Source organism: Electrona antarctica (assembly GCF_951216825.1).
Source record: "Electrona antarctica genome assembly, chromosome: 16".
NCBI lineage: Eukaryota > Metazoa > Chordata > Actinopteri > Myctophiformes > Myctophidae > Electrona > Electrona antarctica.
In genome coordinates this window covers 2,918,315-2,990,403 of record NC_136797.1, presented here as the reverse complement: position 1 = coordinate 2,990,403, position 72,089 = coordinate 2,918,315, and the positions used below count along the sequence as shown (strand labels likewise).

The 72,089-nt window shown below is 44.7% G+C and overlaps 1 protein-coding gene and 1 pseudogene across 4 annotated transcripts; one reads left to right on the top strand and one right to left on the bottom strand.

Moving 5' to 3' along the window:
• Window positions 1-7,807: 7,807 nt before the first annotated feature.
• Window positions 7,808-9,507, bottom strand: LOC306940148 (E3 ubiquitin-protein ligase TRIM21-like; annotated as a pseudogene). Its single transcript has one exon. The product of its transcript is annotated as an E3 ubiquitin-protein ligase TRIM21-like (transcript).
• A 12,779-nt stretch (window positions 9,508-22,286) lies between these two features.
• srek1 (splicing regulatory glutamine/lysine-rich protein 1) lies at window positions 22,287-54,844 on the top strand. Of its 3 annotated transcripts, XM_079524688.1 has the most exons (12): window positions 22,287-22,575; window positions 26,922-27,055; window positions 36,216-36,334; window positions 37,060-37,245; window positions 38,125-38,303; window positions 39,568-39,698; window positions 41,121-41,232; window positions 42,497-42,610; window positions 45,414-45,488; window positions 48,040-48,151; window positions 51,858-51,946; window positions 52,363-54,844. In XM_079524688.1, exons 1-12 carry the CDS (start codon window positions 22,445-22,447, stop codon window positions 52,418-52,420), a joined length of 1,440 nt encoding a protein of 479 aa, XP_079380814.1. In that variant the 5' UTR covers window positions 22,287-22,444; the 3' UTR covers window positions 52,421-54,844. The 3 variants fall into 3 exon arrangements, with proteins under 3 accessions (XP_079380814.1, XP_079380815.1, XP_079380816.1); XM_079524689.1 differs by lacking the exon at window positions 48,040-48,151; XM_079524690.1 differs by lacking the exons at window positions 22,287-22,575; window positions 26,922-27,055 and adding an exon at window positions 35,215-35,648.
• Window positions 54,845-72,089: the final 17,245 nt, after the last annotated feature.

Sequence of the window (72,089 nt, the reverse complement as noted above, 5' to 3'; positions counted from 1 at the left end):
TTTTAAATCTAAAAATATCTGATCTACAAGCTCACATGTCGCCATCATGCAATGCTTTGTGAGCTTGTCGAACTATTTTCGCTATATAATTTTATATTATCGTCACAATATTAATATCGCAAGACACTCAAAATCATATCACCATAATTATACAATTTTGTCCATAATCGCCCAGCCCTATAATCTAGAGAGCACTCTTCTCCTTTTCTTCAAAACAACCGTTGGGACACTATTTTTTTAAATGTTGAAGTGGGTGATGATGACCACAGCTCTGCCTTTCTGTAAATAAATCAATCGTGGACATTGTTTTTTTTTTGTTTTTTTTGCACACGTTTTAACTTCTTTGATCGCGACGGCGCTGCGTCTAGCGTTTGACTCTTATACTTAATTTGCTTAACGGGTGGAAGGACGGAGCGCGCGGAGTGGAGACAAAACCAGTTAGTTGTCCAAGTGTGCCATATAGACCTTGAACTGTTTAGCCTGGTTTAAGACTGGGTTGGTTGCGCGCGCCAGTGTCGCGCGGCAAAAAGTCACCGATCTACTGCGACTGCGTGGCGAGCTTTGTACTGTAGTTCGGTCGGTTGTTTTTTCCCGCGCAACGACACCCGCGCACAAGTAGCCTATACGTCTAAATCAGGCTTTCGATTATAGGGGAGGACCGTTTTAACTCCCGAAGACCCAAAGCAATATTCACTGAAGTGCCAACACGTTCTCCTCATCCAGGGACGCGCACACATAGACATCAAATGGGGCTTCAGCCCCTGCCCTTTTACCCGTCTGTAAAATAACTACCCTTTCCAGACCACAAATGCAGCGTTTCCTATGGTGAAAGAAATGCACATGGCACTCCTTTCCATGCCACATACCGGAAGGCAGCATTCAGGAGAATTGCTTTTTTCCCCAAAGTCTCCTGAACTTGAACGCAGCATTTTGCGTTGGAACAAATTTGTTTCGGAATCATGTCGCTACACACCGCATCTCCAGTAGATAAGGAGTGCTGGGTTGCGCCCCGAAAATAGCTGATCTACAAGCTCTCAACGGGTCCCGCTGCGATGCGTTGAGAGCTTGTAGATCTGCAATATTCGCTATTTTTGTCCAAAAGTGCCCTCTTACGGGATTTCAGCCCCTCGCCTCTCTAACTCTGTGCACGTCCCTGTCCTCTGTGTTGGCCTTTATTCACACCAGTACATGTTGCAACATAAATGGCTTCAGAGCAATAGTAAAAAAAAAAAGTCTTTATTTTCATTCATAAATAAAACATCAAAATAGCATTTTTTTAAAAACAACAATCTTTTAGTAATACCTGATGGGTTTTACACGTTTTTTTATACTATTAAACAAAAACAATCTTTTTTCTAAGGAAACGGCATATGAAATAATAATTATATCCAACAGCATACATGAGGTTTGCATTGTGTAACAGTCAATGTCGTCGCGTCCGAACATGTAATGTTCTCTCTGTGCAAAAGGATCAACGTAAACACTGTCGGTAAAATAAAACTTAAAATCTTAAATGTAACAATAATCCCGTCAAAAAAACGCATTAAGCAGATTTTTTTTTTTCATTCGTTTGTTGCGTTTGTTTATGAATTGTGTGTGTTTGAGATTTTAAAGACAAAAAAAACCTAAAATGCATTTTGAAGGTGAAATGCTGTGGTCTGTACGTCCAACTTGCTGTGATGTGAATTCATTGATATGTAGCTGTTGTTTGCATGAGATCACCCTATTAACGAGTCTGTCCATTCACTGATAATTAATGATAGAATAACGACGTGTTTCCTAAACCTAATGGAAATGATTGATCGATCGAGTAACGACACCCCCCCCCCCCCCCCCCCCCCCAAATAGTCTACTTGCCAGCCCATAGAGCCCGAATTATGAACCCTGACGAGTACCCTAAAGTTTTCTGCTATAAATGTTGAGTATGGGTCCCCAGCATTTAGAAACTGCCGGATGCTATTTTCATAATTGGCATAATATATGTGACCATACCATTAACAACATATAAATGTGATGACGGCTATGGCCGTTTTTAGCCCAAGGATTGTTTTTTTTTGTTTTTTTGTGCAAAACTAATACTTGGAATGGATTCATAATCATGAAAACCCCCTAGTTTGACACGTCACATGCTACATAAAGCATGATGACATTTTGATTTATTTTTTTGCCTTATATAGGTTGTTAATGGTATCGTCACATATTGTGCATAATTAGCATCCAGCAGTTTCTACATGCTGGGGACCCCTACTCTAGCATACAACTTTCGGGTAGGCCTACTCAAATGCCGTGCGTCACATTCTGGCAAGTGGACTTAAACCCAATTCCAGTAAGATAAGATAAGTTAATAACCACTGATTTGTACGTCAACTACAATGCAGTAAAAGATCTTCACAATTTTCGGAGTGACAACTTGAGAAATCTGTACTGTGTGTAATTTGATGCATCGTGGTGGCGCTATCCGGCCAAAACGATGGTGTGTCTCTGTGTTGGCGTAGAAAACTTTTGTTTGTCGAAAACTGTTACTTTTTCAGGATGGGGGTTATTATAGGCGAAAAATGTTCTAAAGGTTTAATTTCTTTTGGAGCGTTTTTGAAAGTGTGCGTGCGTGTGTGTGTGTGTGTGTGTGTGTGTGTGTGTGTGGTATAAATGCAGAACCAATGAGCTTGTGACTTAATAACGACATCCAAATGGATCCATTTGGAACACAGACCTGTATTAATTTTTATTTTCTGAAAAGCGACAGTTTTTGACAAAACAAAAGCGTTTCCGTCTGACTGACAGTGACGTCATCTGGGTTTTATCACATTATTACTTCCATTACTGGAGGAAATCATCTGGGTTTTATCACATTATTACTTCCATTACTGGAGGTTTTATCACATTATTACTTCCATTACTGGAGGAAATCATCTGGGTTTTATCACATTATTACTTCCATTACTGGAGGAAAAAATAATAGTTCATTTAACTCGATGTGTAAAAAAAAAAATCACACCCGTGTGAACTGAGTGGTGTAAGGTCTTATATAGACTGATCAACTGTGGTCTGACGTAATGTCTGACGTAATGAAATCACACCCGTGTGAACTGGGTGACCATAGCAACCATGCTCATTTTTTGAGCACAGACAGACAGACTAACAAAGCCAGTTGTAGGAGTGGTTTACACCACTCAAAAATAGCACTGATGGTTTTGACTGTGAAGCTATAAATAATATTATTGACATATTATTGGCTATAATTAGAGAAAAGATGACTTCCGCATTGTCCCCCAAACCAAACCCTTCGTCCACACATTGTCTACAGAGATTTGTTTTTATTATCGTTTGTGCTAATTTTGTATACTTTCATTTTTTTTGTAAATGTTGTTAGAATGAGCTGAATTGTGTTTCTTGTGGGGTTATTTTATGGTCATTTTCTTTATACTTTCATCGCAAAAACAAAACAAATCAAATCCGGTGTGGTTTTTAGATCAATCTTTATAGGGTCACTTTTTCTTCATGCAAGTTTTGGGTCTCGTTTATTTTTTGTTTTTAGTTTTTCGCTCCCATATTGTTCTTATTTATTTAGCAGTCTCCTGTGAATTTTAGACATTACTAATCAAATTGTAAATACTTAAAAAAAAAAAAAAAAGAAAAAAAAAATTGATTGAAGAAGAATTAATTAATGATGGCATTAGAGACCTGAGTTTGTAAAACCAGCAATAACTGCGAGCCAGACAGAGACACCTTCTAATGTATAGCTAGTGTTTCACAGATGGGCTACGGTATAAAGGTCACGGTGATTGATATGCATTTATCCCACATTCCATATTTTGTACATAAATATTATGTTTCTGAAGTAACCTGTGGAAAATAAATAAAACTAATTCTCTTTCGGAATCGACCTTCATTTATGTGGATTTGGGGGGGGGGGTAGCCTGGTTTCCAGCGAATCAGGTTGGAAGCCAGCCTAGGGATGTGGGGATTTTTAATATATGTTAAAAAAAAAAGCACAAGCGAAATGTGTAGATCTTTTGTCTTCACCAGGCCCGCTAGGCAAAGACTTGTGTTTTCACCACTATGAGTGTCTGTCTGTCTGTCTGTGTCTGTCTGTCTGTCTGTCTGTCTGTCTAGTGTGAGACACTGTCTGTCTGTGAGACACTGTCTGTCTGTGAGACTGACAATTCCGTCAACAAATAAAAACGACTAAAATGTTAGGAAGGGACTAGTGGACAAGGGATCCAGTATAAGTCTTTTTACACTTTCTTGCATGCTGAAAATAGCAGATCTACAAGCTCATAACGCGTCGCACTGCAATGCGTTGTGAGCTTGTATATAGGCTATTTTCAGCAAGCGTAAAATCAGCCATTACGACGGCATCAAGGCCAGACAAAATACATTTTAGTCGACTAAAATCTCATGACATTTAGTCGACTAAAACTAGACTAACACTAAAACATTCCACGGTGACTAAAATGTGACTAAAACTAAATGAAAACTATTGAAGAGACTAACTAAAATCAAATTTTGCTGCCAAAAACACTGGCACGTAGTGCGGCACTATTCATGCTCAAATGTGAATCACGGTTCTAATTTTTTCCCATGAAAATATACATGTATTGTACATTCACAATGTGTCACCTGGAGCCATAACTACTGTGGCTTTAAACAGACAACATCAAAGTGCTTAAAGACTTAATCCTCTCCTAAAGTCTCTTGTAGCAAAAACATAAGAGTAACTCAAATGAACTGGACAGCCAACTAGAGCTGCACCATTCTGGATCAAATGTATAAATGAGATCTCACAGGTGTCTGAATCTATGCTGAATAAACCAATGGATTGAACTTCATATTATTAGAACATGCTAGACTAGTTCATACTGCCAGTGGTCGCTAGAGGTCAGTGCAGTCCATGTGTGAGCAGTAGCAGACTGACACATGCAGTCTAGGTTGAAAGTATCTCTTCAGTCCAGTTATTACATTAAAACCTGAGAGTGACAACTAACTGATTACTCATTCATTCTGACTGTCTGGACCTGGTTATTGATGTGTGCAATATGTATTTGATGATATTACTGTGATTTGGTAGATAATTAAATGTATTACTGTGATTTAAAGGTGATGTGTTAACTGCACAGAGCTGAGATGCCAACAAGACAGAAAGTCTGCCTCTGCAAAGTGAACTGTTCTCAAACTTGACACAGTGACACTAAAGTTTATAATAGGCCCTGATGGTAAAAGTGGTTAAAACAAAAGCTAAGGCAACACAGGTGAGTTCCATGTCTTATGGGCTAATTGGTGTCTGGATGTGTCATTTATAGATAGATGTGTCAAGTGACATGATTTACAGTTAATTCAAGTCTATTAAAGCAGGATCACTATTGTTGAAATGAGCCAGTTAAGGACGTGGTTCAGGCATCTAGTTATATCTAGCATGTTATATCTAACATGAATAGAGTCTGCACACTGGATAATGCTCCATGAATATGTATTGTAAAACCACCAGATAATAGTTATTGTTTCAAACACAGAACTCTTCTGTAGCAAATCAAAGACATGCAAAAACAATGTGGCACAATTCCTCTTTATAGATGAACTCCATAATATACATTGATCAATGTGACATAACCCATTAAATCCTGTATTGATCAATGTGACATAACCCATTAAACCCATTGATCAATGTGACATAACCCATTAAACCCATTGATCAATGTGACATAACCCATTGATCAATGTAACATAACCCATTAAACCCATTGATCAATGTGACATAACCCATTAAACCCTTTGATCAATGAGACAACCCATTAAATCCTGTATTGATCAATGTGACATAACCCATTAAACCCAAACACCAACAATCACCTAAACTTCATCAGTAACTCTGCACTGAGAAAAGAATGTGCACATAATTAATTAATAACAGTCGATTTATTTTGAAGTACAATAATTTCCATCAAATCAAATCAAATCAAACTTTATTTATAGAGCACATTTACAAAGACCAGAAGGTCACCCAAAGTGCTGTACATGAACATATAACAAGCAAAGTGCTGTACATGAACATATAACAAGCAAAGTGCTGTACATGAACATATAACAAGCAAAGTGCTGTACATGAACATATAACAAGCATACAATCAACACAAACAATATAGTAAAACAACATTGTTCCAAAGTGCTGTACATGAACATATAACAAGCATACAATCAACACAAACAATATAGTAAAACAACATTGTTCCAAAGTGCTGTACATGAACATATAACAACCAAAGTGCTGTACATGAACATATAACAACCAAAGTGCTGTACATGAACATATAACAAGCATACAATCAACACAAACAATATAGTAAAACAACATTGTTCCAAAGTGCTGTACATGAACATATAACAACCAAAGTGCTGTACATGAACATATAACAACCAAAGTGCTGTACATGAACATATAACAAGCATACAATCAACACAAACAATATGGTAAAACAACAACCAAAGTGCTGTACATGAACATATAACAAGCATACAATCAACACAAACAATATAGTAAAACAACATTGAAGCAACACAAGTATTAAGACAGGTTAATTAGGTCAAACAACATTGAATGCCAGGGAGAAAAGATGTGTTTTAAGCAAAGATTTAAAAGCCTCTAAGGAGCGGGCAGACTTAATGTGTAGGGGCAAACAGTTCCAGAGTTTGGGGCCGGCCACTGAAAAAGCACTCTCTGGACCTGTAATAAGCCTATCTCACAGAATGTCCCCGCCCCCCTAAATACGCCCCCTTTCGGGGTTAGTGGTGATAGCGTGACGTCACTCCATAGACGCTACATGTTAACAGAGGTAATTTAAGAAGTCTACAACTTTTGTTTTCTCAAGGTAAGGTTTGTTCTATCTGTTCGACCTGATTTACCATCTTGTTTGCTTCATAATAATATTGGTCACATTTTTACATTAGAAAATTTACTTAGATTCTCCAGAGAAAAAAACGTGTAAATGCTCATGTTAAAGACACCACTATTTACCGGAAGTGGGCGTGGAAAGCGGGCTGTGAGATAGGCCTATTAGAATTTGGCACGGTCAGGAGCCGCTGGTCAGCTGACCTCAGGACCCTGGCTGGGGAGTATGGGTCCATGAGGACCGATAGATACAGGGGGGCCAAACCATTTATGGCTTTAAAAACAAATAATAAAATCGACTATCGTCTATAATAACACTAGACCTGTGTCCGTGGGACATCCGGCCTACTTGGGAATGATGCTACCTTGAAGAATATTAGCTTTACTATTTAATTAAATGTTCTATAGTAATATTATTACATCCTATTTAATTAAATGTTCTATAGTAATATTATTACAAGACTGACGATATTAATCCTGCACATTAATGAACAAAAATGTAAAGTTGAACTGAAACCTGAATGCTGAAGTCTCACAGACAGGGATCTCACAGACAGGGATTTCAGATAAATACTCAAATGAAGCAATTTAACATAATGATCTTTGGCTATAATTTGTGTTTCGATAGAATACAGGTGTAGAGTTCAATAGGTTGACTGATAATAGAGTTCACATCAATCTCCTCATTAGGGCAATAAACCTGTTAATGAACCCTTCTATATAAACATTTGTTTCTTAATCTTAACCCATTTTGACCTGAGGCTGATTCTAAATGCTTTCTAAATCCTGACCTACGTTTACGTTTTCTGAAAAACAAAATTTGATATTTATTTTAAGAAAATATATGCAAAAATGTTGTTACACTACTATAACTACAACCTCAAGGGGTTCCTGGATTTAAAGGTATATATAGTTGTGTATAAGGTTCCTGGTATAAATGGGTTAAATGAAAACTAACCTTTCCATGTCAAGCTGAGGATTAGTCTAATCTGTATGATTGACAGGAGAGATGATCAGAGGAGCAGCGTTTTTACCATCATCATTTTCACCTGGACTGAAGTATGGATATAGTTTCTCAGTGAAGGAGCAGCCAGTGAAAGAGTAGAGGTGAACTCTGGTCTCCACATCATAAAAGGAGACCAGACCCTCCTCATAATCCACAAACACTCCCACTTTCTGGAGCTCCTCTCTTACAGGGAGGAGGACATCAGGGTCAGCATAAGCCTCGTACTTATTTCCATTCCTCAACACTATAGTCCAGTAACCATAGTTGGGGGTCGTTGTGATCTCTCCCTTCCTGTTGATGGACTCTCTGGCCACTCCTACATCCCACTCAGTCTTCCCTCCAACCTGAACCTCATAGTAAAACCTTCCTGAGGAGAAGCTTTGTTTTCCTAAGACACAGACACATAGAGAGAATCTCTCTTTGTTGTTTGGGACATTCTTCTTTACTTTTCCAAGACTCACTTGTTTTCCATCCTCAGACAGGATGAGTTTGCAGTGTGCTGTATCAGGGTCCAGAGTTACCTCCACTGCATATTGCTGGATCCTCCTCAGCTCAGCATCACGCAGCTTCTTCTCCATCTCTTGACTGAGTGTCTTCTCCAGCTGAGCCACAGCTGTCCTCACAGTCCCCACATATGAAGACTGAGGGACATTGACCTTTGTCCAGTCCTTGGTGGGTGGAGGGGTGTTGATGGATGAGAGGTTCTGGAGGAGGTGGAGGTGGTCTTCAGTGTGTGAGAGCTGCTCCAGCTCAGAGCTTCTCTTCTCTAACTCTGTGATTTCCTGTTGCAGATCTTTGATGAAGCCTTCAGCCTGTTTCTCTGTTGTTTTCTGCTTCTCTTCGATCACACCATTGAGCTCAGCCTGGCTTCTCTCAATACAGCTGATCAGAGCAGTGAAGACCTGCACACTGTCTGCTTTCTCTCTGTCTGCATCTTTCTTACTGAGCTCTACTGAGTGTTGGACCTCCTGAATCTTCACTCGTCTCTCCTGGATCATCTGCTGAACTTCAGCCTCTGTCTTTCCCAGCTCAGCCTTCTTTCCTTCAGATGCCTCTTCCAGAGATACAATCTGATGTAACTTGTGGTCTGACTCAGTGCAGAACTGACAAACACACATGAGGTCAGTCTTACAGAACAGCTCCAGAGGTCTGTCATGTTTCTTACACAGAATGTCTTCCAGGTTCTTCACAGGGTCGATTAGTTTGTGTCGTTTTAACCTTAAGACTCTGTGATGAGGCTCCAGGTGAGTGTCACAGTAGGAGGTCAGACACACCAAGCAGGACTTCAGGGCTTTGAGTTTGGTCTCAGTACAGACGTCACAGGAGACTTCATCTGGTTCAGCAGGTTCTGGGTTTGTGCTGGAAGTTTGTCTCTGCTGCTTTGACTTCCTGAACTGATCAGCCATCTCTGAGAAGGCTTTGTTAACAGAGAATTTTGGTCTCTTATTGAAGGTTTCTTGACACAGTGGACACTGACACACATCCTTAGTGTCCCAGTAATGTGTGATGCAGGTGTTGCAGTAGTTGTGTCCACATGGAGTGGTGATTGGATCAGTGAACACATCCAGATAGAACACAGGAACTGCTCTTCAGACAGCAGACAGCTGGCAGACGCCATTTCTTCACACTGAGAATGAAAGTGGGGGAAAAATAAATTGATGCAACTATAATAATAATGTTTAGCCCTGTTTGTCTGTGTGAAGCTAACCTCTGGCACCACTGGATCAATGGAACTGTGTACGCATACTGGACCTCACTCACACACACACACACACACACTCACACACAGGACTGGACTTTAACTACCAGGGCAGTCAAAGTATGTGCAGACTTTATGGTCACAGTAGAAAACAATATAACATCATAAGATGATTAAAGTAGTCTTAAAAACAAAACGACTGGGCTTTATGGGTCAGGATATAAAATGTAGTGTCCTGACTGACTGTCTCTCTCTTCACTTATAGTCGCAATTTGCAACAATAGATTATTTTAATAATGGTATGATTTTTCTTTTTATATAATGGGATGAATCTAGAGTTGCAATACCCTCCATTGACAGCCCATATTTGATCAAATTGAAATTTCCGCAGCTGTAGGGCAGGCTTGATTCTGCAAAGCGTTTCATAAAAATTCACCATAGAAATGTTATTATGAACTTTTTGTCAAGAAATTCTGTGCAGGTGATTCTTTTTGTTGGTGTTGGTGCAGGTGATTATTGTATTAAGTGTTACGTAAATATATGCAAATCCAACAATAACCACATTAAATCATACTGTATATATCTTCTTCCCAAAAGGACTTTCAAACTAGGAAGGGTATGGCCTGGTCAGCCTGCAATGACATGCATAAGAACTGGTCATCCCAGCTTAGTAAAATGTTAAAAGTAAAAATATTTAGGATGATCATTGAGCCGATTCTACTCTATGGCTCCGAGACATGGACACTTTCAAAGAAACTAGAGAAACGGAAGGATGGCACTTACACCCGCCTTCTAATGAGAGCGCAAAATCTGTCTTGGAAGAGCCACCCATCGACTAATCTAATATACGGCAACCTTCCCCGTGTTTCTTCACTAGTCCGATCCAGAAGAACACAGTTTTCCGGCCACTGCTACAGAGCTGACAATGAGGTTATATCTTCTCTTCTTCTCTGGAGTCCTGCATCAAAGCAGACCAGAGGTAGAAAACTGTCGTTCCCTGATGTCATCGCTAGGGACACATGCATCAGTAAGCAGGAACTGGGGTTGGCAATGAAGGACCGGGAAGTCTGGCGTGACATTGTGACATGTCACATATGGCAGCGGTGGCCGAACGGATAGCGGCGCGGTCTTGATACCGGAAGGTTCCTAGTTCGAATCAGCCGTCCGACACGTTAAAATTACCACCGCTGAAGTGCCCTTGAACAAGGCATTGAACCACTACGATGAAATGTGTTCTATGAGCAGGGCCTGGCTGGAAACAAGTTCTTGAGCTTAGCCCAGATACCCTGGGTAAATATAGATTTCATTTCATTTCATTTCACATCCATGATCTCGACCGCGATCAAAAAATGATGATGATGAAGTGTTAGAGTTTTGTTTTGTTTTCATTGACGCGTCACCTTCTGCCTCCTTCATTATGTGCAAACTAAACAGGTGGTACAACAGGGCCGTTCAGTGACTTCCACAAGCACTTCCAAACTCCAACACTCCACACAATAAATCTCATAAGTAACATTATATGTCTACGATGGATTTTTATGAAACAAACACTTTTCAGATTGAAAGAAGATAATTCAAGCTGCAATGTTGGTGAGTTTAACGTAGTTTAATACAAGCATATCAGACATTTTTATTTGGATTAAACAGACCGACTGACTAAAGGTTTCCTTGTTAGGATAAATCATGAACTAAATGCAGAACTCACCAATGTTGGTGAGTTTAACGTAGTTTAATACAAGCATATGGGACATTTTTATTTGGATTAAACAGACTGACTGACTAAAGGTTTCCTTGTTAGGATAAATCATGAACTAAATGCAGAAACTCACCAAAAGTTGTCCGTGTTTGTGTAAAACGTGTTGTTGAAGAAAGGTTTTCTACAGACTCTAGACTCTAGAGAGTGAGTCACTGCCACCAAACTTTACACTGTTTACTTTCCTTTCACTAGAATTTACTCACTGAGGACCTGGAGCTGTTGACCCTTTACTGACACCTGCTGGATCGAAGAAACACTTCATTTGAACCCCAGCATCTAAAACTGTAGGGGAACATTACCAGGCGCCTCTCCCTTCACACAAGTGTGATTTCTATTTCACACTGAGTCGACCTATTCAGTATTTTTTAGCCCCCTCCAGAGATACTTCCGGGTCCTACTTTTGTGTCGCTTTTGTGTCCCCATAGAGTTATACTGTGACGCTCCGTCGGACTAAATCTGAGACGAAAACAACCACGAAAGTCTAATTTTACCGCAACAACAAAGCTGCTGCTCTCCCAAATCTGGCTATGAAAGGGCGTCTGCCCCACACTGGATACTATCGCCATTTTATTTCATTGTGTCAACTAAATCCTCATTAATGCAAACTAGATTCGACATACTCAACCCTGCACACATTCTAAATATGCCCCCGAAATATTGTACTGAGCAAATGGACCACCTTCAATAATAATGATAATAATATTCTTTATTGTCTCCACATCATATATTTTCTTTGTCATGGACACTTGTACAGAACATTAATAATTCTACTCGAGTTGGAAGCATTAAGACCCATTTTAACCCTCAATGGCTTCCTTTCTGAAAAATAACGTCATTGCAAAAACATTCACGCGTTTAGATATTCTATTTACAATGAGATGCGGACGGGAGCTGGTGCCACTTGGACCCGGACGTAACGCAGGACTACAAAATGACGTCGGACTTAAATACAGAATATGTCCATGATGACCCTCAAGGTTGTTAAATTGTTGTTTGAAACAATTTAAACATTTTTGAAAAGTTGTTAACATGTTCCGCTGCTCCTTCGCCTGGAAAGGAGCCAGCTTAGGTGGTTCGGGCATCTGGTTAGGATGCCTCTCGGGCGTCTCCCTTGGGAGGTCCTCGAGGCACGTCCCACTGGGAGGAGACCCCGGGGCAGACCAAGGACCAGTTGGAGGAAACACATCGACTCACTGGCCTTGGAACGTCTCGGGATCCCCCAGGAGGAAGTCACTAATGTTGCTCTGGAGAGGGAAGTCTGGAGCTCTCTGGTGGAACTGTTGCCCCCGCGACCCGACTACGGATAAGCGGTTGAAGATGGATGGATGGATGTTTGAAATCATATTAGAATGACAATATGAAATCATAAATCTCCTCTTCCGTACAGTCCATGTTCATACAGCCATACACACTTTACAGTGATGTCACTGACCATTCACACCTCATAGAAGCAGCCGTGTTGGCTGATGAGTATTGTTTAACTCACAAATCATGTGGTGAGGACTGGGGTGTGCACCAGACCAGTGGTCCAGGATGTAGACAATTGAAAACCTGTTGTGGTTCAGGGAGCTTATGATTGTGCTCAATTTGAGTATGTTTCATGGAAACAGGATGACCTTGACACTTGTCATTATTGCCACAGTAAAAGGCATTGAAAAAGCATTGCCCTGCTATTAAAACTAAAGAGAAGTTGTCAGGTGGTGCACAAATAAAACCTGTCGCTTTGGCTGCCCCTGTCATTCCTTTAAATGAAGCTGTGTGTTGAGCATTTATGTCAGAGGGTTATGTGTCGGGGGGGGGGGGGGGGGGGGGGGGGTGCCTGGTCTGTGGCCTTTGTGGATCCTTGACCTGAAAATGTTGAATTAAGAATCACTGACGTAAAGTGATGCTGGTCAACTGTTTTTAGACGGGGAATGGAAAAGAATGTCTGAGAGGCGGGACATAGTATGGTATATTTTCATTTTCAAAGACATCTCAGGAATGGTCCCCTCTTACATTTGCTCTATGTTGGATCAGAATCCAAGTCCGCATCAGACCCGCTCGAGTGACTTCCTGACCCTCAAGGTTCCTTTTGCTAACTCAGAGCTTAGAGGTAAAGCAGCTTTTTCTGTCAGTGCTCCATTTGATTGGAACGAACTCCAAAAATCCCTAAAAATCGGATCACTGCCTTCCCTATAGGTCAATTCAGGGAAATGATTTCTAGCACTTTTACTCAACAATGTAACTGTTTTTAATTGATTCTCATCTATCTATTATAGTTATTTTAGCTTTGGACACTTTCTGTTTTACAATTCATATATTTGATATTGCTGTATTTAGTGTATGTTGTTGATTTTTGTGTTTTGTATTTCGGCTACCTTGAAAATGAGGGCCTGCCCCTCAATTGTACTCCGAGTTTAAATAAAGGTTATGATGAAATAAGTTCCACCAAAATGTCGCCCAGAACTCCTTTTCACAGTAGACAATACAGACATGGCTGTGCATTTAATAACACTAATACAATTATAGAACGTATGACCCCATGTGGATGATTTACCTACATGTAACACCCTCATGGGTCATACATGTAACACCATCATGGGTCATACATGTAACACCATCATGGGTCATACATGTAACACCATCCATCATGGGTCATACATGTAACACCATCATGGGTCATACATGTAACACCATCATGGGGTCATACATGTAACACCATCATGGGGTCATACATGTAACACCATCATGGGGTCATACATGTAACACCATCATGGGGTCATACATGTAACACCATCATGGGGTCATACATGTAACACCATCATGGGGTCATACATGTAACACCATCATGGGGTCATACATGTAACACCATCATGGGGTCATACATGTAACACCATCATGGGGTCATACATGTACCACCATCATGGGGTCATACATGTACCACCATCATGGGGTCATACATGTACCACCCTCATGGGGTCATACATGTACCACCATCATGGGTCATACATGTAACACCATCATGGGTCATACATGTAACACCATCATGGGTCATACATGTAACACCATCATGGGTCATACATGTAACACCATCATGGGGTCATACATGTAACACCATCATGGGGTCATACATGTAACACCATCATGGGGTCATACATGTAACACCATCATGGGTCATACATGTAACACCATCATGGGGTCATACATGTAACACCATCATGGGTCATACACGTAACACCATCATGGGTCATACATGTAACACCATCATGGGTCATACATGTAACACCATCATGGGGTCATACATGTAACACCATCATGGGTCATACATGTAACACCATCATGGGGTCATACATGTAACACCATCATGGGGTCATACATGTAACACCCTCATGGGGTCATACATGTAACACCATCATGGGTCATACATGTAACACCATCATGGGGTCATACATGTAACACCATCATGGGTCATACATGTAACACCATCATGGGGTCATACATGTAACACCATCATGGGTCATACATGTAACACCATCATGGGTCATACATGTAACACCATCATGGGGTCATACATGTAACACCATCATGGGTCATACATGTAACAACATCATGGGGTCATACATGTAACAACATCATGGGGTCATACATGTAACACCATCATGGGGTCATACATGTAACAACATCATGGGGTCATACATGTAACACCATCATGGGTCATACATGTAACACCATCATGGGTCATACATGTAACACCATCCATCATGGGGTCATACATGTAACACCATCATGGGGTCATACATGTAACACCATCATGGGTCATACATGTAACACCATCCATCATGGGGTCATACATGTAACACCATCCATCATGGGGTCATACATGTAACACCATCATGGGGTCATACATGTAACACCATCATGGGGTCATACATGTAACACCATCATGGGGTCATACATGTAACACCATCATGGGTCATACATGTACCACCATCATGGGTCATACATGTAACACCATCATGGGTCATACATGTAACACCATCATGGGTCATACATGTAACACCCTCATGGGTCATACATGTAACACCATCATGGGTCATACATGTAACACCCTCATGGGGTCATACATGTAACACCATCATGGGTCATACATGTAACACCATCATGGGTCATACATGTAACACCATCATGGGGTCATACATGTAACACCAGCATGGGGTCATACATGTAACACCATCATGGGGTCATACATGTAACACCATCATGGGGTCATACATGTAACACCATCATGGGGTCATACATGTAACACCACTATGGGGTCATACATGTAACACCATCATGGGTCATACATGTAACACCATCATGGGGTCATACATGTAACACCACTATGGGGTCATACATGTAACACCATCATGGGTCATACATGTAACACCATCATGGGGTCATACATGTAACACCATCATGGGGTCATACATGTAACACCATCATGGGGTCATACATGTAACACCATCATGGGGTCATACATGTAACACCATCATGGGGTCATACATGTAACACCACTATGGGGTCATACATGTAACACCATCATGGGTCATACATGTAACACCATCATGGGGTCATACATGTAACACCATCATGGGGTCATACATGTAACACCATCATGGGGTCATACATGTAACACCCTCATGGGTCATACATGTAACACCATCATGGGGTCATACATGTAACACCATCATGGGGTCATACATGTAACACCATCATGGGGTCATACATGTAACACCATCATGGGGTCATACATGTACCACCATCATGGGTCATACATGTAACACCATCATGGGTCATACATGTAACACCATCATGGGTCATACATGTAACACCATCATGGGTCATACATGTAACACCATCATGGGTCATACATGTAACACCATCATGGGTCATACATGTAACACCATCATGGGTCATACATGTAACACCATCCATCATGGGTCATACATGTAACACCCTCATGGGTCATACATGTAACACCATCCATCATGGGTCATACATGTAACACCCTCATGGGTCATACATGTACCACCATCATGGGTCATACATGTAACACCATCATGGGTCATACATGTAACACCATCATGGGTCATACATGTAACACCCTCATGGGTCATACATGTAACACCATCATGGGTCATACATGTAACACCCTCATGGGGTCATACATGTAACACCATCATGGGTCATACATGTAACACCCTCATGGGGTCATACATGTAACACCATCATGGGTCATACATGTAACACCATCATGGGGTCATACATGTAACACCATCATGGGGTCATACATGTAACACCATCATGGGGTCATACATGTAACACCATCATGGGGTCATACATGTAACACCACTATGGGGTCATACATGTAACACCATCATGGGTCATACATGTAACACCATCATGGGGTCATACATGTAACACCACTATGGGGTCATACATGTAACACCATCATGGGTCATACATGTAACACCATCATGGGGTCATACATGTAACACCATCATGGGGTCATACATGTAACACCATCATGGGGTCATACATGTAACACCATCATGGGGTCATACATGTAACACCATCATGGGGTCATACATGTAACACCATCATGGGTCATACATGTAACACCATCATGGGGTCATACATGTAACACCATCATGGGGTCATACATGTAACACCATCATGGGGTCATACATGTAACACCCTCATGGGTCATACATGTAACACCATCATGGGGTCATACATGTAACACCATCATGGGGTCATACATGTAACACCATCATGGGTCATACATGTAACAAATGTACCCTTACAGGTTCAGTGAAATAATGAGCATTCAGGATTTGACTGTGTATTCAGTTTATTCACTGTTGTCACCACATGGAAATAACAATAAGATAATACAATAAACAATATAAGGTTGGGCGATATGCCAATCTTTTTCAATCGCCCATCGTCTGTCCAAAAATCGCCGATGGACGATATATTCGTGTCATAAAAGTAAAGTGAGAACAGCTCACTACAGGTCGCAAAAAAGCCAGATCTACAAGCTCTCAAGGCGCCGCGTCCTGCCTGTTTTTGCAGCGCCGTTCGCTACGCGTTGAGAGCTTGTAGATCCGTCTATTTTTGCAGCGCAGCCGCGCAGCCAGGGTAACAAAATAAAAAATAAGTTACAGGTGGAGATGAAGTGAAGTTGGAACGGACAAGCAGCTGCAAGCCAAGCTAACATCACAACCACTGGCTGGTGATAGTGTTGTTAGCCGCAGCAACATGTAGCCTGCCCTGGTAACTTCTCCTCCTCCCGGAGAACTCTTGCCTCCCGCCCCTCGGAGCGCCGGCTGATCCACAAGCTCTCAAGGCATCGCGTCCTGCTTGTTTTTGCAGCGCCGTTCGCTACGCGTTGAGAGCTTGTAGATCTGTCTATTTTTGCAGCGCTGGTGTCGGGGTTCGTTCACGTTGTCAATAAAAAAAGAACCTAGATTACAGGCGGAGATGAAGTTCAATCAGTGGGTTGAATCAGTAGCTACACGCTAAGCTAAGCGCTAAGCTAACGATCCCCGAGCCTACACCAACACTAGCAGCCTGTTTTTTATTTTCCCCCCGACTTCACGGGTGGCGCATTGGGATTGTGATGAGACACGAGACAGCAGTGTGCATTCTGTTGTGACTGTATATTATTAAACTGCATGGGTCTGGACTCCGGAGCATAAACAACATGTAGGCTACAGTACAGTAGCCTCCCTCGGCTCGGTCCCTCCCAGCCTTTACTCTGGCTGCCAGAGTGTTCCCCGATGCTGCGGTGCGGGGACTGGGAGCATACCAGGGAGGAGGGGTTTTCCACTCGGCCGCTGTTACTACTTTGCTGGCCCAAATTGATTCACATGTTGCTCACTCTTTACACGTTAATTGGGCTAATATTTTGCAAAAGAAAATAATCGTCCCGAAAAATCGCCTAATAAAAATATTCGGCGATTGGACTTGTACATTCGCGATTGACGATAGATTCGTATCGTCACCCAACCCTAAAACAATAACAATCACAGGTAATAATAATATATGATATGATATGATACATGATTTGATATATCAGGAGTTTAATTTTGACCGCAGAACGTTTCCTTGTAACAGAGAGTTTTCATATTGTGCAGTGATGTAAATAGGTTTTCAATGTAATGAGTCCCGGGATGCAGGGATGGTCTTTTAGAAATGAGTCCCAAGGACATTTTATGAGTCTCACTTCAACGACGTTAGGTGGCATATTTTGTCATTTTTACAAATTGCAGCATTTAACTCCCATTTCATTTTATATGGTTATAATGTGGTTACATTCATGTAGAAAACAGAAGAAGAAATTATTATAACTAAAGCTAGTGTGTGTATTATTTTTTACTGTACATGCTGAGTACAGTAGTGCATCCCGTGAATGCAGAGGTTGTTGTTTTATTGCGTCCCTTAACTATAAACTGCGGTTTGGGATGCAAAATGCACCCTGTTTTAATCTCTGATTGTACATTGCTACTGTTACTGTTCCAGGGTGTGGACAGTAGTGAAGCACAGGATCATATCAGTCCGTTGGTCAGGGCGCCCCTTGAAGCACAGGATCATATCAGTCCGTTGGTCAGGGCGCCCCTTGAAGCACAGGATCATATCAGTCCGTTGGTCAGGGCGCCCCTTGAAGCACAGGATCATATCAGTCCGTTGGTCAGGGCGCCCCTTGAAGCACATGCCTGGTCAGGGCGCCCCTTGAAGCACAGGCCTGGTCAGGGCGCCCCTTGAAGCACAGGCCAGCACTGTCATGTCTGTCCTGGAGAGCTCTGACGTGTCTAGAAATCTGTCTGTCTCTCTGTGACCTTGCTTAAGCACAGCTAGGGTGCACACTCTTATAAGTAATGGTAACTAACTGCTTAAAAGGTCTACTGGGACCCGGCGTTGAGAACCATATATATACCCAACATATGGTCAAAGTTCACCTTGCTGATTTGAGGTTGATCGCAGAGAAGGTCAGACTCAACCTGCTGCGTGGGTCTTCTGGACGCACCAACGGTGTCTCTTGACGTCCGCGATGGAGATCCTCTCCTCGGCGCTGTCCAGCAGCAGCCTGGCCAGCAGACTGAGTGGCGAAGGGCGGACCCTGTTCCACGGCGGCAGGTAGGTCTTCTCGGCGAGCCAGTCCAGATACTCCTGACAGCTCTCGGCGGGCCGCTCCCAGGGCAGCTCTCCCGTCAGCATGGCGACGAGGACCACCCCGCAGGCCCACACGTCCACGGGCCGGGCCCTGAACCACCTCCTCCCCCCCTGGCCCGGGCCGGCCAGGAGAACCTCCGGAGCCATGTACTCGTGCGAGCCGCACCGGCTGCCGAAGAGGCGCTCGGTGCTGTCGCCCTTGCGGCGGAACGCGGCGGCCAGGCCGAAGTCGGCTAGCTTCAGGTTGTCCTTGGCGTCCAGCAGGATGTTCTCGGGCTTGATGTCCCGGTGCGTGACGCCCGCGCCATGCAGGTACTCCACGGCCGCGATCAGCTGCCCGAAGTAGCGGCGAGCCGCGCCCTCGTCGCCCAGCCCCACATCGGGCGCCAGCCGGTCGAACAGCTCCCCTCCGCCGCAGTGTTCCAGGAACAGGTAGGCATTGGGCCCCCGGCGCCGGTGCCCCAGGAAGCGCACCACGTTGGGGTGCTCGAGGGCCCGGTGGACGCGGGCTTCGCGCGCCGCACTCTCGGCGACCCACTCGCCCCGGGAGGTGTCCAGCACCTTCATGGCCACGGCGTCCTGGCGTCCTCCTGGCGCGTCGTTGTTCACCAGCAGCTTGACCTCTCCGAAGCCTCCTCGTCCCAGCGTCCGCACCGCCGTCCAGCCTTGTGGGACGACCTCTCCATGTCCTAGCGTATGGATGTCCTCTCTGAAGCCTCCTCCTCCTCCATGTCCTCCTAGCGTATGGACCGTCGTCCAGCCTTGTTGGACCTCCTCCATGTCTCCTAGCTCTGCACTGACGTCAGTCACTCTTATCATCAATGAGTAAATCGTGCATGTGATTAGTTTCTGAGATGACCAGCTGCTTTTTTATGGCCAAAATGCATCAACAATCTTATCAACAAATCAACAAAAAAGAAGCCATGGCAACGTGACGTCACCCATTTAGTTACTGTCAATCAATCAATGTAAACTTGCAATAAGCCTATCTCACAGAATTTCCCCGCCCCCCTAAATACGCCCCCTTTCGGGGTTAGTGGTGATAGCGTGACGTCACTCCATAGACGCTACATGTTAAAAGAGGTTATTTAAGAAGTCTACAACTTTTGTTTTCTCAAGGTAAGGTTTGTTCTATCTGCTCGACCTGATTTACCATCTTGTTTGCTTCATAATAATATTGGTCTGTCACATTTTTACATTAGAAAATGTACTTAGATTCTCCAGAGAAAAAAACGTGTAAATGCCCATGTTAAAGTCACCACTATTTACCGGAAGTGGGCGTGAAAAACGGGCTGTGAGATAGGCCTACATCACTGCCACATCACGAAAGCCGTGCGTGACGTCAGTGCCTCATCATCAACAAAATCCATGGAAACCAACGTCGCACGCACGCACGACGCTCGCAAGCACGCACGCACGACGCTCGCAAGCACGCACGCACGCGTCCATCCAATTGGACTTCATTCAAAGTTCAACTCATCACACACACACACACACACACACACTCTCTCTCTGTGACGCTGAACATGTAGGCTATTTACTTATGAGGATAATTATTGCCGCAGCTAACGTTAGCTAGCCTACTTTAGCATACTGTGTTGTAGGCAGACAGAAAACTTTAATCATAGAACAACAACTCGTTGTTTGTTGTTGTTGTTGTTCTATAATGAAAGTGTTGTTGACAACATCTAATTCATTACACAACAACTGACAAAACATCTATATGGTTAGATAAACAAACATGTATTTGTTTTATTTTGTTAAATGTGAGACGTTTCGTTTATGTCTTTGTTTTGAGTGTATATGCTGACCCCTGCTGCTCAAAAGCAGCAGGGGTATCAACAAAGAACTGAAGATGGGACATTCTGCATAAATAATGAGGGACGTTTTTGGTACTTCATTAATATTATTCACTGTATTATGTACATTTTGATGACAATACTTTATTTCTACTTTTACTCAAAATATCCGGAGTTTTTCTTTTTTATCTATCTTTTTTTATTGATTGAAATCATGAAATCAATCAATCAAAAAGTGAGTTATTTCCCAGCACTGCATTGGCACTATACTAGTGCAGTGGTTGCACTAGGACATCCATACCTCGGGGAGGCGCTATAGAAAATAAAAACAAACCCATTTGTACAGGAAAGTAGCAAAAAGGGTTGCCATGTCCGCTTATTTTAAGCGACTCTGGGCTTAGTTTGCGGGTTGCGTTTTTTTTTGAGGGCTTGTTTGTTTCTCAAATACTCACGTCATGTTTACCTAATTATTTTAAATGCGTTTATATAGAACATTTTAACAACACAAGTCTTGTATAATAGAGGTCCGACCCTGCATGGCTGCCTGGCATACCATATGTTCAGATAATTATATATAATTTAATTGTCCACGAACTGACCACCATCTGAAATATTTTATACCAGCAGGGACCTCCATCCATATACACGATTTGTGTTGTTGAAATGTTCTAAAATATTATTATTATATAAATAAAATAAATGTATAAATACAAATATAGGCTATATAAATATTCTAGGGGGGGCCCCCTTTCAAAGGAAAAAAAAGTAGTGAGAGTAAGAGAAAAGCCTAGGAAGTGCTCATGTTATTATTATTATTATTATTATTATTATTGTTAGTATTATTAGTATTATTAGTATTATTAGTATTATTTATGCTGGCTCCTTTTCATAGACCAGGTTTACTTATTTCTAATTCTCTCTCACACAATATCTGGCAACAACAACAACAGCAATGGCCAGCTAGCAGCTAGCTGCGCACTGATGAGAGCTAGTAGTAATATTCACTAACAAACACACGCCAAAGCATTATACGCTTACCTTTATATATACAAAACAAAACGAATTAATTTATTTATCACCGTTAATTTAAAACAACTCCAGAATGAGTGTAACGTCGTCAGGAACGGCCGTGGTCCAGGTCACCAACCTGTCCTCCGCGGTGAGCAGCGAGCAGATGCGCACGCTATTCGGCTTCCTGGGGGACATCGAGGAGCTGCGGCTCTACCCGCCCGAGTAAGTGCTGCCCTGGCCCGGCCACAGGCGGCCAGGAAACACCGCGGCTCCGGGGCCTGCGGCCCGGGGGCCCGGCGGGTCCTGCTGCCGCGGCCTTCATTCACATTAGATTAGAAGTCTAACCAGTGTTGTTTTTGACAGTACATTTAGATTTTTAGTCTAGTCGTAGTCTTTGGAATGAAACTTAATTTAGTTTTTTTCGTCACATTTTAGTCACCTGGAATGTTTGCGTTAGTCTAGTTTTAGTCGACGAAAACAACACTTGAATGTAACAACATGATGTTATGTTCTTATAATTACATTTATCGTGTTTTTTACAGCAATATTTATTTAAGGCTGTGTGTTAAGCCCTAACTCTGTTTTAAAAAAGTGTGCTACAGGTAGTTTTTTTTCTTCCGATGAATTGAATACAAAGGACCCCAATGGAAACAAGCCATAGGCTTTTTTGGGGGGTATCATTTTGTTTTGGCAGCCTTTTGTTTTGTACGAAACTGTACCCTTTTTATTTAAAAGCAAGAGTGAAGAAATGGGTAATTGTGTTGTGCTAAATTGTGTTGTGCTAAATGCATTGTGTTTTTTCTCCTCAAGAAAACACAATGTATTGTTTTGATTGAATACTGCTGTTTGTCTGCTATTCTTCAGTGTATATCAGTGGTTTTCAACCCTTTTTCATGTCCATTATTTATTCTGCATTTGAGCCACATCACCACCATTTGATGACATTTAGCCTCTCAGACCCAAAACTAAAGAATATTTTGTTGTCGTTGGATAAGATTTTGTCCACAATTCCATGCTGTATTGATGTTGGTACCATTAGGAGAGACAACAGGCTGTATTGATGTTGGTACCATTAGGAGAGACAACAGGCTGTATTGATGTTGGTACCATTAGGAGAGACAACAGGCTGTATTGATGTTGGTACCATTAGGAGAGACAACAGGCTGTATTGATGTTGGTACCATTAGGAGAGACAACAGGCTGTGTTGATGTTGGTACCATTAGGAGAGACAACAGGCTGTATTGATGTTGGTACCATTAGGAGAGACAACAGGCTGTATTGATGTTGGTACCATTAGGAGAGACAACAGGCTGTGTTGATGTTGGTACCATTAGGAGAGACAACAGGCTGTGTTGATGTTGGTACCATTAGGAGAGACAACAGGCTGTATTGATGTTGGTACCATTAGGAGAGACAACAGGTTGTATTGATGTTGGTACCATTAGGAGAGACAACAGGCTGTATTGATGTTGGTACCATTAGGAGAGACAACAGGCTGTGTTGATGTTGGTACCATTAGGAGAGACAACAGGCTGTGTTGATGTTGGTACCATTAGGAGAGACAACAGGTTGTATTGATGTTGGTACCATTAGGAGAGACAACAGGCTGTATTGATGTTGGTACCATTAGGAGAGACAACAGGCTGTATTGATGTTGGTATTAGGAGAGACAACAGGCTGTATTGATGTTGGTACCATTAGGAGAGACAACAGGCTGTATTGATGTTGGTACCATTAGGAGAGACAACAGGCTGTATTGATGTTGGTACCATTAGGAGAGACAACAGGCTGTGTTGATGTTGGTACCATTAGGAGAGACAACAGGCTGTGTTGATGTTGGTACCATTAGGAGAGACAACAGGCTGTATTGATGTTGGTACCATTAGGAGAGACAACAGGTTGTATTGATGTTGGTACCATTAGGAGAGACAACAGGCTGTATTGATGTTGGTACCATTAGGAGAGACAACAGGCTGTATTGATGTTGGTATTAGGAGAGACAACAGGCTGTATTGATGTTGGTACCATTAGGAGAGACAACAGGCTGTATTGATGTTGGTACCATTAGGAGAGACAACAGGCTGTATTGATGTTGGTACCATTAGGAGAGACAACAGGCTGTGTTGATGTTGGTACCATTAGGAGAGACAACAGGCTGTATTGATGTTGGTACCATTAGGAGAGACAACAGGCTGTATTGATGTTGGTACCATTAGGAGAGACAACAGGCTGTATTGATGTTGGTACCATTAGGAGAGACAACAGGCTGTATTGATGTTGGTACCATTAGGAGAGACAACAGGCTGTATTGATGTTGGTACCATTAGGAGAGACAACAGGCTGTATTGATGTTGGTACCATTAGGAGAGACAACAGGCTGTATTGATGTTGGTACCATTAGGAGAGACAACAGGCTGTATTGATGTTGGTACCATTAGGAGAGACAACAGGCTGTATTGATGTTGGTACCATTAGGAGAGACAACAGGCTGTATTGATGTTGGTACCATTAGGAGAGACAACAGGCTGTATTGATGTTGGTACCATTAGGAGAGACGACAGGCTGTATTGATGTTGGTACCATTAGGAGAGACAACAGGCTGTGTTGATGTTGGTACCATTAGGAGAGACAACAGGCTGTATTGATGTTGGTACCATTAGGAGAGACAACAGGCTGTGTTGATGTTGGTACCATTAGGAGAGACAACAGGCTGTATTGATGTTGGTACCATTAGGAGAGACGACAGGCTGTATTGATGTTGGTACCATTAGGAGAGACGACAGGCTGTATTGATGTTGGTACCATTAGGAGAGACGACAGGCTGTATTGATGTTGGTACCATTAGGAGAGACAACAGGCTGTATTGATGTTGGTACCATTAGGAGAGACGACAGGCTGTATTGATGTTGGTACCATTAGGAGAGACAACAGGCTGTATTGATGTTGGTACCATTAGGAGAGACAACAGGCTGTATTGATGTTGGTACCATTAGGAGAGACAACAGGCTGTATTGATGTTGGTACCATTAGGAGAGACAACAGGCTGTGTTGATGTTGGTACCATTAGGAGAGACAACAGGCTGTATTGATGTTGGTACCATTAGGAGAGACAACAGGTTGTATTGATGTTGGTACCATTAGGAGAGACAACAGGCTGTATTGATGTTGGTACCATTAGGAGAGACAACAGGCTGTATTGATGTTGGTATTAGGAGAGACAACAGGCTGTATTGATGTTGGTACCATTAGGAGAGACAACAGGCTGTGTTGATGTTGGTACCATTAGGAGAGACAACAGGCTGTATTGATGTTGGTACCATTAGGAGAGACAACAGGCTGTATTGATGTTGGTACCATTAGGAGAGACAACAGGCTGTGTTGATGTTGGTACCATTAGGAGAGACAACAGGCTGTATTGATGTTGGTACCATTAGGAGAGACAACAGGCTGTATTGATGTTGGTACCATTAGGAGAGACAACAGGCTGTATTGATGTTGGTACCATTAGGAGAGACAACAGGCTGTGTTGATGTTGGTACCATTAGGAGAGACAACAGGCTGTATTGATGTTGGTACCATTAGGAGAGACAACAGGTTGTATTGATGTTGGTACCATTAGGAGAGACAACAGGCTGTATTGATGTTGGTACCATTAGGAGAGACAACAGGCTGTATTGATGTTGGTATTAGGAGAGACAACAGGCTGTATTGATGTTGGTACCATTAGGATAGACAACAGGCAAATTCCTCTACATTTAATTGTGTAGACTTCTTGTAAATTAAGTAATGCAGATGTTTAACAATAATGTTACTCTTAAGAGTGTAAAATGAACCCAAATCTATGCTCAACGTTACATATATGTATATACATATAATAAAGGTCCATTTGGTTACCTACTCCATCATTTGGCTGAGGACGGATTTATATTTTACTCATGATCAGAGCTTCCGTCGCTCCAGACTGTATGACGGAAGCATTTATATTGTACTCATGATCAAAGCTTCCGTTGCTCCAGACTGTATGACGGAAGCATTTATATTTCACTCGTGATCAGAGCTTCCATCGCTCCAGACTGTATGACGGAAGCATTTATATTTCACTCATGATCAGAGCTTCCGTCGCTCCAGACTGTACGACGGAAGCATTTATATTTCACTCATGATCAGAGCTTCCGTCGCTCCAGACTGTATGACGGAAGCATTTATATTTCACTCATGATCAGAGCTTCCGTTGCTCCAGACTGTATGACGGAAGCATTTATATTTCACTCATGATCAGAGCTTCCGTTGCTCCAGACTGTTTGACGGAAGCATTTATATTTCACTCATGATCAGAGCTTCCGTTGCTCCAGACTGTATGACGGAAGCATTTATATTTCACTCATGATCAGAGCTTCCGTTGCTCCAGACTGTTTGACGGAAGCATTTATATTGTATTCATGATCAGAGCTTCCGTCGCTCCAGACTGTATGACGGAAGCATTTGGAATTTGCGAGAGGCAACAGTCTGGGCAACGCGGGACTAATATATTGATCTAAGCATTTTGTTTTCTGCTTCTGTCCCCCAGCAACGCGCCCCAGTCGTTCTCGTCCAAAGTGTGTTACATAAAGTACAGAGAGTCGTCCAGTGTGGGGGTGGCTCAGCATCTGACCAACACTGTGTTTATTGACAGAGCTCTCATTGTTGTGCCCTGTGCGGAAGGTGAGTGTTACATACATGACGCTATGCTGTTGATCACACACACACACACACACACACACACACACACACACACACACACACACACACACACACACACACACACAACAGGGGCTTTGATGATGTTGTCACCTATAGATCCTGTCTGTCTGTTTGTAGTGGTGGAACATCAATAGCTATACCACCATGTGGAATGAATTAATGAATGAATGAATGAATGAATATTTTATTTCTGTGTCCGGACAAAGTCTTGACCCATCCCTCATGGGATTATCAGACACAGCAATTAAGAAAAACATAACCATTCCAGTGTATAGCCGCCAGCAACTCATAATACAATCTGATTTTAAACGATAACACATACAGTACATGGAATATATCTCTGCTGTCACCAAAATGTACATTTTTTCAGGAAATGAAAAATATATTTTTTTCAGGAAATTAAGAAAACCTTATATTTTGAAAACAAAGCAATGCTATTACTGCCTCATCAAAGTTGACTTTCTATATTGTCAATGACTTCCATGAGAGGTGGTGGAGTTAGTTGCTTTAGCAGACATTTTGAGGGTCCAATGGAGTTAAGTGGTTTTGTGTACTACTTTCCATTTATTTTTTCGAAACAACACAAAATGAAAAAATCAATAACCTGAAAAATGGTAACGGCAACAATATATATTTAATCTATAATTCAGTTCATCTCTAAGTCACCCTTCGCCTCCTATCCCACGCTTTATAAAGATATTCTAAAAAATACCATATAATATAACGGAAATACTCTTTAGGGCTGTCACGATTACAACATTTAAGTTTGACGATTTAATTGTCATACTGATAATTGCGATTTATGAACCATTTAATTGTGTCTGTGACGTTGAACGTCGGGACACATGAATCAGGCTCCGCTCACTCAAATCTGTCTACTAGTACTGACCACCTTCAGGCTTCGTAATAAGAAATTGCGTCCGGCAGATAATATGACAAATAAGAAGTATACTAGACAATCGCCTAGTTTTTGAACAGCCTTCAAGTACAAAATTGGGCCTGCGGTTATGTCAATATTCTAAATCTGCATAGTAACCAACTAAAGGCTGTCAGAGGTATTGTAGTGGATTTAAAAGTACACCATTGACCTCCTTGAGATGTCAAAACTATGGGAGGTTAATTGTCAAACACATCTGCATCGGCCAATTCTAGTTATCGCTCCGATTTAATCAATTGGTCCGATTGTCTTTACAGATAAACAAGCCCAAAGTAACCGCTTGAACAGATCTACAAGCTCACAATATTAAATGTACGGTATTAAAGTTAAATCTGACTTGCCGAAGCCTGCAGTGCAGACACCCTGTTACATGTATTATTTTCAGAATGGACAAAATTATTACCGGTATAATTGTTTTTAAAATACAGAATGAGATCATATCGACATCGGTAATATCGGTTATATCGGCCATAACAGCAATTAATTATAGCGGATATCGATATCGGCCAAAAATGTCTCAAGTAAAGTAAGGCTACCCCCAAAATAGTACTACTTAACCCCTGAGGACGATTCTACAAATGTCTTCTAAATCCTGACAGTTTTCTGATAAAAACATGTTTCTATGTCAAACTATTTCATGTCAAGGACTCCCAAATGTATATGTATTTGGCCACCGACCCCCATCTGAAAATATGTTGTTCCAGGGACCCCTCCCCCCAGAAGCAAAGATTTGAGTTAAAAACGTTCGCTCTGAGATAATATACATTCCAAATTTGTGCCACATTTTCACGATAAAAATTTTTAAAAAATAGCAGTTCTACAAGCTCATAGCGTGGCACTCGGTGCCGCGCTATGAGCTTGTATCTGCTATTGTTTTTTTCAATAGCTAAAGCATAACAATGCTTTAAAACACCAAAAGGGGTTCCCGCCCAGAACGGGTTTACATAACTTGAGTAAAAATGTACTTAGTTGCCTTCCACCACGGACTGTTTGTTTGGAATGAATGTTTGAATGTTGTGAGGAGTTCACTGGTTGCTGTGCCGTCTACTTGCTTTCTTAGGTTGTCCCCCATGTGCTGCGTACCTTATTCGACCACATCATATGTGTAGACAGACGGCTTGTTTCTGCCAACGTAGCCCCACAACTGGCTGATATTCCATACACTGCACAATATATACATCAGTGGTTTTCAGCCTAGTCAAGTCAAAGTCCGCAGTGAAATTTGTTCTCCGCATTTGACCCCATCTCTTGGAGCAGTGAGACGCAGCCAAGGAGCAGTGAGCTGCAGCCGCGCTGCGCTCGGGAATCATTTGATTAGTAGATCTGATCATTTTTACACTCTTTGGTATGACCCGGCCGGGGATCGAACCCCCGACCTCCCAGTTTCAGGGCGGACACTCTAACCACAAGGCCACTGTCTAGTGGTCCGGGGACCACCAGTGGTCCTTGAGGAGGGGGTTCCAGGTGGTCCCCATGCAGCTAAATGATGGAGAGTCAGTAACCAAATGGACCCTTATTCGATCTTTCACTCTCTCAAAGAGTTATTATTGTTAAACATCTGCATTACTGGTTGGAATAACGTGTTCCTTCCACGTTCCTTCCAAGTCCAACCAGGGAAACTCCCCCCTGTCAGGTGAAAAGGAGCAACTTGGACACTCAGGCATGAAGGAAGCATGAGTTCAAGTCCGTTGCTCTCCCCAGGTTGGCGGAGGGTGTGTAGAGCCCAGGATCACATTAGATAATTGACACAGGGGTGAAAAATGGGTTACAAAATCGTGGGATAAAAAATATTAAAAAAGAAAAAAACATCTGCATTACTCAATTTACAAGAAATCTACACAATTAGAGAATGTAGAATAATTGTTATTTTGATCAATGTTTGCCTGTTATCTCTATCCTACCGTACCACATCACAAAATCCTATCTTAACGATAACAAAATATTCTACGTTTTGGGTCTGCGAGGCTAGAATCTCATCGAATGGTGTTTTCCGTGGCTCAAATGCTGAAAATAAATAATGGCCCTTAAAGGGATAGTTCAGATTTTTTAAACTTAAGTTGTATGAAATACTTGCCATTAATATAGTGGTTGCAACTGTATTCATTGATTGCCCGAGTCCTGTGGTGGGAGTTCTGCTCTGGTTTTGGTGAAATATCAAGTAGTTCCGGTCATTTTGTGGGGGGCACTGGGGCCACGCAGTAAAAGTAAATCAATCCACAAAACTAACGTCATTTGTATTGTTGACCTATTTCTAAAATATTAGTGCAACTTCCGTTCTTTTTTTACCCCCCTATCACACAGAACTATGTTTTTTGTGTCCATATCACTACGCCCAAAAAAATAGTTCCATGTGATAGAGGGGTCAAAGTTGAACGAAAGTTGCGCTAATATTTTAGAAATAGGTCAACAATACAAATTACGTTCGTTTTGTGGATTCATTTACTTTTACTGCGTGGCCCCCAGTGCCCCCCACAAAATGACCGGAACTACTTAATATTGACCAAAACCAGAGCAGAACTCCCACCACAGGACTCGGGCAATCAATTAATACAGTTGCAACCACTATATTAATGGCAAGTATTTCATACAACTTAAGTTCAAAAAATCTGAACTATCCCTTTAATATGAAAAAAGGTTGAAAAGCACTGATTTTACATCCATATAATTTCAGCGCCACGTCGTGGGAAGGGAGTCATTTAATCGGCGGCATTTTCTATGTCGTAGCGCTCCGTTTGTAATCACCTAAAGAATCAATAGTTGTGACTTTTATTACTTGTCAAAACCTGAACGTCGTGGTAGAAAACAACGATTGAAATGTCTCCACTTTCCATGGGATTCACATGGATCAACTGTCTGAAGCCAAGTGACAGGATGGCATTCAAAGCGTCACTAAATGATATGATATGATATAGTACTTTATCCCATTTTGACCTGAGATCAGATTCTAAAAATGTCTTCTACATCCTGACAGTTTTCTGAAAAAGCTATGTTTCTATGTCAGTCGTTCTTCGATTTTTCAAAAATAGCAGACCTACAAGCTCTGCTATTTTTATAGATCTGCTATTTTTCAATAGCTAAAGCATAACATAATGCTAACACCAAAAGGGGTTCCCGCCCAAAATGGGTTAAGCCTCAGAGTCGACTGATGGACAAAAGTCCTTATTGTATGCTGGAACGCCATATCTCCAGACATGCTTAGTATTAGAGGTGATATTCCTTGCTATAACCTTAGGATGCTGTTATCATACGTGGATGTATTAGAGCCTCTGAAGTGGTTGTCCAACAATCTTTGAACAAATGTTTAGTTGTTGCAGCAGTTGTGACTTTAACCCATTTTGGGCGGGAACCCCTTTTGGTGTTTTAAACATGTTATAATTTAGCTATTGAAAAATAGCAGCTCTACAAGCTCGTAGCGCGCCACCGAGTGGCGCGCTACGAGCTTGTAGGTCTGCTATTTTTGAAAAGTCGCTAAAAATGTGGCACAAATCATTGCATATATATATATATATATATATATATATATATATATATATTTTTTTTTTTTCAGAGCGAACATTTTTAACTAAAATATTTGCTTCTTTGGTCCCTGGAACTACATATTTTCAGATGGGGGTCCGTGGCCCAATAGAGATCATTCTGGGGGTCCTTGACATAAAAAAGGTTGAGCACCACTGACATAGAAACAGGTTTTTCAGAAAAAATGTAGGATTTAGAAAACATTTTTTACATAGCTTGTAGATCTGAGATCTTGTAGATAGAGTTTGTAGGTCTGCTATTTTTGAAAAATCGAAGAACCACTGAAATAGAAACATAGCTTTTTCAGAAAACTGTCAGGATGTAGAAGACATTTTTAGAATCTGATCTCAGGTCAAAATGGGTTAAGGCTACAGACAAGAAGTCACAACTGCTGCAACAACTGAAACATCTGTTCAAATGTTACGTGTAACCTTCCTTCGGGGAGCTTTGATCGATTATTGATCGTTTGTTTTGACAAAAAAAATGCATAATATACAATTATACATGGCCGTTATATACGTGTACATATCTGGATGAGACGCGGTAAAGCTTGAGAGCTTTATTTTCATTGTAAAATGGGGCATTTATAAAGCGCTTTTTATCCAAAGCGCTTTACATTCACACACCGATGGCATAGGAAACCATGTCAAGGCACCTACCTGCACATGGGGAGCGATTTGGGGGTTCAGAGTCTTGCTCAAGGACACTTCCACACTAACTGTAACATTGTGGTCGAGTGTAAATGTGTGTAAACTTGTTCCGTTTGTTTTGGGGGGAGGGAAAGGGAGGTAGCAGAGACGTGCAGATAAATCAAATCAATGAATCATACACTGACTCATACAATGTTGTTGTACGTGGACTCGGGTATACATTGATCACACACACATTAGTGCATGGTCGGTTTGTGTGCCCCATATATATACGCACTCACTCACTCACGGGTTTGGTTTTGTGCCGTAAAGATGTTTTATCTATCTCGTGGAAGAGTGGAGATGTTTTTACGTTACCTTGCTGTAGAAGGGCATTTGAATCTCAAGTTTTACGGCAAGCACTGTCTGATGACCACCACCGGTCGCCTGCAATTCGTTGATGATTACACAACGGAGCGCAACGATTCGAAACGCAGCCGAGTCGACGAATATCCCTCCGAAAGCTTGACATGGAGTGCCGTATGGAATATCAGCCTTTCTACTTTCTACTAGGACTTTCTACAAGCCTATTGCTATGACCTCAGCGCTATGACCTCATTGCTATGACCTCAGCGCCGCAGTAACTCTGTTAAACTCTGTTACAATGGACGCCATGCCAGTTATCCAAACGTCTAGTTGGATTAACCCATTTAGGCCTGACGTCGAAATTTTAAAAATGTTTTCTAAATCATGACAATTTTCTGAAACATTTGTGGTTCTCAATATTTCATGTAAAGGACCCCCAAAGAATATATGTAATTGGCCGCCGACCCCCATCTGAAAATATGTTGTTCCAGGGACTCCCCAGCTCGTAGCGCGGCACTTGGTGCCGCGCTATGAGCTTGTAGATCTGCTATTTTTCAATAGCTAAAGTATAACATCATTCTTAAAACACCGAGGGGTTCCCGCCCAGAATGGGTTCAGTAGCTGTACAGAGTGGTTTTGCGTTTTTTCTGTTTCCGTAAATTGTTTCAGGGAAATGGTAAAAAAATAGCTGTGACGAAAAGGCTAATAACTCCATCTTTTTTTTCTCTTTTTCTCCTTTTTGTTTGTTTATTTGTTTGTTGTTTTTCTATTTTTTTATTTTTTTGCGGCGACAGTGTTCCTTTTTTTAATGTACATGAAAAAAAAGAAAAAGTTATCTCCTCTGAACAAAAAAACAAATCTTAATTATTTTGGTCCAACGTGACTTGGTTGCAAGAAAAAAAAAAAAAAAAGAAGGATTTTGGGTACTTACTGAGTTTATTAATTTGGTTTTGTATGTTTTTTCTGTGTGATTATGTGTGCATATCAGATACTAGAGCTGGCCCAGCTGTTACACTACCACACTAAGGCTTTGTTTTCCAACAAGCCCCACTACTTCTCCTCCCCACCAAAACGATGGGCCCGGTCCCACCGCAGCCAGCCTGCGACCCAGGGGGGGAACAATGTGACCCAGGAGAGCATAAGAGCTGCTGTGAACCTTCCAAGATGGACACCTTGTCTCTTTTTATTTTCGTTTTATTTTACTTTATTATTTTCGTTTTTGATTTTTTTTTCCTTTCATACTTTTCACATGTTGTCCAACTCTCTCTCCTCCTCTCTCTCTCTCTCTTTGTCTAGAAAACTGCAGTATTGCCCTGTCTCTCTCTCTCTCTCTCTCTCTCTCTCTCTCTCTCTCTCTCTCTCTCTCTAGCATTTTTGTTTTTAATTTGTTATGTTTCTTTTTTGAAATTTTTTGTCCCACCCCCACCCCAACTCTCTGTCTCTCTCCTACTTCTCCTGCAGCTTGCAACGTTGTTGTTTTTTCGATTGTATTCTAATGCAGGTTTTGCCGAAGGAACTTGGAGAGTTTCGTTTGGAGACGGGGGTGAAATTGTGTGTGTGGCACACACACACACACACACACAAACAAACGTGGGGGAGTTCTGTGAAGATCTCTAACAAAACAACCTAACTTCTCTCTTTGTCTCCTACTCTGCTTATCGAGCCGTTAGTGTCTAGTTCTGTTCAGGATGCCATGAATTACAGTGTCTAGTCATGATATCAGAATCAACTATTGTCGCATCACAGTTTTCTTTTTTTTACAAAAAAAGTTGGTGAAATTCGTTTTTTTTTGTGCATAGTTCCCATGAATAGTTCCTTAGCCAGGAAGCCACCTGTTTCCTGTTTCCTGTTCCCATGAATAGTTCCTTAGCCAGGAAGCCACCTGTTTCCTGCATCGGCAGGATCTATATTATCACATTTAGGCCTGACGTTCGCTCTGAAAGAATAGAAGAGATTTGTGCCACATTTTCACGATTTTTCAAAAATAGCAGACCTACAAGCTCGTAGCGCGCCACCGAGTGGCGCGCTACGAGCTTGTAGATCTGCTATTTTTCAATAGCTAAAGTATAACATAATGCTTTAGTTAAAACACCAAAAACGGGTTCCCGCCCAGAATGGGTTATAGTCCCGTAAGTTCTCAATCATTTTTAATTCGTTTTTTCCCCCCAATATACACTCAGAAGATTGTTTTACTGTAACTCTCTGAGCGTGTAGAAAATGGAACCAAATGGACCCGTGCCAAAGGGTCCATTCGTACCACACTCACAGTTACAGACCTGTAAATATGTCCATTCTTTTGCCTTTGGTGGTGCCCACTGCCCAGCCCTAGACACGATATAGCCTATTGGTGCATCGATTCATCAAAAAGGACAGATTTTTCTATTGCCTTTTTTTTTTACCGTTTCAAAAAATCCGATGAAGCAGTACAGGCATGTATAAATTAATGATAATGGGATTAATTTTAAACTTCCCTTTTTTCCGTTTAATCAAAGTTGTGACTCGGGCGCACTGTTGATCAATGCTTTAAGTCTGCGCCATTTGTTTGAACATAACATATATTGACCCGCACTGGAAACTAGGAAAGAACAGGCTTGTTGTGTGTTTCTTTCTTATTATAAGATTATTGTCAATAATATTTTTAGTGCCTCCATTCTTTGTTTGAGTTTCCATCTTGACAACTGCTTTGATGCATACAGTTAGCCATCATGATGCTAATTGGTACAACCGTAGCTTTGCCCCGTCATTATTATTATTTTGCTCCAGTTAAAACAAAACTGAAAAGAGAAAAAAAATCAGAAATGAGATGAAAAATAATAATAATAATCCTTAATCGGTTTGTTTCTGAGCTTTTTTTTAAGTTCTTGGTTAACGTTCTTTCCCTCACACGTTATTTTTTCTTAAAACTGTTTGTTCTTGTCTGTATTTGATGTCCTGTGTGCATATTAGCGATGCAGCCATTGGGGTTGTCTTGTGTTGCACACCATGTCCAACCGAAACGATCTGACCCCGCCCCGGGAGAAAAGAAAGAAAAGACAGAAAGCGAGCGCACGACACCCCCCACATGCTTGATATGATCGTTCCGTTCATGAATATGTTCCCAGTACAGGTGACCCATACACCATACAGGTGACCCCATACAGGTGACCCATACACCAAAGTGTTGTTGACTCATTATTAATTCTCTCTCTGCACTTATTTTTTTATTTTTTAAATTGTTCTTGTTGTTTTCTTTTCTATTCTTCTATGAATCTATGAAAAGAAAACCCCAAGGACAAAAAAAATTTAAACATTTAAACGATTATTTGAATTTGTTTGTGAAAGTTATAGGATTTGTTGTGATTTGCTTTTTTTTTTTGGATTTTGACCAAATACTATTTCAAAATTCACGGGGAGAAAATTAGCTTTTACTTTGTACCAAAGTGAGGATGATGACGCTTCACTTGCGTGTCTTCACAGTAAAGAATTAAAACAAATTGAATCATGCGTAGAAACTATTTACACACCCGTACTTATAACTTATAACTGTATTACGAGGGAAGTGTATGCTCTCTTTCTCTCTAGAATTAACAGTGGGCTAATTTTTGCAGACATAGAGGAGACAGAGAGGACAGTTTTTAACGTTATTTCGTCGTGGTAACGCCCGCTTTTCTCGTCCCTCCCCCCCCCACAACAGGGAAGATCCCGGAGGAGAGCAAGGCCTTGTCTCTGTTGGCCCCGGCCGCGCCACCGGTACCCACGCTGATGCCCGGCGCGGGTCTCCTACCCATTCCTACCCCCACGCCCATGCACACGGTCAGTTCACCAGTCCAGGGGTAACTTGGCACCAAGTGTTGTTTTTGGCAGCAAATTTTGATTTTAGTTTTTAGTCATAGTCTCTTCAATAGTTTACATTTAGTTTTTAGTCACATTTTAGTCACCTGGAATGTTTTAGTGTTAGTCTAGTTTTAGTTGACAAAATATCACAAGATTTTTGTTGACTAAATCTATAGTTGATTCAATTTAGTCGACTAAAATGTATTTTGTTGGGCCTTGATGCCGTCGTAATGACTGTTTTTACACTTGCTGAAAATAGCCTACAAGCTTGCAGCGCGACGCGTTGTGAGCTTGTAGATCTGCTATTTTCAGCATTCAAACCAACAAACAAAGTGTAAAATGACTTATAGTGGATCTCTTGTCCACTAGTCCCTTCCTAACATTTATACTGGATCTCTTGTCCACTAGTCCCTTCCTAACATTTATACTGGATCTCTTGTCCACTAGCCCCTTCCTAACATTTTAGTCTATGAAGTGAGTTCAAGTGAGAGTATTCCAGTAGAGTGTCAGCCCTTCGGTTGAGTCTTAGTTTTAGTCGTCATAGCTTAGTTTTCATTTAGTTTCCATTTAGTTTTCCTCAGTAGAAAAAGGTAGTCGACGGACATTTTTCATCTTAGTTTTAGTTGACGAAATCAACACTGGTTTAACTTCTCATGCCAATAAAGCTCCATTGAATTGAATTTAATTGTGTGTGTGTTCCACAGCCTCCAGCGTTCTCTGCTCCTCTGGTGAACCGCGTGTCTGCCTCGTCTGCGCTGGACGCGGCTGCAGCTGCGGCTGCAGCGGCTGCAGCTGCGGTGCTCAACCCGCCTCCCCTCATGGGCAACGTGGATCCTTCCAAGATAGACGAGATCCGGAGGACCGTGTACGTCGGCAACCTCAACTCACAGGTGAGCTGGCAGGCGTGCAGCACTTTGTCACTTTTCACCATCCATCCATCTTCAACCGCTTATCCGTAGTCGTAGTGGTTACAAATACCCCCGGCCGTTTGGTGTGTTAACATGTAATCCTCCCCCCAGACCACCACCGCGGAGCAGCAGGAATGAGTTAACATGTTGCTGGTATTCCTCCTCCAGACCACCACCGCGGAGCAGCAGGAATGAGTTAACATGTTGCTGGTATTCCTCCTCCTCCAGACCACCACCGCGGAGCAGCAGGAATGAGTTAACATGTTGCTGGTATTTCTCCTCCAGACCACCACCGCGGAGCAGCAGGAATGAGTTAACATGTTGCTGGTATTCCTCCTCCTCCAGACCACCACCGCAGAGCAGCAGGAATGAGTTAACATGTTGCTGGTATTCCTCCTCCAGACCACCACCGCGGAGCAGCAGGAATGAGTTAACATGTTGCTGGTATTCCTCCTCCAGACCACCACCGCGGAGCAGCAGGAATGAGTTAACATGTTGCTGGTATTCCTCCTCCAGACCACCACCGCGGAGCAGCAGGAATGAGTTAACATGTTGCTGGTATTCCTCCTCCAGACCACCACCACGGAGCAGCAGGAATGAGTTAACATGTTGCTGGTATTCCTCCTCCAGACCACCACCGCGGAGCAGCAGGAATGAGTTAACATGTTGCTGGTATTCCTCCTCCAGACCACCACCGCGGAGCAGCAGGAATGAGTTAACATGTTGCTGGTATTCCTCCTCCAGACCACCACCGCGGAGCAGCAGGAATGAGTTAACATGTTGCTGGTATTCCTCCTCCTCCAGACCACCACCGCGGAGCAGCAGGAATGAGTTAACATGTTGCTGGTGTTTCTCCCCCAGACCACCACCGCGGAGCAGCTCCTGGAGTTCTTCAAGCAGGTGGGCGACGTGAAGTTTGTGCGCATGGCGGGCGACGAGACGCAGCCCACGCGCTTCGCCTTCGTGGAGTTCGTGGACCAGGTGTCTGTGGCCAGAGCGCTGACCTACAACGGGGTCATGTTCGGAGACAGACCGCTGAAGTACGTCTCATACCATCATTATCATTAGCCCATTCTGGACGGGAACCCCTTTTGGTGTTTTAAACATTGGTTTTATACACAATTAGCGCCGGGATTTCTTTCAAAATAGAAGCTCAGGGTGCCGGGAAGATATGGCCGCTTTTACTCTGTAAAGCCCCCCCCCCCCCCCCCCCCTTCAGTTAAAAAAACAAACAAACAGACATATTTTTGCTTGCTTACCTTGCTCTCGTTTCGATAATAATCGCTGAATAATCCCTCGCGTTCATATTTTGAACGAGAGGGAGGTCAGAAGCAGGCACGGGGCTGGGCTAACTGGCGCCCTGGGCAACCCCCCCCCCCCCCCCCCCCCTGATATCAACAGCGTATTATTAGATTTCAAAGCATGAACAGCATACAGCACTTTCAGACTGGCTGAAAGATGTGAACACACTGTTATCAACAATACTTAACAGCATGAGAGAGAGGCCGCGTCAACTGTCACCGTAAACACCACGACAGACGGACAGATGGACAAACCATCCATCCGTCTGGCGCCCCCCAGTGGTTGGCGCCCTGGGCAATTGCCCACTTTGCCAGTGCCTTCCGCCGGCCCTGGTCAGAAGTCATGAATGAAGAGCTCAGTATATCCATCAGATCAAAACCACGGAGAGCTCCCTAGATTAGGAGAGACGAGGCATTCTTTCTGCATCGGTAAACTAGGACGTGACCGGGACCGCGCAAGAACGAAGAGTACGGTGGCCTGGGAGTCTCACTCAAAAATTTAAAAAAGGAAAAAATTCAGAATATTCTTCTCTCGTTTGGTATCATTGAAGATGCGCTAGGACGTGTACACACCCTAGGACGTGTACACACCCTAGGACGTGTACACACCCTAGGACGTGTACACACGGCCTTTGAATCCATCGGTTGGATTCCCTAGGACGTGTGGACACGTCGGATGGACGGAAAATGTTAAAGTCCATAGACTTGGTTGGGCAAACGATTTCTCATTGGTCAGCTGGGTGTTTTTGGGGGGCTCTGTTTGTTTCCCATTGGTCAGCTGGGTGTTTTTGGGGGGCCCTGTTTGTTTCCCATTGGTCAGCTGGGTGTTTTTTGGGGGCTCCGTTTCTCATTGGTCAACTGGGTGTTTTTGGGTGGCTCCGTTTCTCATTGGTCAACTGGGTGTTTTTGGGGGGCTCTGTTTGTTTCTCATTGGTCAACTGGGTGTTTTTGGGGGGGCTCCGTTTCTCTTTGGTCAACATTGGTTTTCTTTGCGTCTCGTCAGGATCAACCATTCCAACAACGCCATCGTGAAGCCTCCAGAGCTCACCCCCCAGGCTGCTGCCAAGGAGCTGGAGACGGTCATGAAGAGAGTCAAGGAGTACACCTCCACTATCGCTGCTGTGTTAGAACCAGGTACACCTCCACTTAATCAACGGCTTCCTTCATGCCTGAGTGTCCAAGTCGCTCCTTTACACCTGACAGGGGAGAGTTTCCCTGGTTGGACGTAGCGTGTGGAAGGAACACAGTGTTGATCATGTGTAACCCAGTGTTTCCTCCTCCTCCTCCTCCTCCCAGTGGATGTGTAGAAGTGTTGATCATGTGTAACCCAGTGTCTCCTCCTCCTCCTCCCAGTGGATGTGTAGAAGTGTTGATCATGTGTAACCCAGTGTTTCCTCCTCCTCCTCCTCCTCCCCCCAGTGGATGTGTAGAAGTGTTGATCATGTGTAACCCAGTGTCTCCTCCTCCTCCTCCTCCTCCCAGTGGATGTGTAGAAGTGTTGATCATGTGTAACCCAGTGTTTCCTCCTCCTCCTCCTCCCAGTGGATGTGTAGAAGTGTTGATCATGTGTAACCCAGTGTCTCCTCCTCCTCCTCCTCCTCCTCCCAGTGGATGTGTAGAAGTGTTGATCATGTGTAACCCAGTGTCTCCTCCTCCTCCTCCTCCTCCTCCCAGTGGATGTGTAGAAGTGTTGATCATGTGTAACCCAGTGTCTCCTCCTCCTCCTCCTCCTCCTCCCAGTGGATGTGTAGAAGTGTTGATCATGTGTAACCCAGTGTCTCCTCCTCCTCCTCCTCCTCCCAGTGGATGTGTAGAAGTGTTGATCATGTGTAACCCAGTGTTTCCTCCTCCTCCTCCTCCCAGTGGATGTGTAGAAGTGTTGATCATGTGTAACCCAGTGTCTCCTCCTCCTCCTCCTCCTCCCCCCAGTGGATGTGTAGAAGTGTTGATCATGTGTAACCCAGTGTTTCCTCCTCCTCCTCCTCCTCCCAGTGGATGTGTAGAAGTGTTGATCATGTGTAACCCAGTGTCTCCGCCTCCTCCTCCTCCTCCCAGTGGATGTGTAGAAGTGTTGATCATGTGTAACCCAGTGTTTCCTCCTCCTCCTCCTCCTCCTCCCAGTGGATGTGTAGAAGTGTTGATCATGTGTAACCCAGTGTCTCCTCCTCCTCCTCCTCCTCCTCCTCCCAGTGGATGTGTAGAAGTGTTGATCATGTGTAACCCAGTGTCTCCTCCTCCTCCTCCTCCTCCCAGTGGATGTGTAGAAGTGTTGATCATGTGTAACCCAGTGTCTCCTCCTCCTCCTCCCAGTGGATGTGTAGAAGTGTTGATCATGTGTAACCCAGTGTCTCCTCCTCCTCCTCCTCCCAGTGGATGTGTAGAAGTGTTGATCATGTGTAACCCAGTGTTTCCTCCTCCTCCTCCTCCTCCCAGTGGATGTGTAGAAGTGTTGATCATGTGTAACCCAGTGTTTCCTCCTCCTCCTCCTCCTCCTCCCAGTGGATGTGTAGAAGTGTTGATCATGTGTAACCCAGTGTCTCCTCCTCCTCCTCCCAGTGGACGTGAAGAAGCGTTCCTCCAGCCATTCCAGGAGGTCCCATCGGTCGCGCTCGCGCTCCCGTTCACGCTCTCGTTCCAGACACAGGAGGAGGTCGCGCTCGAAGCACAGGTGTGTGTGTGTGGCAAATTTTTATGTATTCATAGTCTTTTTGTCATATTTTTGTCATCCGAAATGTTTTAGTTTTAGTTTGAGTCTAGTTTTAGTTGCCAGTTGATTTCGTCAACTACAGTGAATTTTGGTCGGCCTTGATGGCATATATATATTTTCACTTGGCTGTGATCTGAAAATAGCCGATTTTCACAGTCGAGTGCTACAACCGAGCCAACCAAACATCAGATTATTTCTACTGGATCTCTTCTCCACTGGTCCCTCCATAACATTTTATTTGTTGACAAAACCGTCAATATATTTAGTCTTGGTTTTAATCATCGCTTAGTATTTAATTTCGTTTTTATTTAGGTTTCGTCTGTGGAAACAAAGGTAGTCGACGAACATTTGTCGTCCTCGTTCTAGTCGACGAAATCAACAAGGGCGTGTGAAGGAAGAGCTTCCAACTCAAAGCCCCTCTCTCTAGGCTGATGGCATCGTTGTGTATAGCTCTGTGCTGCTGGTAGTACTTTCTCCTAAAGCCCATCGTTGTGTATAGCTCTGTGCTGCTGCTGGTAGTACTTTCTCCTAAAGCCCATCGTTGTGTATAGCTCTGTGCTGCTGCTGGTAGTACTTTCTCCTAAAGCCCATCGTTGTGTATAGCTCTGTGCTGCTGCTGGTAGTACGGCCTCCTAAAGCCCATCATTGTGTATAGCTCTGTGCTGCTGCTGGTAGTACTTTCTCCTAAAGCCCATCGTTGTGTATAGCTCTGTGCTGCTGCTGGTAGTACTTTCTCCTAAAGCCCATCGTTGTGTATAGCTCTGTGCTGCTGCTGGTAGTACTTTCTCCTAAAGCCCATCGTTGTGTATAGCTCTGTGCTGCTGCTGGTAGTACGGCCTCCTAAAGCCCATCGTTGTGTATAGCTCTGTGCTGCTGCTGGTAGTACGGCCTCCTAAAGCCCCTCTCTCTAGGCTGATGGCATCGTTGTGTATAGCTCTGTGCTGCTGCTGGTAGTACTTTCTCCTAAAGCCCATCGTTGTGTATAGCTCTGTGCTGCTGCTGGTAGTACGGCCTCCTAAAGCCCCTCTCTCTAGGCTGATGGCATCGTTGTGTATAGCTCTGTGCTGCTGCTGGTAGTACGGCCTCCTAAAGCCCATCGTTGTGTATAGCTCTGTGCTGCTGCTGGTAGTACGGCCTCCTAAAGCCCATCGTTGTGTATAGCTCTGTGCTGCTGCTGGTAGTACGGCCTCCTAAAGTCCACTGGCGTTCCTTCCTTCCCTTCCAGGAGCAAACCGGCTCCGCGGCCGGGCCAGAGGGTGGCCGACTCCCGCGGCGCCAGAGGCGGCCACAGGAGGCGCTCTCGGTCCAGAGACAAGAAACGCAGCCGCAGTCGCTCAAGGTACAGTGTGTGTGTATATGTATGTATGTATGTATATATGTTTGTATGTATCTATGTATATATGTTTGTATGTATGTATATATGTTTGTATGTATGTATGTATGTATGTATGTATGTATATACATATATATATATATGAACCTTTATTGAGAAAAGGATATCCCCTTTGAGATGTATCATCTCGTTTTCGAGGTGGTCCAACAACATACAGACGATACAAAACAATACAACAAATTACATTCATACATAAACAAGGACAAAACAAACGACAAAGCTCTCCTATAACTAGCCGCTCCCCCACCCCACCTAATCACCCGCAACGTAGTATCAATAAATCAATATATTCATGTAATGATATAAAGATGTTATAAAGATGATGAACATAACACAGGAAGCCAAAAACCATAACGGACATGCAAATGCAATATCCTGCATTAACCCATTATGGGCGGGAACCCCTTTTGGTGTTAAGCATTATGTTATGCTTTAGCTATTGGAAAAATAGCAGACCTACAAGCTCGTAGCGCGCCACCGAGTGGCGCGCTACGAGCTTGTAGGTCTGCTATTTTTGAAAAGTCGTGAAAATGTGGCTCAAATCTTTGAATATATATTCTTTCAGAGCGAACGTTTTTATGTCAAATCTTTGCTTCTGGGGGGGGAGGGGGTCCCTGGAACAACATATTTTCAGATGGGGGTCGGTGGCCAAATAAATATAATTCTGGGGGTCCTTGACATTAAATAGTTTGAGAACCACTGATATAGAAACATGGGGTTTTTTCAGAAAACTGTCAGGATTTAGAAGAAATTTGTAGAATCGTTCCCAGGTCAAAATGTGTTAACAACAACATTACACACAACAACATCCTTGAGTGAATACACAGAGTACATTTCTTTCATAAAATAAAGTTGGGTAGTGTACACTGTTTATCTTTCACTCAATAGGAACAGCTCCTGTCGCAAGTTGAGGATGTCATATGACATATGTCCAGTCCATGTGTGGTCCAGCCCCAGGGAATGTATGGAATGCACATGCTAATAAAAAGTATTTAAATATTGCTTTGATGCTCATATTATTATTAGGAAGTATTAAGTTGTTTTTATTAGCATATGCATTCTATAGGGCTGTACCACACATGGACATATATCAACCTGCGATGGGAGCAGTCCCTATTGATTGAAAGATTCTCTATTTATGAAAGAAATAAAATATTGATATTTGTATTTTTATTCATAGAGGGCAAGTGTAATGTTTTAAGGCATATTTGTCTTGTAGCCAGGGATCCTTTTAAGGTTTGGACTTAATTCCAATAGGAAAATTCACATTTGTTTGCATTTAAAAAAAATAAAAACATTTTGAGACGATGTATTTCTTTTACTGAAAAAAAAATCGAAATCGAAACCGAAATCGAGGTTTCAGAGAAAATAATCGAGGTTTTTTTTTTAGGCAAAATCGTGCAGCCCTAGTAGGTAGGGAGGGAGGGATAGAGGTAGGGAGGGAGGGAGGGAGGGAATGTACCATGGAATGATGTAGGTAGGGAGGGAGGGATAGAGGGAGGGAGGGAGGGAGGGAGGGAATGTACCATGGAATGATGTAGGTAGGGAGGGAGGGATAGAGGGAGGGAGGGAGGGAGAGAATGTACCATGGAATGATGTAGGTAGGGAGGGAGGGATAGAGGGAGGGAGGGAGGGAGAGAATGTACCATGGAGGGAGGGAGGGAGGGAGGGAATGTACCATGGAATGATGTAGGTAGGGAGGGAGGGATAGAGGGAGGGAGGGAGGGAGAGAATGTACCATGGAATGATGTAGGTAGGGAGGGAGGGATAGAGGGAGGGAGGGAGGGAGAGAATGTACCATGGAGGGAGGGAGGGAGGGAGGGAATGTACCATGGAATGATGTAGGGAGGGAGGGAGGGAGGGAGGGAATGTACCATGGAATGATGTAGGTAGGGAGGGAGGGATAGAGGGAGGGAGGGAGGGAGGGAGGGAGGGAATGTACCATGGAATGATGTAGGGAGGGAGGGAGGGATAGAGGTAGGTAGGTGGGTATAGGTAGTCTCGCGTTGCCAGACTGTTGCCTCTCGCAATATTCAAATGCGTCTGTCATACAGTCTGCAGAATGGAAGCTCTAGGCGGCAAAAACAAGTCCGTTCTCAGACTCGAAGCAAAACGGCGTGTCGATTGTCGAATCTAAGATGGCTAGTTCGTTTTCGGCGTAATTTCTTCTTTTCACTAGTTTAGTCAGTGTTTTAATTCCATGATGACTTCTTTTCTGTGTGTTAAAAACTATCCTCGCACAAATAACATGAATCTCCAGCTCGTATATGACTATTGACCATTTGCAGACACCGCGGCCATCAGAGTTTGGAAGCACTCGTTTTCAGTAAAGCAATGTCCTGCTGCCTCCTGCATTAGGTGCAAATTCAAAACAGTTGGTACGCAGGGCCGTTGAGTGATATCTAACGAGCACTTCCAAACTGCAACACTTAGAAAAATAATCACCTGCAAGGACACAAAGTAGCTCATAACATGTCTACGGTGGATTTCTATGAAACAAACACTTTGCAGACAGAAAGAGGTTAATTCCAGCTTTTCGTACAGCTGCAATGTTGGTGAGTTTGACGTTGTGTAAAAACAATCAGATAGGACTTTTCTGTTTGGATGAATGGGCTGTCTATGGGAAGTTGCACCTAGGTAGCACCTTTCCATTAACGTATATGGTAAGATGGCCGCGCCGCGAAGAGACAAAGTAAAATCACTTGCCCTCTACCTTTTTAATTAAAACCAAAATGAAACCATTTTCCAGAGGTCACAACAAGAAGAAGAGCAGGGAACGGTCCAGGAGTCCCAGGAGGAAAGCCAGATCTCCTTCACCACGGAGGTGAGTGTGCACACTCACGCACGCACGCACGCACACACTCTTATGTGTCATCAAAGCCAGATCTCCTTCACCACGGAGGTAAATGCACTCACTTCCTTTGTTCCATTATCCACACCACATCTCTCAACATGATGCACTGTGATCTTCCACATCAGGCATTTCCCCCCGAATGTGTTCTCCAGTGAAATAATCCTACCATAAATGCGCCACGTCTCTGCGTGCGTACATGTGTGTGTGTGCATGTACGGTTGTAATGCACGTAACTCGAGAACCGTTCGCCCCACCGACTTCACATTCGACACACGTGTTCCACACCCCCACAGGGAGTGCAGTGCCCGGCCTCGAGTCGGTCGAACCCACGGTTCTCCAGAACCACCACAAAAGGCTCTGGCCAGGCTCTGCCAGTGGGCCTAATGAGGCCAACTCCTTTCACCTGTGCAATGTCCAGCCTCAGTTCAAGGTTCAAGGTTGTGCTTTATTGTTACATCTTGTGTACAGGTACATAAGAGTACAACTTATTTTTGTTTGGCTTCCTTCAGACAATGCAGCAGCAAAAATATAATACGACATCAAAACAGCAAAACACAGCAAACAAAATAGAATATAGAGTGCAAAAAAGAGCAAACAAGAGTAGAAAAAGTACATGTGCATGTTTTCCTTGTAGTAGGAAAATTATTATTATTATAGTATTCTTTTATTATTATTATTATTTTTAACTTCACAGTAGACTAATAAATATACAACAAAATAGTTTTAGAGGTGCAATTCGAGCTTAATAGTGCGGGGCGAGGGCAAAGGGCAAAGGTGCGGGGGGGTGCTAGCGTTTTCCTTTTCCCTGATACGCTTTGGTTCTTATCAGTTCGTTCATGTATCTGATTGTTCGGGGAAAGAAGCTTTTTTGCAGTCTATTTCCAGTGGCTTTGAGACTGCGAAACCGCTTCCCATGGGGTAGCATCTCAAACGGACTGCGGTTGGGATGACTTGGGTCCTTCACTATTCCTCGAGCTTTGCTGACACAGCGTTCATCGTACAGGGCTTGGATAGGGGGGAGAGCACAACTGCTGATGCCTTCGGCTGTCCGCACAACCCTTTGCAATGCTTTGCGGTTTAGGTTCAGTGCAGTTGCCATACCAGGCCGTGAAGCAAACGACTGCAACGGGCACGTACAGGTCTAGTAGGCCGGTGGCCGACTGCGACGGGCACGTACAGGTCTAGTAGGCCGGAGGCCGACTGCGACGGGCACGTACAGGTCTAGTAGGCCGGAGGCCGACTGCGACGGGCACGTACAGGTTTAGTAGGCCGGAGGCCGACTGCGACGGGCACGTACAGGTCTAGTAGGCCGTTGGCCGACTGCGACGGGCACGTACAGGTCTAGTAGGCCGACTGCGACGAGCACGTACAGGTCTAGTAGGCCGTTGGCCGACTGCGACGGGCACGTACAGGTCTAGTAGGCCGTTGGCCGACTGCGACGGGCACGTACAGGTCTAGTAGGCCGTTGGCCGACTGCGACGGGCACGTACAGGTCTAGTAGGCCGTTGGCCGACTGCGACGGGCACGTACAGGTCTAGTAGGCCGTTGGCCGACTGCGACGGGCACGTACAGGTCTAGTAGGCCGTTGGCCGACTGCGACGGGCACGTACAGGTCTAGTAGGCCGGTGGCCGACTGCGACGGGCACGTACAGGTCTAGTAGGCCGTTGGCCGACTGCGACGGGCACGTACAGGTCTAGTAGGCCGTTGGCCGACTGCGACGGGCACGTACAGGTCTAGTAGGCCGGTGGCCGACTGCGACGGCCACGTACAGGTCTAGTAGGCCGGTGGCCGACTGCGACGGGCACGTACAGGTCTAGTAGGCCGGTGGCCGACTGCGACGGGCACGTACAGGTCTAGTAGGCCGTTGGCCGACTGCGACGGCCACGTACAGGTCTAGTAGGCCGGTGGCCGACTGCGACGGGCACGTACAGGTCTAGTAGGCCGGTGGCCGACTGCGACGGGCACGTACAGGTCTAGTAGGCCGGTGGCCGACTGCAACGAGCACGTACAGGTCTAGTTCTACAGGCCGGTGGCCGACTGCGACGGGCACGTACAGGTCTAGTAGGCCGGTGGCCGACTGCAACGAGCACGTACAGGTCTAGTTCTACAGGCCGGTGGCCGACTGCGACGGGCACGTACAGGTCTAGTTCTACAGGCCGGTGGCCGACTGCAACGAGCACGTACAGGTCTAGTTCTACAGGCCGGTGGCCGACTGCAACGAGCACGTACAGGTCTAGTTCTACAGGCCGGTGGCCGACTGCAACGAGCACGTACAGGTCTAGTTCTACAGGCCGGTGGCCGACTGCGACGGGCACGTACAGGTCTAGTAGGCCGGTGGCCGACTGCGACGGGCACGTACAGGTCTAGTAGGCCGGTGGCCGACTGCGACGGGCACGTACAGGTCTAGTAGGCCGGTGGCCGACTGCGACGGGCACGTACAGGTCTAGTAGGCCGGTGGCCGACTGCGACGGGCACGTACAGGTCTAGTCAATATTAATATTTATTCCGTGTGTATTCCAGGGCTATTAAAGAGAGGCGGAGGGAACGCAGCAAGGACAGGAAGGAACGCTCCACTTCCAGGAAAAAGAGTCGCAGAGATGAGAAAATTAACCGCAAGACTAAACCCGCTAAGGTACATATTTGATCTGTTACACTGATTTAAAAAGATCAAAAGATGACACAGTTTTATCTGATCTTTATACTGATAACGATCAGCACAAAACCTTCTGTTCTGTAACTGGAGAATTAGTTCTGGAGATTAAATCTGAGATGATAATTTATTGTTCCTGTTCCTAAAAAGACAAGTGTCTCAAAATGACATCATTACCTTCTAGACGTCCTTCAGTGTTCTGATGTGTGCTCAATTATACAGTAGGTCAAACAGGGCAGTAGAGGGCGCCGTTTCCCTTTGCATTCACAGCATCTTGGCAGCAGCAGCAGCTTCAGACCAATACTTAAACATAATGAACTTTAGTTGTGCTTTTAATTAAAACATGTTCCAGCAGCAACACTAACTCCAACAGTACAGTACAGGGCCACGGGGTAGAACTGGATCTTTTTTGATCCAACTAACGCGTCCGTTGTGAGCTTGTACATTACATTACAGTCATTTAGCAGACGCTTTTATCCAAAGCGACTTACAATAAGTGTATTCAACATAGGTAGGGAACAAAAACTACTAATCACCAGAAGTCTTTAGTGCATTTTCTGCAAAAACAAGCAACCAAGAGTATACCTAGCGCTAAGGTAAAAGTGCAATATATCAGCTACCTATTTCCTTAAACAGATGAGACAAAATAGCTAAATCAAATGAGCATGAGCTAAAACAATTAAGTGTATCGACTAAACAAGATCCAATAAACAATACAACAATAGAAAACAAGCGTTCGTACAACTAGTTAACAACAAGTAGGTCAGGCAGAGAGGAAGGGTAGTGTTTCCTGAAGAGGTGGGTTTTCAACCTGCGGCGAAATATGGGCAGTGACTCTGCTGTCCTAACATCAGTGGGAAGTTCATTCCACCACTGTGGGGCCAGAACAGAAAAGAGTCGTGACCGTGTGGATCGGCCAGAAGGACCCTTGAGTGACGAGGCAATCAGTCGCCCCGAGGTGGCAGACCGAAGTGGTCGGGCAGGGGTGTAGGCATCGACCATAGCCCGGAGGTAGGAAGGAGCTGTTCCTTTCACTGCCCTATAGGCTAACACCAGGGTTTTGAACTGGATGCGAGCCGCTACGGGGAGCCAGTGTAGAGAACGGAGAAGGATGGTTGTGTGGGAGAACTTGGGGCGGTTGAACACCAGACGAGCCGCAGCTTTCTGAACAAGCTTGTAGATCTGCTATTTTCTGCATGCAACGTGTAAAGTGTAAAATGACTCCTACTGGATCTCTTGTCCACTAGTCCCTTCCTAACAGTTTTAGTCTAGTTTTTATTTGTTGACGAAATTGTCCATATATTTAGTCTTAGCTTTAGTCATCGTAGCTTAGTTTCCATTTGGTTTCCGCCAGTGAAAAAAGGTTTTTTTTGTCTTAGTCAACGAAATCAACAATGGTAAGGCGAAATATAGATCATAGATATCAAAGTCAAAGTCGTACGATTTGTCACACAACGTTACCGCAGTGAAATTTGTTCTCCGCATTTGACCCATCTCTTGGAGCGGTGAGCCGCAGCCAAGGAGCGGTGAGCTGCAGCGTGCGCCGCGCTCGGGAATCATTTGATTAGTAGATTTGACCCCCAATTCCAACCCTTTGATGCTGAGTGCCAAGCAGGGAGGCATTGGGTCCCATTTTTACAGTCTTTGGTATGACCCGGCCGGGGATCGAACCCCGACCTCCCAGTTTCAGAGCGGACACTCTAACCACAAGGCCACTGTCTGGTCAAATATCTGGTGATATAGATATAGATCTAGATATAGATATAGATCTAGATCTAGATATAGATATAGATCTAGATAGATATAGATATAGATATAGATAGATATAGATATAGGGCCAACAGTGTCCTCTTCTCTCTGTCACACTGTGTTCTGTAAACCTCCCATGATGACAACAGGAATTTAACTGTTTACATGATAAAGTACATGTCGTCATGTGACGAGCAGCAGACTCTGTATGCCTCAAAACAGGGAAGGAGCTTAACCCTTTAAGTCCGGCTTATGTGGCTCTTTTTGATACAGAGACAGCCATGGTAGCAAGACTTAACTGTTCAGGAGAGAAAAACTGTTTTTGTTGTTGTTGTTTTTTATCCAAAATGAGTTAATAGCACAGGCAGCCTCTTCACATACTAGAAGAGCATGAGTTAATATCACAGGCAGCCTCTTCACATACTAGAAGAGCATGAGTTAATATCACAGGCAGCCTCTTCACATACTAGAAGAGCATGAGTTAATAGCACAGGCAGCCTCTTCACATACTAGAAGAGCATGTCTGAAATAAATGTCAGAGCTCTTATCGACGTAAAAATATGAAATAAATGCTTAGACATGTAGCTAGGTGTAATGTTAGAGACCACAGAAGACATGTAAATATGAAATAAATGCTTAGACATGTAGCTAGGTGTAATGTTAGAGACCACAGAAGTGAACCTTTCAAGCCTGTTATTTCTCAACTCGCTGTTTTCCACAAGACATTACTCTATAAGCATTACTCTATATACTCCCTGCTTTCATATGACATGTAAAAAACGAAAATGAATAATAATCCAATGACTGTTTCCCGTTCACATCCTAGTTTTCTGGAAAACAAACAAACATACGTTGCTATATCAGTTGTGCTCAGTCTTTTTTATGTCAAGGACACCCAAAATGATATGTATTTGGACCACGGACCCCCCATCTCAAAATATTTTGTTCCAGAAGCAAAAAAAAACCCAAATTGCTTTAAAATGATAAACGTTTGCGACACACAAGCGTGCACACACACACACCCCCACACACCCACACACACACCCACACACACACACACCCACACACACACACACACACACACCCCCACACACCCACACACACACACCCACACACACACCCACACACACACACACACACACACACCCCCACACCCCCACACACACACCCCCACACACCCACACACACACACCCACACACACACACACACCCACACACACACACACACACACACACCCCCACACACCCACACACACACCCACACACACACCCACACACACACACACACCCACACACACACACCCCCACACACCCACACACACACCCACACACACACACACCCACACACACACACACACACACACACCCCCACACACCCACACACACACCCACACACACACCCACACACACACACACACACACACACACACACACACACACACACACACACCCCCACACACCCACACACACACACACACACACACACACACACACACCCCCACACCCACACACACCCCCACACACCCACACACACACACCCACACACACACACACCCACACACACACACACACACACCCACACACACACACACCCACACACACCCACACACACACCCACACCCACACACACACACCCACACACACACACACACACACCCACACACACCCACACACACACACACACACACACACACACACACACACACACACACACACACACACACACACACACACACACACACACACACACACACACACACACACACACACCCACACACACACACACACACACACACACACACACACACACACACCCACACACACCCACACACACACACACCCCCACACCCACACCGTATTTGATCTGAATGCCCCTCAGTGACATCATGGCTCCTCATTCATTCAGTGTTGCTTTACGTTGTTGTTGTTCGTCCTCCAGGTGGAACGGCACTACGAGAGTGACAGGGAAGACTCGGCCACGCCCAGTGACGACGTGACATCATCGCCGTGCGCCCAGCACAACGGCAGGTAACGTAACTGACGCTCGGAGAACAAAATAACGTGAACGAGGAAAAAGGCCAGAGTTTGAGCCACTTTAACCCATTTTGGGCGGGAACCCCTTTTGGTGTTAGCATTATGTTATGCTTTAGCTATTGAAAAATAGCAGATCTACAAGCTCATAGCGCGCCACCGAGTGGCGCGCTACGAGCTTGTAGGTCTGCTATTTTTAAAAAATTGAAGAACGACTGACATAGAAACATAGCTTTTCCAGAAAACTGTCAGGATGTAGAAGACATTTTTAGAATCTGATCTCAGGTCAAAATGGGTTAACAGTTTAATGGCCCATGACGTAAATCACCGTCAAGTTCAAGTGCACGGCCATGTGCCCGCGACGGAGATAGTGATATTATTAAGGTTTTACTTCTCCCATATTCCTTCCACAGGTACAAGACACTCACGGAAGAGGACGAAGAGGCTCTGCGTACCCAGAAAAACAAGTAAAAAAAAAAGTGTTCAAATTAGCTCTGTTTTCCCTACCATTATTTACACACACACACACACACACACACACACACACACACACACACACACACACACACACACACACACACACACACACGTTCACTTCCACCTGGGCCTTAGTAAGACAGTGGTTCTCAAACCTTTAACTTCAAGGACCCCCCACCCATAACTGGGGGTCCCCCCCCCCCCCCCCCTCTAGGCAGTGTTGTTTTCGTCGACTAAAACCAAGACGAAAAATGTTCGTCGACTTGCCTTTTTTCACTGACGAAAACTGAATAAAAGCTAAAGGAAAACTAAGCTATGACGACTAAAACTAAGACTAAATATATTGACAATTGTCGTCAACAGATAAAAACTAGACTAAAATGTTAGGAAGGGACTAGTGGACAAGAGATCCAGTATGAGTCATTTTACACTTGGTTGCATGCTGGAAATAGCAGATCTACAAGCTCACAAAGCATCGCAGCGCAACGCTTTGTGAGCTTGTAGATCGGCTATGTTCAGCAAGTGAAAAAAACCTGTCATTACGACGGCATCAAGGCCCGCCAAAAATAAATTTTAGTCGACTAAATCAACCGTAGATTTACTCGACTAAAATCTTATGATATTCAGTCGACTAAAACTAGACTAACACCAAGACATAGGTGACTAGTTGTCAATACATTTAGTCTTAGTTTTAGTCATCATACATATATTCGTTTTTATTTAGTTTGTCAGTGATAAAAGGTAGTCGACGGACATTTTTTCGTCTTAGTTTTAGGCGACGAAAACAACACTGCATGTACAGAATAATATTTTCAGTCGGTCTGTAAAAAGCAGGACGTTTTCTCAAACGTCAACAAACATGAACAAAGACAAAGAAAGTGGTGGGCACATATTATAATATGATTTGTTAATTAATGAATATAAGGTTATTATTAATGACATTTTGATTATTTTTTTTTGGGGGGGGGGGGGTCCTCCAACTCACGCATCGGGAGGAAGCGCTGTATTTATCAGGGAATGATTTAATATTCCCTGTGTTCGTTACCTTTGCTGTGAACCTGTGGGTATTTCATAAAAGAGAAAAGAAGGAAAAAAAAAAACATGATGTATGAGCAGCTTATTATATAAGAGGACGTCTTGAATTATTATATATATATTTTTTTGTCATATGTTAGAATATGGAAAATGTGTGTATTTTAAATGGTATGTTTTTTGTGGTAATAATATTCGGGGGGGGGGGGGGGGGGGGGGGGGTATGGCATCTCACTCTTAACCCATTTACACCTGAGAGAAGATTCTACAAAATGTCTTCTGAAAAATCCTGACAGTTTTCTGAAAAATCCCATGTTTCTATGTGTCAGTGGTTCACAAAGTTTTTCATGTCAAGGACCCCCAAAAATTATCTGTAATTGGCCGCCGACCCCCATCTGAAAATATGTTGTTCCAGGGACCCCCCAGAAGCAAAAACGTTCACTCTGAAAGAAAATATATTCAACCATTTGGGCCACATTTTCACGATTTTTCAAAAATAGCCGACGAGTGCCGCGCTACGAGCTTGTAGGTCGGCTATTTTTCAACAGCTAAAGCACAACATAATGCTTAAAACACCAAAAGGGATTCCCAAACCCAAAAATGGGTTACGCACCGTATTGCTTGTTTTCCCGTCGTTGGTGTAAATGCAGAGACAAAACTAACTTCAATTTCAGTATCAAACTACGGGCCTGTAGTGCAAAATTAGTAAATTGTGGTGCATCGCAAAATGTCTATTGACTGCATATTATGGGCCTCTTTTACACCAGGATCTCACAAGGCAGCAGTTTATAAGATTTCACAAGGCTGTTAGTTGGACTGGGGGAGACTTGATCGCCATTAATGAACCATCACAGACACACACACACACACACACACACACACACACACACAGTATTTCTACATGGGGATAAAGGTTGATCAGACGACAATAGATTTAGTCAGATTTATAAAAGAAAGAGAATATGTTCAAATTCGTCAATTTGTTGATATGTGAAAAATAACGATGTGAAAGAAAAATCAAACCGTTTCTGGATCATTGGAGTAAAACCCCCTCATGAGCACGCTGCTTTGAAGTCTTGCTTCTAAAACGGCTTTCACACAAATTGATTCTAAAAATGTCAGTTTGGGGATACGTTTGTTTTTTTCCCTCCGTCGGATTTGCCCTAAATAAAATAATTGACGGTTCGAGAGATGGAACACTCGAGCACAGAAGACGTCAAAGTGCCTAGACTACGATTGTATGTGAAGAATTATAATTATTATGATATTAGTACATGAAGAATTATAATTATTATGATATTAGTACATGAAGAATTATAATTATTATGATATTAGTACATGAAGAATTATAATTATTATGATATTAGTACATGAAGAATTATAATTATTATGATAGTACATGAAGAATTATAATTATTATGATATTGGTACATGAATAATTATAATTATTATGATATTAGTACATGAAGAATTATAATTATTATGATATTAGTACATGAAGAATTATAATTATTATGATATTAGTACATGAAGAATTATTATTAAAAAAAAAGGTCGCTTCTCGAAATGCATTCTTTAAGCTCTGGTTCCCAAACTTTTCCAGGTCAAGGACCCCCAAATTGACACAAATTGGACCCCTCCATTTGAACAGATATGCCAGGGACCCCCCCAATAAGAAGATTTTTACGGCTCTAGCAGTGATTCTCAACACGTTTTAATTTCAAGGACCCCCCAGTTTGTCATGCGTTAGTCTACGGACCCCCCATTTATATTGTAATAAAATCAATGTTAATTTAACTCAGAGTGTACACATGTTTTGTACACTCTCAGAGTTACAGACCCATAAGGGTCCATTTGGTTCCATTTGTACACTCAGAGTTACAGATCCATAAGGGTCCATTTGGTTCCATTTGTACACTCAGAGTTACAGACCCATAAGGGTCCATTTGGTTCCATTTGTACACTCTCAGAGTTACAGACCCATAAGGGTCCATTTGGTTCCATTTGTACACTCAAGAGTTACAGACCCATAAGGGTCCATTTGGTTCCAAACTTATCATTTAGCTGGGGACCCCCTCGAACTCCCTCAAGGACCCCCTACTTTGGGAACCACTGCTTTATCTAATGTTGTGTATCTTCACCTGTCAAAAGGCATACTGAGTATTGTTGTGAGTTGCTCTTTATTTTCAGTAAAATAACAGCCGGAAACAGACTGAATACTTACTGAATGTTTTGTTAAATTTCATAGTTTTTCTGTTTTTCTCTCCTTTTTTTTTTAAATGCATGTTATATTTTGTCTTGCTGAAGTCTTTGGTGGAAAGGAAAGCCCATAGTTGTGTGTTACGTGGCAAATATATACATATGTGTATATATATGTATATGTATATGTATATGTATATATGTATATGTATATATATATATATATATGTATATATATATATATATATATATATATATATATATATATATATATATATATATATATATATGATAGATAAAACCCCCTCTCGTATCTGTAATTTAAATCCCCCAAAACAGTATTGTAGTTTTGTTAAAAGTTGGAATATATTTCAGTATCTCTAGTTTTGCTTACAGATTTTAGAATGAGCGGAAAAAAAAAAAAAAAAAAACGTTTTATCGCTTATTTCTCTCAGCCAAAATTCCATTTTCTATGGCCTTTTTTCGAGGTTGCATCTAACAGGCAAAGCTATGAGTTTTAACGTACGATACTGTAAAAACCTAATGCAGTGTCTCGTGATATTGTTTTTGGGTAAAAACAACAAAAAGAAAAAACAAACAAGGCATTTTCAACCTCAAGTATAACTGTAATCTTTAATAATAAATGTAAAGAATTTTATTTTTTATATCCATATATACATGATATTGTAGAATTCTATGTTTGCTTCAGTGCTTTCTGGGGTTGGTGGCGTTTTGCGATCGATGATGACACTGTAAAGGTTTGTTAATAGTGATTATTTTTTTGTTTGGAATGTGTAAGGGGGGGTGGGACCTCCAACACATTTGTACCTTTTGACAAAAACAATGTTATCTCTGCATACGTAACGTTTCCCATAAACACAATTTACCCAAAATAAAAGAGAATTATGCTTCAGTGAATGCTTATCTGGAATTCTTTTTTTTTTTTTTGCGGCTAACGCCAGGGCTCCACCGGACGCGTTGCGTTGCGTCTGCGTCGCGTCAAAAAACGCACCGGTTCAATTTTAATGCACGCGTCGCGTCTCCGTCAACGCGGGCAGTGGAGCCACCCTTCATTGATTCAAAAGGGAACATTCCCTGACGGTGACGGAGACGCGACGCTGACGCGCCCGGTGGAGCCCGGCCGTTACGCCTTTTATTGGTTTTTTGAAGGGACAGACAGTAGGCTGACAGGAAACGGGAGAGAGATGGGGGAAGACATGCAGTAAAGGCCGTGTCGGGCTCGGGAGTCGAACCCGCGGCACACTGCGACTGGATTACCAGTCGGGTGCCCAGACGGTTACGCCACCGCCTGGGCCCTTATCTGGGCTTTTTACTGTACATTCTGTTGTACCAAATGAAATGCAGCAGGAAATACATTTTAGGAACCCTGGCTAATATGACAAACATGGCTTAACCCATTTTGGACTGAAGCCGGTTCTAAAAAGCCTTCTAAATCCTGACCTAAGTTTTCTGAAAAACTTCAAATATTAAATATCGCAGCCAGGGCTCCAGACTAACTTTTTCACAGGTAGCACTGGTGCCACCTACCTTTTCATTTGGTAGCGCCACCACAAATTAGGTAGCACCATTTTTTTCTTTGTATAGCGTGGTATTAATACATGATCTTATCATGCCCCCACATCGGGCGCCATTTATTTATGTAGTGGTTTCCACCATTAAAGGTTTGAATCATAAAACCCCCTACAAAGGTCACTGTGTAAAAAACAGCAACCTACCTGGTTATACTTCAAAACACTGTAGATGGTTTCAACCCACCACAAAGTCACTCAGTCAATAAAGGCAATATTTATATTCCACACACAGAAAGTCAGTTTAAGGTTTTGTGTTGAAAATTAAATGCAGTCCAAACCTTTTGGATTAATAAAGTGACAATTTGTACAATATCTCCATTACCATTATCCAAATTAATTCCTTATTATAATATTTCTACATTTTGGAAAAAATCTTTTGCAATGTGAAATGCCACCAAGTTCTTAATCCTTTTCCTTTTGAATATTGTGAAGGCAAAAGTTTCGGAATGCTCTCAGAGCCTGCATATCTCCGCGTGCTGAAAATAGCTGATCTACAAGCTCACAACGCGACGCGTTGTGAGCTTGTAGATCAGCTATTTTCACGTATGGTATGGACACATAGGCTACCTCCTCGATGCAAACATAACAAGCTTTGGAAGCTATTTTTCGTGGCACATGTTTAATCAAACAACACGTTTACTAAGTTTCACTCAGTGTTTGGGTCGGGAGTCGGCTGTCTGTGTAGATCATGACTGATCATCATGCAGTTAGATATGCGCGCTGCGTGCTCCAGTGAAATTGTACAGCTGAGAAAGATTAGTTAATTTGTGTCGGATAAGCTGCGTTCAGACCTGAATATATATTCGCCTCGGTTCGTCCAGTTTGTACCGCGGCAGGTCGCGCCGTGCCCGTTTGCGCAATTCTCGTCTTTGAATTGACTTTGTATGTAATCGCGCCGCTCTGACCATCCAAGTCTGAAGGGCTTATTTGTGGGTTTTCGTGAACGATCGTTCTTTGAACACTGGGCGTCAGGCGAACGTCCAATGTTTTCAATCAATGGAACGGGCAAGCACTGCGGGATGTTTTTTTTTCCTCTACTCATCCTTCCAGCAAGTCGCACCTGTGCGACCTCATTCAATTTTAAGTATCACCCTTAATAAATTAAGTCGCATATGCGACCTAATAGGTCGCACGCTGGAGCCCTGATCGCAGCATATTTCAAGCCATATTTGTATTAGCCAGGGATCCTTTTAAAGGGGAAAACCACCCATTTTCAACATTTTACTATGTCATTAATATACCTTAAAGCTGTTGTGTGGAAATAATAAAGTCCCACCATTGTGTGTTTCCTAGAACTGTAATTATGAAAAACTGTCAGACCTCTAGTTCTAGGAAACACAGAATGGGGGAACTTTTGTATTATTTCCAGCTCTAAGGTACATTAATGACATAGTAAAATGTTGAACATGAGTGGAATGCCCCTTTAAGTGGTGCAACCACTTCATTAGGTAGCTTTGTGTGTGCCTGGCTGGCTGCCTGGGTCTGGGCACGGAAATAGCATTTGGTTGGTTTTCAAAACAAGTGTCAGTGTTGTGCAGCCTAACACACGCATACATATTAACTGTATATATGATGATTTCAGGTGTATCAGTACAGTGCAGTAGAGGGACCCCCTGGGGACCCCCACACGGTGTAACTGTCATTTCTCAACCGTTTCTCACGTGGGGCGGCTCGCCGGAACCGGTCCGCCCCACCCCCCCCCCCCCCCCCCCCCTGGGCGCGTTCCTGCGGGTCTGGATGTTCCCCCCCCCCCCCCCCCCCCCCCTGGGCGCGTTCCTGCGGGTCTGGATGTCTGTCCCCCCCCCCCCCCCCCTGGGCGCGTTCCTGCGGGTCTGGATGTTCCCCCCCCCCCCCCCCCCCTCCCCTGGGCACGTTCCTGTGGGTCTGGATGTTCCGGGGAGCCCCCCGGGGAACCCCACACGGTGTAACTGTCATTTGTCGACCGTTTCTGACGCGGGGCGGCTCGCCAGAACCGGGCCGGAACCCTGGGTGCGTTCCTGCAGGTCTGGAAGTTCCGGGGACCCCCTGGGGACCCCCACACAGAGTTGCACCACTTACTTCACACGGGTGTGATCTTTCACATTTGCATGCCTTTTTTTTCCTTCTTTTGATGCTTTAACCCATTCAGGCCTGACCTCAAAATGTAAAATAATTCTTAATTATCCTCCAGTTTTCTGAAATAAATATTTTCACGATTTTTCAAAAATAGCAGATCTACAAGCTCATAGCGCGCCACTCGGTGGCGCGCTATGAGCTTGTAGATCTGCTATTTTTCAATAGTTAAATTATAACATATTTAAAACACCAAAAGGGGTTCCCGCCCAAAATGGGATAAGGAACTCGGAAGCATTTGAAATACTCTCTTCTTGGTACATGTTTCCAACCATTGCAGCACTCTTTAAGTTTATACCGTTAAAAATAGCGTTTTAAAAACACATCTGAACTAGAGTAACGAGTTGATCAGCATGTTACATTGTTTCAATCGCAAAACAAAGCCGATCTACAAGCTCGCAAGCGTGGCTACTTTTGAAAGAAGATATAAAAAAAAAAGAAAAAATATATATGGCCACCATAGTCTGGCCAAGGTTAACTATTATCTACCATAACAAGGTTAACTATCTACCATAACAAGGTTAACTATTATCTACCATAACAAGGTTAACTATTATCTACCATAACAAGGTTAACTATCTACCATAACAAGGTTAACTATTATCTACCATAACAAGGTTAACTAACTATTATCTACCATAACAAGGTTAACTATCTACCATAACAAGGTTAACTATTATCTACCATAACAAGGTTAACTATTATCTACCATAACAAGGTTAACTATTTACCATAACAAGGTTAACTATTATCTACCATAACAAGGTTAACTATCTACCATAACAAGGTTAACTATTATCTACCATAACAAGGTTAACTATTATCTACCATAACAAGGTTAACTATTATCTACCATAACATCCCTGACTAAAAAAAAACATAATCATTTTGAAAGAGAAAGTGGATGCTACATTTTTTTGTTTTTGTTTTTCATTTTTTCAGAAAAGCCTATGCTCTCTGTGCCGTGCTTATATGAGCTTGTATATCTGCTATTTTTCAAAAGCTAAGGTTTTAAAATAATGCTAAAAGCTACGAGTGCCGCTAAACAAAAGGCCTGTGGTCCCTGAGGCTAAAGGATGACATGGATGTGTTCCAGGTCTTAATGCGTTTAACCCCATTTAGGCCTGTGGTCCCTGAGGCTAAAGGATGACATGGATGTGTTCCAGGTCTTAATGCGTTTAACCCCATTTAGGCCTGTGGTCCCTGAGGCTAAAGGATGACATGGATGTGTTCCAGGTCTTAATGCGTTTAACCCCATTTAGGCCTGACGTCAACATCTTTAAAAGGTCTTCTAAATCATTTCTGAAATACCTACATCAGTGGTTCTCAATATTTCATCATTTTCATGTCAAGGACCCCCAGCATTACATGTCAAGGACCCCCAGCATTACATGGGGCCACCGACCTCCATCTGAAAATACGTTGTTCCAGGGACCCCCAGCATTACATGTATTTGGCCACCGACCTCCATCTGAAAATACGTTGTTCCAGGGACCCCCAGCATTACATGTATTTGGCCACCGACCTCCATCTGAAAATACGTTGTTCCAGGGACCTCCCAGAAGCAAATATTTGATGTAAAAACTTTCGCTCTAAAATAATATATATTCGATTTGCACCACATTTTCACGATTTCAAAAATAGCAGACCTACAAGTTCATAGCGCGGCACTCGGTGCCGCGCTATGAGCTTGTAGATCTGCTATTTTTCAACAGCTAAAGCATAACATAATGCTATAAACACCAAAAGGGGTTCCCGCCCAAAATGGGTTTAAAGTGTTTCGTTGTATACGTCTGCTTCTCGGTGGTCTGTGGTTGGACTGCTGCTAACCTGGCGCACATAGTCCAGTCCGGCCGCGGAGACACTGCAGTGTGTATGTGTGTGGAACGGTTCCATGGTTCCGGGTTTTACTGGAACAAAACCCGGAGGCGGAACGGCGGTCTGCTGCTGGAACGGCGGCTCCCTGGTTCCTGGTTTTACCGGAACAAAACCCGGAGGCGGATCGACTGTCTGCTGGAACAGCTCCATGGTGGTGTAGTCACTACAGGCGAACTTCGGGAAACTTCTCTGAGCGTCGAAGGAGCTCGGCATCGTGGTGTCGACGGGGGAGAGCACCTCGCCACTACCGCCCCCTGCTGTGGACGGGAGGACGTGCGTCTCGAAGCGGTCTGCAGAGAAGTAGGAGGAGGGACCACCTGCCATGTTTTGTGAGGTAAGAAAAAACGATCATCGATGAAATGAAATGTTTGACGATTTGTTTCTCACACAAATAAGAACATTATCGTTGCCTGTCGGGCAGAAACCTCTTAAATGAACGAACCTGCTTGGATCGTAAAGCATCTAAAGTTAACCTGCTTGGATCGTAAAGCATCTAAAGTTAACCTGCTTGGATCGTAAAGCATCTAAAGTTAACCTGCTTGGATCGTAAAGCATCTAAAGTTAACCTGCTTGGATCGTAAAGCATCTAAAGTTAACCTGCTTGGATCGTAAAGCATCTAAAGTTAACCTGCTTGGATCGTAAAGCATCTAAAGTTAACCTGCTTGGATCGTAAAGCATCTAAAGTTAACCTGCTTGGATCGTAAAGCATCTAAAGTTAACCTGCTTGGATCGTAAAGCATCTAAAGTTAACCTGCTTGGATCGTAAAGCATCTAAAGTTAACCTGCTTGGATCGTAAAGCATCTAAAGTTAACCTGCTTGGATCGTAAAGCATCTAAAGTTAACCTGCTTGGATCGTAAAGCATCTAAAGTTAACCTGCTTGGATCGTAAAGCATCTAAAGTTAACCTGCTTGGATCGTAAAGCATCTAAAGTTAACCTGCTTGGATCGTAAAGCATCTAAAGTTAACCTGCTTGGATCGTAAAGCATCTAAAGTTAACCTGCTTGGATCGTAAAGCATCTAAAGTTAACCTGCTTGGATCGTAAAGCATCTGAAGTTAACCTGCTTGGATCGTAAAGCATCTAAAGTTAACCTGCTTGGATCCTAAAGCATCTAAAGTTAACCTGCTTGGATCGTAAAGCATCTAAAGTTAACCTGCTTGGATCGTAAAGCATCTAAAGTTAACCTGCTTGGATCGTAAAGCATCTGAAGTTAACCTGCTTGGATCGTAAAGCATCTAAAGTTAACCTGCTTGGATCGTAAAGCATCTAAAGTTAACCTGCTTGGATCGTAAAGCATCTAAAGTTAACCTGCTTGGATCGTAAAGCATCTAAAGTTAACCTGCTTGGATCGTAAAGCATCTAAAGTTAACCTGCTTGGATCGTAAAGCATCTAAAGTTAACCTGCTTGGATCGTAAAGCATCTAAAGTTAACCTGCTTGGATCGTAAAGCATCTAAAGTTAACCTGCTTGGATCGTAAAGCATCTAAAGTTAACCTGCTTGGATCGTAAAGCATCTAAAGTTAACCTGCTTGGATCGTAAAGCATCTAAAGTTAACCTGCTTGGATCGTAAAGCATCTAAAGTTAACCTGCTTGGATCGTAAAGCATCTAAAGTTAACCTGCTTGGATCGTAAAGCATCTAAAGTTAACCTGCTTGGATCGTAAAGCATCTAAAGTTAACCTGCTTGGATCGTAAAGCATCTAAAGTTAACCTGCTTGGATCGTAAAGCATCTAAAGTTAACCTGCTTGGATCGTAAAGCATCTAAAGTTAACCTGCTTGGATCGTAAAGCATCTAAAGTTAACCTGCTTGGATCGTAAAGCATCTAAAGTTAACCTGCTTGGATCGTAAAGCATCTAAAGTTAACCTGCTTGGATCGTAAAGCATCTAAAGTTAACCTGCTTGGATCGTAAAGCATCTAAAGTTAACCTGCTTGGATCGTAAAGCATCTAAAGTTAACCTGCTTGGATCGTAAAGCATCTAAAGTTAACCTGCTTGGATCGTAAAGCATCTAAAGTTAACCTGCTTGGATCGTAAAGCATCTAAAGTTAACCTGCTTGGATCGTAAAGCATCTAAAGTTAACCTGCTTGGATCGTAAAGCATCTAAAGTTAACCTGCTTGGATCGTAAAGCATCTAAAGTTAACCTGCTTGGATCGTAAAGCATCTAAAGTTAACCTGCTTGGATCGTAAAGCATCTAAAGTTAACCTGCTTGGATCGTAAAGCATCTAAAGTTAACCTGCTTGGATCGTAAAGCATCTAAAGTTAACCTGCTTGGATCGTAAAGCATCTAAAGTTAACCTGCTTGGATCGTAAAGCATCTAAAGTTAACCTGCTTGGATCGTAAAGCATCTAAAGTTAACCTGCTTGGATCGTAAAGCATCTAAAGTTAACCTGCTTGGATCGTAAAGCATCTAAAGTTAACCTGCTTGGATCGTAAAGCATCTAAAGTTAACCTGCTTGGATCGTAAAGCATCTAAAGTTAACCTGCTTGGATCGTAAAGCATCTAAAGTTAACCTGCTTGGATCGTAAAGCATCTAAAGTTAACCTGCTTGGATCGTAAAGCATCTAAAGTTAACCTGCTTGGATCGTAAAGCATCTAAAGTTAACCTGCTTGGATCGTAAAGCATCTAAAGTTAACCTGCTTGGATCGTAAAGCATCTAAAGTTAACCTGCTTGGATCGTAAAGCATCTAAAGTTAACCTGCTTGGATCGTAAAGCATCTAAAGTTAACCTGCTTGGATCGTAAAGCATCTAAAGTTAACCTGCTTGGATCGTAAAGCATCTAAAGTTAACCTGCTTGGATCGTAAAGCATCTAAAGTTAACCTGCTTGGATCGTAAAGCATCTAAAGTTAACCTGCTTGGATCGTAAAGCATCTAAAGTTAACCTGCTTGGATCGTAAAGCATCTAAAGTTAACCTGCTTGGATCGTAAAGCATCTAAAGTTAACCTGCTTGGATCGTAAAGCATCTAAAGTTAACCTGCTTGGATCGTAAAGCATCTAAAGTTAACCTGCTTGGATCGTAAAGCATCTAAAGTTAACCTGCTTGGATCGTAAAGCATCTAAAGTTAACCTGCTTGGATCGTAAAGCATCTAAAGTTAACCTGCTTGGATCGTAAAGCATCTAAAGTTAACCTGCTTGGATCGTAAAGCATCTAAAGTTAACCTGCTTGGATCGTAAAGCATCTAAAGTTAACCTGCTTGGATCGTAAAGCATCTAAAGTTAACCTGCTTGGATCGTAAAGCATCTAAAGTTAACCTGCTTGGATCGTAAAGCATCTAAAGTTAACCTGCTTGGATCGTAAAGCATCTAAAGTTAACCTGCTTGGATCGTAAAGCATCTAAAGTTAACCTGCTTGGATCGTAAAGCATCTAAAGTTAACAGATGAACGAACCTGCTTGGATCGTAAAGCATCTAAAGTTAACCTGCTTGGATCGTAAAGCATCTAAAGTTAACAGAACCTGCTTGGATCGTAAAGCATCTAAAGTTAACAGATGCACAATAAGCTGGAAACGACAGTGTGGATTTCGTCGACTATAAAACTAAGACGAAAAATGTTCGTCGACTACCTTTTTTCACTGAGGAAAAGTCAATGGAAACTAAGCTATAAACTATGAACTAAGCTATAAACTAAGCTATGAACTAAGCTATAAAACTAAGCTATAAACTAAGCTATAAAACTAAGCTATAAACTAAGCTATGAACTATAAACTAAGCTATAAAACTAAACTATAAACTAAGCTATAAAACAAGCTATAAACTATTAAGCTATAAACTATAAACGAAGCTATAAACTATGAACTAAGCTATAAACTATAAACTAAGCTATAAACTATAAACTAAGCTATAAACTATGAACTAAGCTATAAACTAAACTATGATGACTAATGACTAAACTAAGCTATGATGACTAAGCTATAGACTATGAACTAAGCTATAAACTAAGCTATGATGACTAAAACTTAAGACTAAATATATTGACAATTTCCTAAATAAAAACTAGACTAAAATGTTAGGAAGGGACTAGTGGACAAGAGATCCATGTTAGGAAGGGACTAGTGGACAAGAGATCCAGTATAAATGTTAGGAAGGGACTAGTGGACAAGAGATCCAGTATAAATGTTAGGAAGGGACTAGTGGACAAGAGATCCAGTATAATGTTAGGAAGGGACTAGTGGACAAGAGATCCAGTATAAATGTTAGGAAGGGACTAGTGGACAAGAGATCCAGTATAATGTTAGGAAGGGACTAGTGGACAAGAGATCCAGTATAAATGTTAGGAAGGGACTAGTGGACAAGAGATCCAGTATAATGTTAGGAAGGGACTAGTGGACAAGAGATCCAGTATAAATGTTAGGAAGGGACTAGTGGACAAGAGATCCAGTATAAATGTTAGGAAGGGACTAGTGGACAAGAGATCCAGTATAAATGTTAGGAAGGGACTAGTGGACAAGAGATCCACTATAAATGTTAGGAAGGGACTAGTGGACAAGAGATCCACTATAAGTCATTTTACACTCGCGCTGCGACATGTTGTGACGCGTTGTGAGCTTGTAGATCGGCTATTTTCAGCAAGTGTAAAATCAGTCATTACGACGACATCAAGGCCCACAAATACATTTTAGTCGATTAGATCGACTGTAGATTTAATCGACTAAAATCTTATGATATTTAGTCGACTAAAACTAAATGAAAACTATTCGAGAGACTACGACTAAAACAGAAATTTGCTTCCAAAAACACTGCGTGGGGCGCGAGGCGGAGTTTGTTGAGCTTGTAGATCTGCTATACTTTGGCTATCTTTGAATCCTGCCTTTCCTCCTGACAGAGACGAGTCAACAAGACTCCACATAAATAAATGTTTAATTTAGACAATTGTTTGCCTTTTAAAAACCCAAACCACACCAAAGGGTCGGGACAGAACGTTTTTTTTTAAGGTAAACCACACCAAAGCAACTCTTCAAAAAAACGATTTGTCCGACCCAACCCTTTGGTGTGGTTTTAGCTTTAGGCTTTGTGACATCACTGACGATGCATTTGATTTGACTGACGATGCATTTGATTTGACTGACGATGCATTTCATTTGACTGACGATGCATTTGATTTGACTGACGATGCATTTGATTTGACTGACGATGCATTTCATTTGACTGACGATGCATTTGATTTGACTGACGATGCATTTGATTTGACTGACGATGCATTTCATTTGACTGACGATGCATTTCATTTGACTGACGATGCATTTCATTTGACTGACGATGCATTTGATTTGACTGACGATGCATTTGATTTGACTGACGATGCATTTCATTTGACTGACGATGCATTTCATTTGACTGACGATGCATTTCATTTGACTGACGATGCATTTGATTTGACTGACGATGCATTTCATTTGACTGACGATGCATTTCATTTGACTGACGATGCATTTGATTTGACTGACGATGCATTTGATTTGACTGACGATGCATTTGATTTGACTGACGATGCATTTGATTTGACTGACGATGCATTTCATTTGACTGACGATGCATTTCATTTGACTGACGATGCATTTCATTTGACTGACGATGCATTTGATTTGACTGACGATGCATTTGATTTGACTGACGATGCATTTCATTTGACTGACGATGCATTTCATTTGACTGACGATGCATTTGATTTGACTGACGATGCATTTCATTTGACTGACGATGCATTTGATTTGACTGACGATGCATTTGATTTGACTGACGATGCATTTCATTTGACTGACGATGCATTTGATTTGACTGACGATGCATTTGATTTGACTGACGATGCATTTGATTTGACTGACGATGCATTTCATTTGACTGACGATGCATTTCATTTGACTGACGATGCATTTGATTTGACTGACGATGCATTTCATTTGACTGACGATGCATTTGATTATGCAATAATCAAAAATAGAATAACGCACTAGTGCCGAAATAGGCTGTGATATTGAATATTCTTTAACGGTGGAAAAGGCAGATCTCACCAGGGGGACCCGCGCTCCGTGGGTCCCCGAGTACCCAACAGGGGGACCCGCGCTCCGTGGGTCCCCGAGTACCCAACAGGGGGACCCGCGCTCCGTGGGTCCCCGAGTACCCAACAGGGGGACCCGCGCTCCGTGGGTCCCCGAGTACCCAACAGGGGGACCCGCGCTCCGTGGGTCCCCGAGTACCCAACAGGGGGACCCGCGCTCCGTGGGTCCCCGAGTACCCACCAGGGGGACCCGCGCTCCGTGGGTCCCCGAGTACCCAACAGGGGGACCCGCGCTCCGTGGGTCCCCGAGTACCCAACAGGGGGACCCGCGCTCCGTGGGTCCCCGAGTACCCAACAGGGGGACCCGCGCTCCGTGGGTCCCCGAGTACCCAACAGGGGGACCCGCGCTCCGTGGGTCCCCGAGTACCCAACAGGGGGACCCGCGCTCCGTGGGTCCCCGAGTACCCAACAGGGGGACCCGCGCTCCGTGGGTCCCCGAGTACCCACCAGGGGGACCCGCGCTCCGTGGGTCCCCGAGTACCCACCAGGGGGACCCGCGCTCCGTGGGTCCCCGAGTACCCAACAGGGGGACCCGCGCTCCGTGGGTCCCCGAGTACCCAACAGGGGGACCCGCGCTCCGTGGGTCCCCGAGTACCCAACAGGGGGACCCGCGCTCCGTGGGTCCCCGAGTACCCAACAGGGGGACCCGCGCTCCGTGGGTCCCCGAGTACCCAACAGGGGGACCCGCGCTCCGTGGGTCCCCGAGTACCCAACAGGGGGACCCGCGCTCCGTGGGTCCCCGAGTACCCAACAGGGGGACCCGCGCTCCGTGGGTCCCCGAGTACCCAACAGGGGGACCCGCGCTCCGTGGGTCCCCGAGTACCCAACAGGGGGACCCGCGCTCCGTGGGTCCCCGAGTACCCAACAGGGGGACCCGCGCTCCGTGGGTCCCCGAGTACCCAACAGGGGGACCCGCGCTCCGTGGGTCCCCGAGTACCCAACAGGGGGACCCGCGCTCCGTGGGTCCCCGAGTACCCACCAGGGGGACCCGCGCTCCGTGGGTCCCCGAGTACCCAACAGGGGGACCCGCGCTCCGTGGGTCCCCGAGTACCCAACAGGGGGACCCGCGCTCCGTGGGTCCCCGAGTACCCAACAGGGGGACCCGCGCTCCGTGGGTCCCCGAGTACCCAACAGGGGGACCCGCGCTCCGTGGGTCCCCGAGTACCCAACAGGGGGACCCGCGCTCCGTGGGTCCCCGAGTACCCAACAGGGGGACCCGCGCTCCGTGGGTCCCCGAGTACCCACCAGGGGGACCCGCGCTCCGTGGGTCCCCGAGTACCCAACAGGGGGACCCGCGCTCCGTGGGTCCCCGAGTACCCAACAGGGGGACCCGCGCTCCGTGGGTCCCCGAGTACCCAACAGGGGGACCCGCGCTCCGTGGGTCCCCGAGTACCCAACAGGGGGACCCGCGCTCCGTGGGTCCCCGAGTACCCAACAGGGGGACCCGCGCTCCGTGGGTCCCCGAGTACCCAACAGGGGGACCCGCGCTCCGTGGGTCCCCGAGTACCCACCAGGGGGACCCGCGCTCCGTGGGTCCCCGAGTACCCACCAGGGGGACCCGCGCTCCGTGGGTCCCCGAGTACCCAACAGGGGGACCCGCGCTCCGTGGGTCCCCGAGTACCCAACAGGGGGACCCGCGCTCCGTGGGTCCCCGAGTACCCAACAGGGGGACCCGCGCTCCGTGGGTCCCCGAGTACCCAACAGGGGGACCCGCGCTCCGTGGGTCCCCGAGTACCCAACAGGGGGACCCGCGCTCCGTGGGTCCCCGAGTACCCAACAGGGGGACCCGCGCTCCGTGGGTCCCCGAGTACCCAACAGGGGGACCCGCGCTCCGTGGGTCCCCGAGTACCCAACAGGGGGACCCGCGCTCCGTGGGTCCCCAGGGGGACCCGCGCTCCGTGGGTCCCCAGGGGGACCCGCGCTCCGTGGGTCCCCGAGTACCCAACAGGGGGACCCGCGCTCCGTGGGTCCCCGAGTACCCAACAGGGGGACCCGCGCTCCGTGGGTCCCCGAGTACCCAACAGGGGGACCCGCGCTCCGTGGGTCCCCGAGTACCCAACAGGGGGACCCGCGCTCCGTGGGTCCCCGAGTACCCAACAGGGGGACCCGCGCTCCGTGGGTCCCCGAGTACCCAACAGGGGGACCCGCGCTCCGTGGGTCCCCGAGTACCCAACAGGGGGACCCGCGCTCCGTGGGTCCCCGAGTACCCAACAGGGGGACCCGCGCTCCGTGGGTCCCCGAGTACCCAACAGGGGGACCCGCGCTCCGTGGGTCCCCGAGTACCCAACAGGGGGACCCGCGCTCCGTGGGTCCCCGAGTACCCAACAGGGGGACCCGCGCTCCGTGGGTCCCCGAGTACCCAACAGGGGGACCCGCGCTCCGTGGGTCCCCGAGTACCCAACAGGGGGACCCGCGCTCCGTGGGTCCCCGAGTACCCACCAGGGGGACCCGCGCTCCGTGGGTCCCCGAGTACCCAACAGGGGGACCCGCGCTCCGTGGGTCCCCGAGTACCCAACAGGGGGACCCGCGCTCCGTGGGTCCCCGAGTACCCACCAGGGGGACCCGCGCTCCGTGGGTCCCCGAGTACCCAACAGGGGGACCCGCGCTCCGTGGGTCCCCGAGTACCCAACAGGGGGACCCGCGCTCCGTGGGTCCCCGAGTACCCAACAGGGGGACCCGCGCTCCGTGGGTCCCCGAGTACCCAACAGGGGGACCCGCGCTCCGTGGGTCCCCGAGTACCCAACAGGGGGACCCGCGCTCCGTGGGTCCCCGAGTACCCAACAGGGGGACCCGCGCTCCGTGGGTCCCCGAGTACCCACCAGGGGGACCCGCGCTCCGTGGGTCCCCGAGTACCCAACAGGGGGACCCGCGCTCCGTGGGTCCCCGAGTACCCAACAGGGGGACCCGCGCTCCGTGGGTCCCCGAGTACCCAACAGGGGGACCCGCGCTCCGTGGGTCCCCGAGTACCCAACAGGGGGACCCGCGCTCCGTGGGTCCCCGAGTACCCAACAGGGGGACCCGCGCTCCGTGGGTCCCCGAGTACCCAACAGGGGGACCCGCGCTCCGTGGGTCCCCGAGTACCCAACAGGGGGACCCGCGCTCCGTGGGTCCCCGAGTACCCAACAGGGGGACCCGCGCTCCGTGGGTCCCCGAGTACCCACCAGGGGGACCCGCGCTCCGTGGGTCCCCGAGTACCCAACAGGGGGACCCGCGCTCCGTGGGTCCCCGAGTACCCAACAGGGGGACCCGCGCTCCGTGGGTCCCCGAGTACCCAACAGGGGGACCCGCGCTCCGTGGGTCCCCGAGTACCCAACAGGGGGACCCGCGCTCCGTGGGTCCCCGAGTACCCAACAGGGGGACCCGCGCTCCGTGGGTCCCCGAGTACCCAACAGGGGGACCCGCGCTCCGTGGGTCCCCGAGTACCCACCAGGGGGACCCGCGCTCCGTGGGTCCCCGAGTACCCAACAGGGGGACCCGCGCTCCGTGGGTCCCCGAGTACCCAACAGGGGGACCCGCGCTCCGTGGGTCCCCGAGTACCCAACAGGGGGACCCGCGCTCCGTGGGTCCCCGAGTACCCAACAGGGGGACCCGCGCTCCGTGGGTCCCCGAGTACCCAACAGGGGGACCCGCGCTCCGTGGGTCCCCGAGTACCCAACAGGGGGACCCGCGCTCCGTGGGTCCCCGAGTACCCAACAGGGGGACCCGCGCTCCGTGGGTCCCCGAGTACCCAACAGGGGGACCCGCGCTCCGTGGGTCCCCGAGTACCCAACAGGGGGACCCGCGCTCCGTGGGTCCCCGAGTACCCAACAGGGGGACCCGCGCTCCGTGGGTCCCCGAGTACCCAACAGGGGGACCCGCGCTCCGTGGGTCCCCGAGTACCCAACAGGGGGACCCGCGCTCCGTGGGTCCCCGAGTACCCAACAGGGGGACCCGCGCTCCGTGGGTCCCCGAGTACCCAACAGGGGGACCCGCGCTCCGTGGGTCCCCGAGTACCCAACAGGGGGACCCGCGCTCCGTGGGTCCCCGAGTACCCAACAGGGGGACCCGCGCTCCGTGGGTCCCCGAGTACCCAACAGGGGGACCCGCGCTCCGTGGGTCCCCGAGTACCCAACAGGGGGACCCGCGCTCCGTGGGTCCCCGAGTACCCAACCGCCAGCTCCAAGATCTGCCATTTCCTCCAGTTTTGAACTGGATGATGATCATCTGATCATGATTAAGCAAAAATAATTGTGATTATCGGGCATTTAATGTAATAATTGTGACTAATCACCTGATGAGTCCAGATGAGAGGAGACCATTCCCTGCAGGGCTACAGTGTGGTGTTCTAGGGATGGTTCTAGAGCTGCGTTCGCTGGCGTCGTTTTCTCGACCACCTGCAGACTGTCGTTAGAATCCTCGTCCTCGATGTGGTCCGCATCGAAGGACCGCAGGAGTTGCTGAGTGGACACAAACGATCATGCCAGTTTTCAGAAAAACCCATGTTTCTATATCCGTCGTACTCAAACATTTTCATGTCAAGGACCCCCAAAAATGTTATGTAATTGGCCACCGACCCCCATCTGAAAATATGTTGTTCCAAATCTTTGCTTCTGGGGGGGTGAGTTCAAATTAAAAACTTTCGCTCTGAAAGAATATATATTCAAAGATCTGCGCCACATTTTCACGATTTTTCTAAAATAGCAGGTCTACAAGCTACAGGTACAAGCTACAGGTACAAGCTACGAGCTCGTAGCGCGGCACCGAGTGCCGCGCTACGAGCTCGTAGCTTGTACTACGGATAAGCG

Bases quoted from the DNA above. Each gene is read 5' to 3' on its own strand.
- srek1 (XM_079524688.1), top strand. From the start codon at position 22,445: ATGAGTGTAACGTCGTCAGGAACGGCCGTGGTCCAGGTCACCAACCTG. The intron at 38,304-39,567 runs GTACGTCTCATA...GCGTCTCGTCAG, and splicing joins TTCGGAGACAGACCGCTGAA to GATCAACCATTCCAACAACG. The intron at 41,233-42,496 runs GTGTGTGTGTGT...CTTCCCTTCCAG, and splicing joins AGGTCGCGCTCGAAGCACAG to GAGCAAACCGGCTCCGCGGC.